At 47.0% G+C, this 60,948-nt stretch overlaps 2 protein-coding genes and 1 pseudogene across 6 annotated transcripts; 2 read left to right on the top strand and 1 right to left on the bottom strand.

Moving 5' to 3' along the window:
- Window positions 1-4,930: 4,930 nt before the first annotated feature.
- Window positions 4,931-24,844, top strand: nbr1b (NBR1 autophagy cargo receptor b). 4 transcript variants are annotated; one of them, XM_012915857.4, is made up of 23 exons: window positions 4,931-5,182; window positions 7,790-7,852; window positions 8,108-8,126; window positions 8,225-8,247; window positions 9,288-9,476; window positions 9,572-9,649; window positions 9,728-9,996; window positions 11,249-11,374; window positions 11,611-11,817; window positions 12,266-12,425; window positions 13,065-13,148; window positions 13,243-13,428; window positions 13,668-13,784; window positions 15,664-15,739; window positions 16,391-16,501; window positions 16,794-16,970; window positions 17,130-17,402; window positions 19,110-19,293; window positions 19,389-19,634; window positions 20,007-20,092; window positions 20,180-20,252; window positions 21,295-21,388; window positions 21,869-24,844. In XM_012915857.4, exons 1-23 carry the CDS (start codon window positions 5,081-5,083, stop codon window positions 22,040-22,042), a joined length of 3,117 nt encoding a protein of 1,038 aa, XP_012771311.2. In that variant the 5' UTR covers window positions 4,931-5,080; the 3' UTR covers window positions 22,043-24,844. The 4 variants fall into 4 exon arrangements, with proteins under 4 accessions (XP_012771311.2, XP_076738972.1, XP_012771312.2 ...); XM_076882857.1 differs by lacking the exon at window positions 17,130-17,402; XM_012915858.4 differs by lacking the exon at window positions 21,295-21,388.
- A 1,337-nt stretch (window positions 24,845-26,181) lies between these two features.
- LOC101467580 (transmembrane protein 106B) lies at window positions 26,182-32,575 on the top strand. 2 transcript variants are annotated; one of them, XM_004574632.5, is made up of 8 exons: window positions 26,182-26,661; window positions 27,843-28,037; window positions 28,335-28,398; window positions 28,464-28,617; window positions 28,705-28,845; window positions 30,677-30,720; window positions 31,074-31,127; window positions 31,645-32,575. In XM_004574632.5, exons 2-8 carry the CDS (start codon window positions 27,845-27,847, stop codon window positions 31,763-31,765), a joined length of 771 nt encoding a protein of 256 aa, XP_004574689.1. In that variant the 5' UTR covers window positions 26,182-26,661; window positions 27,843-27,844; the 3' UTR covers window positions 31,766-32,575. The 2 variants fall into 2 exon arrangements, with proteins under 2 accessions (XP_004574689.1, XP_004574690.1); XM_004574633.3 differs by lacking the exon at window positions 26,182-26,661 and adding an exon at window positions 27,503-27,693.
- Window positions 32,576-53,395: 20,820 nt separating this feature from the next.
- The window catches only part of LOC112431178 (uncharacterized), a 7,760-nt pseudogene continuing 207 nt past the window's right edge, over window positions 53,396-60,948 (bottom strand).

The following is a 60,948-nucleotide window of genomic DNA, read 5'->3' as shown; positions in this document are numbered from 1 at the left end:
GAGCGCTGCCATCCTGAAATTCATTCATTTGGACAAGATCTCCAACAAACCCTGACAACTCACCTTGCTCATTACCACCTCATGTTGACAATGATTTGAACTGGGACGTGAAAAAAAAGTGAAAAGGGATAAAGACTCGGGTGGCATGGTGGTTAGCACTGTTGCCTCACAGCAAGAAGGTCCTGGGTTCCCGTTCCTGTTATACATGACTTTTAGGACCTTCAAGCCTGTAGTTATATTCTTTATCAGTTGGAGCCCCCCGCATTCTTCTTCTTCTTTGGTGCAACCCTATAAATACAGTGCACCCCTTTGGCCTCTCCCCGCTTCTACAATTCCCCTGTGGGAGAGGTGGGTGTCATTTCTTTCCAGACACCGTACAACACACATATAATGTATATTTAGCCACTGTGGATAGCACTATGCCTGATCTGTTCTCTGCGGGGAGTAATGTGACTTTTGGTTTGGGGAGGGGTCATCAGATTGCTCCAAGGTGTTTTGGGAGGGGTAGGCCAGCAGTATTGGTGCCCGCATGGATGGGCAGCTAGCTCCACACCAACTGCTTGCAAATGGCAAACACACACCCAAGCTGTCACTACTGACATGTTGAGCAGCTTGATTACTGATTTAGCAAAGCAAATTGGGGAAAATATCACGTCCTCCCTTAACTCCATGCACCACCCAGCCACGGTCTCCCCAGAATGTGCCCTCTAGCTGCAATGACCAGTAGTGATGTGTCGGTCGCGAACGAAACGGCTCTTAGAGCCGACTCTTTGAAGTGAACGATGCAAGCCATGGGTTTTTTTTCCCTTTCTCTCACCCTCTCTCACCCTTTTTTCCGCTTCACTCTGCACGCGAGCCTTGTGCTTTGCGCTGGGCAGAGGGGGGAAGGGCGGTAGTTACACTCACAGTAGCACAGGAACAGAGCGGGAGGGAGAGAGGAACTCAAAGGTGCACTCCTCAGCTGTGCGATGCTGGCACATCCTGATTTTGAGAGGCCATTCATCCTTTCAACTGATGCTTCCATGGATGGGCTGGGTGCTGTCTTATCCCAGGTGCCAGCTGGTGAGGAGAGAGCAAGACCTATAGCCTTTGCTAGTAAGTCTCTCAGCCGCAGCCAGGCCAAATACCCAGCACACCTGCTTGAATTTTTGGCTCTGAAGTGGGCTGTGTGCGATAAGTTCAGCCACTGGCTCAAGGGTCACCAGTTCACTGTCTGGACTGATAACAATCCTCTCACATACATTCTGACTAAGCCAAAGCTGGATGCCTGTGAACAGCGTTGGGTCTCTAAGCTTGCACCATACTGCTTTGAGATCAAATATGTTCCTGGAAAGCTGAACATCGTGGCAGACACCCTGAGCAGGGAACCGTTTGTGAGGCCGTTGGCCCAGCGCCTCCTGTCGGAGCCATACTTTGAGCTGCTAGAGCAAGTCAGTGATGTGAAAGATGCCAGTGTCCAAGATGGCTTCTGTTTGACCCGTCAGCCTCAGTCGATACACAGTGCTCCACCATCTGCTGTGCTCGATGTGTCTCTGTCAACTGATCACGTCTCTTCTATCATGTCCTCCCTCTGTGAGTGGGAGTCTGCTTCTCACCAGCGCTGCTCACCTGACCTCCATTAGTCCACCTGACTGTGATGTCTCTCATGTGATGGCTCGTCAGTGTTTCTTCTGGTATGATATGGAGAAGGATGTGCGCAATCATGTGAGAAATTGATATCCCATGCTGATCTCCTGGAAGAGAGATCCTGTGATCTCCAGAGTAGCCTGCTATGTTGACCGTAAGCGCAGGCCCTCCTGACATGAGCGCTATCACGAGAACCAACATACATTGCAGCTTCTAAAACAATGGGATAAGCTCACATTCCTCAATGGTGTCCTCTACAGAGTTGTGAGGGACCCACTGACCAAACACAAGAGATTCCAGTTTGTGGTACCTGACTCCTTAAAACAAATGGTGCTGTCTGGCATACATGACAACGCTGGTCATCAAAGTCAACCTCGCACACTCTCCTTGGCTCGTCAGCGTTTCTTCTGGTATGATATGGAGAAGGATGTGTGCAATCATGTGAGACCCCAACAAGACCCCAGAGCCAGCAGCTAGGGCCCTGTTGGAAAGCATTAAGACCTGTGCTCCACTGCAACTTGTAATAATAATAATAATAATACATTTTATTTATAGGCGCCTTTCAGACCCTCAAGGTCACCTTACAGTAACACGTAAACAATACCATAAAAAACATAAGAATAATGTATATATAGCAAACATGGTAGATAAAATTTAGACATAAACAGCCATAAAAGTATGAAAGCAAATATAAAAACTGAGCAAGGTAAAAATGGCCTAAGACAGATCTGTTGTATGCAGTTCTAAACAGATGGGTTTTGAGTAGTGAGTTAAAAGTGGTGAGACAGTGTGTGGTCCGGAGAGCAAGTGGAAGTGCATCCAAAGTCTCGGGGCAGAACAACTAAAGGCTCTGAGTCCCGTGGTAGTCAGGCGAGCAGGTGGAACTGACAGAAGGGAAGCTGAAGAAGAGCGGAGTGTACGAAGGGGCGAGGATGTGTGGAGAAGATCGGATAGATATGGAGGAGCGAGGTTATGAAGCGCTTTGAAAGTGAGAAGCAGGATCTTGAAATTGACACGGAGGTGAACTGGGAGCCAATGGAGCTGTTTAAGAACTGGTGTTATATGTTCAGTGGATCTAGTTCTGGAAATAATACGAGCAGCTGTGTTTTGAACCAACTGCAGTTTATGGAGGGATTTATGAGGTAGATTTGTGTAGATTGACTTCTGGTCAGCTGAGGACAGCAACAACAAGTCTGTGGATGTCCTTGTAATCACTGACCACGTCACAAAATTAGCACATGCATTCCAATGCCAGGATCAGACAGCTAAGAGAGTTGCTAAAAAGCTTTGGGACCAGGGACCAGGGAGCTAGTTTTGAGAGCGAGCTGCTTGCAGAGCTTCTGGTTTTGGGTGGCGTTGCCAAATCTCATACTTCACCATACCACCCCATGGGTAATGGTGCCACAGAGAGATTTAATCGCACCCTTGGAAACATGTTACGGTCCCTCCCCCCCAGATCTAAGCAGAAATGGCCGCAGATGATACAGTCCATGACGTTTGTGTATAACTGTACAGCACACGAGACCACCGGCTGTGCACCTTTCTACCTGATGTTTGGGAGGGTCCCAAGGTTGCCAGCTGACCTCATGTTTCGGGATGTCCTTCATGATGACAACATTTGTGACTATGATACCTATGTCAAGTCACTGATGGATGACCTGCGTTCTGCCATGCTCTAAGCCCAGGAACTCAGCACAATGGAGCAGAGACACCAGTCTGACCAGTACAACAGAAAGGTGAAGGGTCTGCCTCTTTCACTGGGAGACCAGGTGTTGTTGGCAAACAAGGGAGTCAGAATGAAAAGGAAGCTCCCTGACAAATGGGAACCTGTTGTGTACACGGTAGTCGACTTGGATCCTGCTCTTCATATCTGCTGTATCAGAGACAGACAAGGTGCATCGCAACCTGCTCCTTCAAGTTAACTTTTTGCCCTTGGACACAACTTTGAATGACGACGCTGCACATCCTGCTGTGAGCGTTGTCAGTGGCCCCCTTGAGTCTGACCTGGATGGGTCTGTGACATCTCTTGGGGACACAGGAGCTGTACCTCCGGCCACCCATACTGTCGATACCGTCTACAGCATTGGCAAGAGTGATGACCGCACACTATCATGGATTCTTCTTCTTCTTTGGTGCAACCCTATAAATACAGTGCACCTCTTTGGCCTCTCCCCGCTTCTACAATTCCCCTGTGGGAGAGGTGGGTGTCATTTCTTTCCAGACACCGTACAACACACATATAATGTATATTTAGCCACCCTGATGTTTCTGATTGTGTGTCTTTAGTTCAATTATTGTCATCATTGTGCCTGACTTTGCTAGATGCTGTAAATGTAAATGTGTAGTACGTGTGTGCCACATATGTGTTATAGGCACAGTTAATGCTAGCGTGAATAGATAATTCTTGCTAGCTTGGGAGTTGTGGTGGGTGGAGCTAACCCTCTTCCCTACTTTGCATTTGGTTGTAGGAGCTGGAGTGGGCAAGTTAATTACTTTGTCTTTCTTTCTTTTACCGTTCTGTCAGTCTGCCCCAGGGCAGCTGTGGCTACAACTGTAGCTGCCTCCACCAGTGTGTGAATGTGTGTGTGAATGGGTGGATGACTGGGTGTGTGAAGCGCTTTGGGGTCCCTAGGAGGGACTAGTAGAAGCGCTATACAAATACAGGCCATTTACCATTTACCATTCATTATCAGGTATGTCGGATTTCGTGTTGGTGTTTTTTTTAATCTTGTGTCAAATGTAAGTTTGTACTTTATGTTTAATGTAAAAAAATAAATGCAGGCCCTTTTCTACAATTCCCCTGTAGAGCAGCTGGAGTAGGCAAGTTAATAACTTGGAGGTCTTTATTTCGTTTACCTTTCTTTATCAGACACAACGCAGGAACACTGGTTACATTAGCCCTGCCACAGACTGGTGACCTGTCCAGGGTGTACCCTGCGTCTTGCCCAGCTGGGATAGGCTCCAGTGCCCCCTGTGACCCTGAAAAGGATGGATGGAGGGAAGAAACACTCTTTTTGCCCAAAGACTTTGAAATAATAATAATATTAATAATAACATATCAAAAAGCTTCTAATGACGCTCCTGTACATCTGAAACAGCTTTGTGCTGATGTGCAGTGAGCCATCGCCCAGAACCAAACCAGTTCGTGGCTCTATCTTCGTTAGAGGAGCCCACAGCATCGCGGACACAAGCCAATATGGCGGCGTTAAACCAGAGGGGGCAGTAACGCAACTCAGAGGCACAGAGGCACCCTAAAGAAGAAATTGTTCCGGACACGTGGTGCAAAGTGGGTGTGTTCATTGCGCTGATGTAAACACAAAATACGCCTCACAGCTCGACGGATAATCGTGGTGGACTGAGCTGCTGAGGTTAACCCAGAAAGAGTCGTCGGCGGTGCGGAAAACCCTCCGTGTACGTCGCGTGTAATATGCTCTAAAGCACCGAGGGGGGCGCCATGGATTTCTACATCAACCTGAAGGTGAATTTCAGGGGAAATTCCAAGAATTTCCTGCTGTCGGGATCCGAGACCAAGAGCTGGGAGTCGATGGAGGCCATGGTAAGCAGAGACGAGCAGCAGGCCTGCTGTCAGACACGACGCCACACGCATGGCGCTCACGCAGCACACGGAGGGATGGGGGTTCAGGGGGCCCACAGGTGCTGACAGACACACGGGGCAAACGCTTACACCTCCGTGTGAGAGGTGCCGTGGGCCGCTGTGTGCTCACGGAGAGGATTACTCCAGCCCGAGCCGTCACGGTGAGCGGCCCAGCCCAGCGGGTGTGACGGCGACAGTGTGCGGGAAGTACCGGGAGTGCGTCACGTCGCGCAGACCTGTGTCCCGGCCCGCTTCGTGACGGGCCGCACTCATTTCGAGCAGCTCCACGGGCGGGCCGTGATCCCTGCTTAGACACTAGGCTGTTCAGGACGTGCTCGCCCCTCCAGACTGAGCCACACTGTTGTGCATGTCAGAGCGAAACACGCCGAATAATAGAAAAAGCAGTGCGTGACCTTTAAGGCTCTGCGTGGGTCACAGTGGGTATCGGGGAGGTAAAGGCAACGAGTCAGACAGGCCCGTACACATTCCTGCGTTTTCTGCCCAGCGGTTTAACGTCACCACCAGCAACAGCGTAGCCAATTCACCGCCATGCGCAGTGGTTCACTCCGAGTGCAGGAAGTAAACAGACGAAACAACCACAAAGATACCCCACGGCTGCAGCACGCAGCGGGGGTGCAGGAGCTGTGTTTGTGTCCTCACTGCGAGCACGACACGGGCACACGCTCCTTATGTGTAACTAACGTTATGCTGCTTTCCTAACGTTGCCACAGAAAATGGAACAAATGGAAGCATTTCCACTGAGCTGGTGCATTTTAGTAACACAGTGACAGATCCGAGGATGAAAGCCTGGCTGCATTTATTTATATCTGTTATCAAGTGTTGGTTTAATTCAGATACACGCACAGATTTCTCTAATATTTGCCACGTGTAGGACTTCGGCGTGTGGCGTAATAACCATAGGATAATATAGATGTGAATGACAGAGCTCAGCTCATTACTGTGTACTGTGTTAAATCTGTGAGTCTGACATGCACCTCCTCAGAAATGCAGCTACGCACTGCAAGGATGCAGATATCCAGAGCTGCAGTAGATCTGTTTGGCAGTGCAGAGTAACGGAGCCCTGAGCAAGAGCCCAGTTATATATGACTGGGACTGGGCTCGGAGCCCTGCATGGTCGGCTGTACCTGGAGCACATCATTGGTGTGAGTGCTGCTGAGTCACAGACGTTTGGCTGCTGAGACTGTTGCAACAGGTTTAGCATTCACTGTTTTTCATTTGATGCCGATCTGTGAAACAGTACGAGCTTATATGTGTTTGTGTCAAAGGCATGCACTGTGCTGCTCAGAGCATGTGAACAGCTAGCAGGAGCGTAGATGGAGGCCTGTGACCTGGTCCCTGTGGCTGAGGGATCATCCTCCTGATAGTAAACATACAGGAACAACTCCTCCCTCAGTCCCTCAGCAGCTGAAGCACTCGGCACACACAGTTGTGATGTCGTCCTCATTTACAATCATGGATCTGAATGTGTTCACTCTGTGCCTGATGTGTAAAGTATACACTTCATTTTATTGTTTTGCTATAACACCACAATAACAGTTATGTCAAGAGAGAGCACTTGTGTTACAGTGTGAGCGTAATCAGAGAGCTCGGTCCTGACAGGATGAAACCTCCGACAGCATCAGGCTCAGGAGGGTCAGCAGGTCTGGGGAGGCCTGGGTGTGGGTGAAACACAAACTGCAGGAGATAAATCCACAGTTTTGTTCAAACACTCATGCAGCCGAAGATGTGACTGAGGTGCAGACACTCGGTGTCAGTGCACAGAGCTCAGCTGAAGTGTTACATTAACTGAATCAAGGCAGGAAACACCATCTGGTGACGTTCGTGGGCTTTTGCTCGAGCATTGATCGAGCTGTGATTGGTTGAGTGCAAAATATGCAAAAACAATTCTTCTATGTAAAACAGTTTTAGTGTGTGACCTTTCACCCTGTAGGACTGTGTGTAAGACTGGCTTTGAACCAGAAGTAAGCAGCAGCCCTCTGTGGGTGTGTGCTGCTGTCAGCTCTGCAGGATATGATGGGCTCATCATTCAAGACTTACCAGGAATGAAGTTCAGTAATGGATTCATAAGCAGTCAGTGTGGGGAGGCTCTCTGTTGCTACAGTGTTCTGGGTCAGGTCCAGATGTTTCCAGCCTAATTATAGAAGAGAATTATAACCGTCGAGTCCTGAAGTAATGACATGTTTTGAGTAGTTGTCTTGATGCATGCTCAGTCGTCCAGGTGAGCAAATCCCAAAAGGTTGTTTCTGTTTTCAGTGACTGCAGGTTTCCAACCTTATAAACAGCACATTTGCATAATGACTGACACTAGCACCACTGAAGGAACAGTGGGGTCAGTTTGTGACCATTGATATGCAAACTGTCATGATCATTGATCAGGGGCCACGAGTCTGAAAACATCCAGATGAGCAGAACCAGCTTTTGGGGCCAGACCAGCTTTGCAGAGCAGCCATTCAGAGCTATTGTGTAGCACCACACGTCTGAGATTTACAGTGAAGAAGTAAATAAGAGTTGACTTTGGATGTGGCAACATCTGTCTGTCTGTTACAGGTCAAGCGCTCCTTTGGCCTGTGCAGCCTGCAGCTGACCTACTTTGATGAGGAGAACGAGGAGGTAAGAGACTGAGGAGTGCCATACAAAGTGAGATTAGTGAGTAGGTACAGCTAACCTACAGCAGTAGAATGTGGTAGCCTAGCTGAATGACTGTGGTAAGTTGTGCCTATAACACTTTGCTCACATTCTGACCAGGATTCACTAACAAGTGAGCAGCCCTGTATGAAGGAGCGATCCTTGAACTCCAGGAGTTCCTCCATGTAACGCATTCTTAGCACATATTTATGTAACCGTCTTCTCCTTTTCTTCCTCCAGGTGTCCATTAACAGCCAAGGTAAGTGCACCTGGGCAGTCACATGATGCTACACATTAAACAAAGTCCAAATAAAAGTGCACTCATGTTAACGTTGGTCATTTCTGCTTGTGTTCCAGCTGAGTATGAGGAGGCTCTGAAGGTGAGCTCATTCACGGTTAAAGATTCAAGAAGTTTATTGTCATGTGCTCTGCAGAACACAGACGGTTATGCAGAGCACCTGCTTAGTCTGCAGGCTCCCTTCACACGACTACAAGAAAGTAATAATAGTAAAACAGTGCTTTGTGAATCCTGCAGCTTATATGTGGGTGTAAACAGAAGTTAGAGTGCGAGTAGTTGCAACACTGTCACAGTGCTAATATATACAGAGCGATATCAGGGTGTATATATGTACGAAAAGTGCAAATTTCCAGTTATGGATAAACAGTTGGACATAGGCAGTGGTTCAGTAGCCTGTGGATAGAAAGTGTTAGTGTGGTGTCCTTGCTTCCACACTCCTGTTCCTTTACAGTGCAGACGTGACGTGGAAAGCTTCTGTGGAGTGTTTGTTTGCTGGTGTCTTGGAGTGCTGTGTTAGCTCGTTGTGTAAGCAGCGCCTGTTTACTTTGCAACGTCAGCTAAGATGTATCGAACCCCCTCACATCCAGCTCCAGCACAGATCCCTGACCTGTGTATAGCACAGATCCACCTTCATTGATGGACAAGGCATAGAAAACAGAACTGGGTCTAACATGCAGCCCTGTGGAACTCCACAGTTATTCTTAGTGTATGAAGAAGACTCCAGATTTACGGAGGATATTTTCACGTCCCGCCCATGCTATCATCCGCCATAAGCTTCTATTTCATTGTGATGTGATATGAAGGGTGTGTCTTTACCATCTGTGATTATCTCTTTTATATTGAGATCATTTGGCCACATGTTTGGGTCGATAGCCACAGCTTTCCCAATCCTGATTCCAGGCTTCTCCACAACTTTGATCTGTTTAATTGATAAAGAAATAAAGTAATAATAGCCTACTGGTGTTTCTCTTCGTTCATGGTTTGTGCAGTTACATTTGACCCATGAAAATAAAGACTTCCTTATGATATAGTATCGCTGTGCTTACTGCTCTTCTTAAGTGAAGCATTTGTGTTGCCGGTGACGAATCTAGCGGAGAAACTGACGGCGTGTTTATTTTCCAGAGTGCGGTGAGGCAGGGGAACCGACTGCACATGAATGTGTACGAAACTCGAGGCCAGCCGACGAGGGTTGCCACCACCAAGGCCAGCGGAGCAGAACCCAAGAGGGGCTTCAGGCCCCCACAGCACTGCCCTTCACTTGCTCAGGTGGTCAGTCGCAAGGTCCAGGCTGCAGTGCCAGAACAGGGCATGGTAAGAGCCCAGCACAGGCTTCATTCTTACTGCATCTATCCACTGCTGCGCCCATATGTTTGCATGCACATAGATGATGTTCTTTTGTTGCTCAGGTGATCATGAAAGAAGTAAAAGGGACCAAAGAAGAAGACAAGACTCCTCCAGCCTGGTTCACCTCCTACATGGAGAAGGTAAGAACGTCCTGATGAGTGTCATAGCAGTAACTCCGCTAAACGACTGATGACTAAAGTGCTCGCTACTGCATTCAGTTTAAGGACCAGGTAGTTCGTGAGGCAGTGGAAAAGATCTGTCGGGAGTTTTCAGGACAGTGCTGCATCCACAAACCCCTGGGAGGGGGAGGAGGAGCAGCAGGAGGAGCTGGTGGAGCTGGTGGAGGTAGAGTGGAAGCTGTAGGAGGAGCAGAGACCCAGCAGGTCCCCGAGGTGTCCTCTTCCACTCTGCCTGGAGCTCCGTCCTCCTCAACTCCTCCCTGCTCGTCCTGCAGGGGGCAGACTACTGGAGGAGGCTATCAGTGCAGGTATGTGTTGTTGAGTAAGTTCAGTCTTTGGATTCTGCTTGTTGATTTATCTTTGTTGGTGAAAGACGCTGTCCCGGTGTCGCAGTAGGCCTGGGTTTAACTCTAACACTTGTCAGTGTACAAATGAATAAGCTGCAAAACGTTGTTACCAAGCAGAGCAGGGCGATGTGCCCAAAATATTTATCACGATACGCATTTGAACATCTGCAATATCGATATAACTGACGATATAATTGACACGAGACAAAACACTTTACAACTCCACAACTTTATTAGTGCAAAAAACCCATCAATGTATTTTCACTGAAACAAGCAGCTGTTTTTTATCTGCATTAAAGTTATATAAAAATGTAACAGAGAAAATTCCTCACTGACAGTTTAACCAAAAGGCGTTTCCAGTGGAAACTGGCCGACACATCCTCAGCACAACCATGTATAACATCCACAGAACTTAAAAAGAGGTTATACACACACAATACGGTAACATTATGTTGAAGCACAGTACGTATCACTCCGCGAGGCTCCGCCTACGATAGTCGTACTGAAACATTTGACAGATTTTCGTGTACCACATAAAATCGTTTCGAGGTCAGTAAACACAACCAGAGTTCATACATAAGGCACACGGGATTATAAGGGGCTCTGTCGACTTTCAGAAAAATCAAAGGATGATTTTAAGTGCGCCGTATTTTCCAAACAACACGGTAATAACGACGGCCCGCTAGCATGCGCTACCAAAAATAGTGCTTTGTTGTGTATCTGACGGACGAAAGCTAAACCAGTTCCACACCAGTGAAGCTGCAGCATTTTTACAAACCAGTTCAGGTTCATCGTTTCATTCAACGATCCGCTTTCGCCTCTTCTCGTTCTGCGTCGCCGCCATGTGCGTATGAAAACAAAGGCACTGCGCATGCGTGTTTTACCCATATTCTATCGCCATATTTCATTTTCCCATCATTGCCCAAAGTTACACTGTTATTACCGTGAACGGTATGATATAGCCCAGCCCTATTACCAAGTGAACATTTACCCTGTGGCCTTGCTGCTGTAAAGGGAGGATGTTGGTGCTCTAACTTCAGCTCTGCACACAAACTGTTTGGTCACATTGTGCAGTTCCTTGTGTTCTCCTTGCATGCCAGGAGCTGTTATCTCTGCAGATTGTGAAGCTGAGTGCGTGCTCTTCATCACGGTGTCAGTTTTTAGATGCAGTCTCACGTTTCCTCTCATCCCTCTGGGCTGTTTCACTCCACAGCGTGTGCACCTCTTGTACTCTGTGCGAGCCCTGCAGCTTCTCCCACGATCCCAGTCACAATCTGGTGAGAGCCAGGACTCCCCTGTCCATCCCAGAGCACGGATCACCGGCCCCAGACCACAGCAGGTGTGACACAGCTACCGGACTTTAACACGTGTTCATATTTACCAAAAAGCACAAACTAGCTTCATATTATCAGCTTTACACACTAAATATTTAAAAACATGAATGTTTGTTTTAAAGATATGTGGTATGAGTGTGAGCTGATGCAGGGCTGTCTGAATCCAGTATGAAATGCTACACCTGGCTGTAGACATTCCCATAATGCTGATGTTACTTCATCTCGATCCATTGTTGTTTAGGTTCTACAGGCGGGGGGATCGCAGTTTCCGAAAGGCAGAGAAGCAGCGGCTGAAAGCCGAGAAGCGCCTGCTGAAAGCCGAGGTGAAGGAAATCCGGAAGCAGCTGAGGATGGAGAGGCGGGGCATACAGTGGAGCTCGTCCCATCGAGACGGAAGCTCCTCCCCCGTCCTCCTGCAGCCTCGAGCCACACAGCACAACAGCCCAGAGTAGGTCCCAACCAAGTTAGGCTGCAGGACGCACTTCAAATATCTCAGTGTCGATCTCCTCATGTGTGATTCCAGAGTAGCTCCAGAAACAAAGTCTGTCTTTATTCAAACATCAGCTCACACAGTCGAGTCACAGCGAGGCGCTATCAGCTCGTCAGGGGTCGGTGTGGACGAAATGCATTTCTGTGAGCCTGAAAGCTTTTGTCCACCTACTACGGCTTCCCCAAAAGTTGAAGCACATTTAAAGATGAATGGTGATCCTAGGTTGTTATAGTGCAATGAAGTGAATAGACTGTGGGAAAATATGGCAAGCAGACTGCAGCAGTCAATAAGGCGGTCCATTGTAACCGCTGCTCTGGGATGATGGGAGCTGAATGACGATATGAATGAGTTTAAAGTGAGACGTGATGAAGAATTTGAATAAAGGGGTTTTCCTCTTGTTGCCCAGGCGACCAAAGCGCCCCTGTCCCCTGGTGGTTCCTGCCATGACGGCAGCGTTTTTGGACGAAAACCTTCCTGACGGAACGCGTCTGCGTCCTGGGACCAAGTTTATCAAGTACTGGAAGATGAGGAACACTGGGACTCTCAGCTGGAGTGCTGAGACTAAGGTAAAGTCTCAAACAGCAGCTCATTAACAGCTTGGATTCTCCTGAGAGCACCTACACCAGAACGAGACCTGCTCGCCGTCTCAGAGCCGTGAATATCATGGACGCGTCCATGTGTGTACAGCACAGACGTGACCTGACGGTGTGCTGGCCACAGTGACGCAACTATATTATTCGACCCACCGTTAGATGTACTTTTTACATTTTGGGGGAAGTGTAACTGTTGGCTGGGTTGCCATAGAAACAGCTATACTCATGATCCCAGGTGATGAGCGTCACTGATTACCCAACCTTTGTAGTGAAATGTCATCACTGACTAACACAAATTCCACGCTCGTCGTCACATCTCATGAGTTTCAGGTTCATCCCTGGTGCTTTGTGTTTGAACAGGCTTAGTTCAGCCGTGCTTTGTGTTTCGTGTAAACAAACAGCAACCCTGTTTCACTGTGACCAACCAATCCCTCCTTAACAGTGTTAATAGTGTCAAACATTATTCCATCACGTTTAGCAGCAAAGTGCTGACATTTACTGACCACAGAGCGTCACTTTGCTCTTTGACCTCAACACCTGTGGGAGGCTTTGGTCCACTGTGCAAACTCCCACTAAGGAACCATTATATTATGTCTTGTTTGGTTCCTGCAGCTGAAGTTTATGTGGGGAAACCTGGCAGTGGGATCTGGAGACCGCTGGAGAGAAGTGGCAGTTCCCTTCCTGCAGCCGGGACAGGTGAGTGTGAGACATCCCACCGAGCTGTGGCACGTGTCCTCGTGAAGCACTGAAACAAGCGTGTGTGTGTGTGTGTGTGTGTGTGTGCGTGCAGGTTGGCATAGTGAGCGTAGCGCTGTGTGCGCCCACTGTGGAGGGCTCCTACACATCTCACTGGCGTCTGGCCCACGCTGGGGAGCAGTTTGGACCGAGAGTGTGGTGCAGCATCGTGGTCGACCCTCTGGCTCCAGCAGCCATGATGGCTGATGGGATCCTGGTTTCACCCTGTGTCACACCGCAGGTAGGACGAATGCAGTTCAGGGAGGCTGAAATCATTTGATGTAACCTTTATTCAAACTTTAACTCTGTAAGACATTCCTGCAGTTTAGCTAATTGGTGTGAGAGGGTTGGGGTGAGATCAAGGATGGTTGGTTTGTAAATTTCATACAAAACAAATTGAAGTTTAGATGGTTTAAAAATGAAATAAATTTCTGGATGTGCAAATTCACAAATGAGGTTGATGTGAATGTTTGCCTGCAGGGCAAGAACCCAGTAGCCAAGGATGGGAAAGCGTGTGCAGCTTCCAGGGAACAGCCGTTGTTGTCAGTGGACCAAGAAGAGTACTACATCCCGTCTGTAGACCTGCTCACTGCACAGGTAACCTGCTGTGATGCTCCTCCCCATCCTAGCAGCTAAACTTCAGTATGCTAACATCACGTTACTGTACGTATACTGCAGCTGACATGAAGCTGGAATAATAATAGCTCATATTTTATCTGTTTATTCAAATGTCCATGAATGTGCAGTGAAGCATCTGTTTGTACAGATCATAGCACAACCAAAGTAACTGCAGCTGTGTAAACTTGTTGCCTGTGAAGACTGGGACTGGTCCACACTGGCAGTCAGTGTGCTGCTCTGTCTTTGATAGTAATCAGTAGGGCTGGGTACCGGTGTCGGTTCTGACATAAACGGTAGTAACCAGACCGAAAAGCAGCGCACATTTCGCTGCTTTTTTTTCCTGAGCTGTGACACACTTTGGATTCTAGCCAGTCATTTTACGTTTCCGAGGATAGTAGGCGGGGCCAGGTACGTACGTTCTTTTAGAGCAGAGCTACAGATTAAAAATGCCCAAGGCAAAAAGTCTGGCTGTACTTCACAGCAAAAGATGCAAACTCAGCAGCAACAAGTGCTTTAAGCTGATACTGTGATACTGTCAAAGGAGGTAACACCAAGAATCCGATGAAACACCTAGCGACGCATAGCGTTTTTTTTAAAAGCCCAGAAATGCGCCGTATTTGATAGCTTGCTGCGAGACCTCACACCGAGCACATCTACTGCGGGTGTGGTGCCTGTTATCGGACCCGGAGTTAGCAACATCCCCCAAAAACACGAAGAGGAGAGTCCTGGCCATTGTTTAAGCTCTGCTTCCAGCCAAGAGTGATACCATATATGCCCCATAGCTGCAGAAAAGGCTAACATTGTTATCTTTTTACAAAAAAACAGCTGAACATGAGAGGTTTTTGGACAAAGTTTGTGTTCTCCATTCTTTAAGCACCGACACCATTTCAAAAGTACCGGTTTGGCACCGGTATCGGATAAAACCTAAACGATACCCATCCCTAGTAATCTGTTTATGATACAGGCTGAAATGAACTGAAATGACAAACGAGCAACAACTGTAAATCTGCTTCCGTCTAAATTCACATTCAGAGTCCACGTGTCTCCATGGAGACAGACTTTTAGTCAAATTTATTGTCATCAGAATAAACGAGCGACACGATCCTCCAAGTTTGTGGATGCGATAAATGAAGAATGAGGTGACAGAGCTTTTTAGTAGATACAGCTACGTCTGAGTGACAGCGTGGGGTTAGTGTAGTTGGTCCGTGCAGGCAGGGATCGAACCACCAACCTTCTAATTAGTAGGCGACCTGCTCTACCACCTGAGTCACACCAACCCCCGTTTGCTTTTGTAATTGCCTATGCAAGCCTGTGGGAGGGGCTTTTCAATCTGTTCCTCCAAAAACTCAGCGTAACGTGGCTTCACTGTGGGCCAAATGCTGATTGGCTGACAGCTGGATTGGTTTGCGAAACACAAACACTCACATCCACTCCAGCTTAGACAGGGAGAGGCTGAGGTTTGCAGATTACACAGCAACTGGACTGAAAATCCGGCGCAGCAGGGCGGCGTGGCAGGGCGTGTGTGGAGCCATTAGAGCCGTCATTCACCTTCAAATTCACTGAAGTTATGCAAAGTCTCATTTCCCAGTAAAATATAAAGGAAAGGGGTGTGGCCTATGACTCGTACTTACTACAGGATGGCACTTTAACAGCAAAGTGACTCAGGCACTCAACAACCCTGCACTTATGTAGCAATAAGTTGAGTCCTCTGTTAACAAGAAACGTGTTACAAATGATTTGAAACATCATCATCTTCATTTATAAACTGGGGCTCTGCCTTGGATTGTACTGGTTTGGAGACAGGTCAGGTGACCTGTAGACTAGCCTTGTAATCTGTTACCTGTTGTTCATTTGTCAGGATCTTCTGTCTTTTGAGCTGTTGGATATCAACATCGTCCAAGAGTTGGAGAGCGCCCCCACCAACACGCCTGCTGGTAAGAAGAGAACAGCCAGAACACTCGTCCTGGTTAAGAGACACGTGTGTGCACTACAAGCACGTCAGTTATGTGAACAATAAAATAGTCAGATACAATCTGTTGCACCACAAATACCGACGTTCAAACTGTAACATGCAAAGACAGCAGATTTCTTTCAGACACGGCGAGCACAGCGTCCTCTGAGCAGTGGCAGCATCGGCCCGACACACTGACGGAGGCCGTCTGTGATTCATAGACGTTCATGTTTCTTTGACCTCGTAGTTTGATTAGCGTCAGGTGCTGTGACCCTGATCGAGTGGGGAAGCTGCAGACTGAGTTTGGTTAGACGCACCGCTTTCTGTGGCTTTGTGCAGTTCAGGTGCTAAACTGGTGTGTCTGCAGCCCACAGCTGATTCACTGGAAACACTCGGAGAGTAATAAATGACGAATGAGGCTGGAACATTTCAGTCTGCACATCAGAGACCGGTGCTCTCAGCTTCCAGACGCAGAGCAGGTGACCAAGCTCTCTGAAGTGTTCCCCACGTCGGCTTCAAAACCACCGCAAATGTTACACTTTTGGAAAAACTGCCATTCGGTCTTCGTTCTGTCAGCCGGCTGTAAAAGTCCACGTGCTGTAAGAGCTCAGTGCTGTCTGTGTTTCTCCTCCAGACATCACACCCTGCATGTCCCCTCTGTCTCAAGATGGCCCTCTGCTGGACAAGGGCAGCCCCTCCTTGGGTCTGATTCAGGAAGAGACTGAAGTCATCAATAGCATCATGGGTAATGAAGTCCCAATCCTCCTCAGTGTTCTCCCAGTTTATTTAAAGGTTCTGTTGAAACTACAAGTACTCGTTAAAGAAGCCGCACCTGACTGACTTGATTCAGGTCCCTTGAAAAACCCTGTTTGGCTTCCCAGCATGCAATGGGGTGAAGGTTTTCTTCTAAGACTGTCCAGCTGTTCACAGCCATGCAGTTGGCTCTCTGACTGTGAGCAGCTGTCCTGCTGATACAGCTGTGTTCAAAAATGAAATGGGCGTGTCTTGACATTTGTTGTCTCGCTGCTGGTCCTCAGATGTCCCCCACGGGGTAGGACCTGGAGCTGAAGGGGGCGGAGTCCCAGCTCAGGAGGAAGGGGAGGATGACATCAGCGGTACTCAGTTTGTTTGTGAGACTGTGATTCGCTCGATGACCCTGGAGGAGGCCCCTGATCACATACCTCTGAGAGGATCCTGCCCAGGAACAGGAAAAGGTCAGTGACACGCCCTCGGCGCCGGCTCGTGCGTTTAAATGAATGATCATTTGTTTGGCTGGAACGCGTCCATGTTCACATACAGTCTGTTCTGGCTGGAACGTCAGACTGCAGCGTGATCTGCTGGTGTTTCACTGTGGTCCTCGTGTTTCCTTTCAGTGGTACGTCCAGCTGCTCAGGGCTCCTCCTCCTCGCTGTCCTGTCTCAGTAAAACGGTGAAAATGGAGGAGAGTCCCGACAGCTGCTCTAGCAACTCCAAGACTCCCATGAAACCCCTCGTTGGTCTGAAGGCGTCCATCCCTTCCCCACTGAAAGCCTCCCTGCCCACTCCAACGTCTGTGCCCCTGAACGTGCTGCCTGGCCCGAGCTCAGCACCGGGGCCGCTCCACGCTTCAGCCGGGACCGCCACGCTGCCCGAACACACCGCCACAGGTGACATTTTTAAGTTGATATGTTGACTCAAGCAGCTTCTCTGTGAGAAACAGCTGTTTGCACCAGTTTGGGGGTGAGCGTTGACCATTTGCAGACTGTATATAAAGTGGAGGCGGCGTCTAATTTGAGTGAAGATGTCGCCGTATGACTGGGCTGGATTCAAGGACAGTGAGGTGTGATGGCGGCCTTGGTTTGTACGGGAGCAGACTTGAAGCTCTGGGTTGCAGCTTATGGTCAGCTCAGTGTTTGGGAGGAGCTCTGGAAACTCTTTCAGCTAGCATCAGCAGGAGGGGCGCCACTGAAACCCCAGGCAGCGGTGCTAACGGGCAGCCAGCTGACATGTGCTGTGACAGCACAGTTGAGGGTCTGTGTGGAGCTCCTTCACCACAAACAGGAGGACTCTGTCGAGGAACAGCTGTTTATGCTTTAAATGTCAGCTAATTGCAACACTTTGTACGACTGGGGCCGATTATTGAAGAGCTCGTGTGTGAGGAGCAGCATTTTAAATTCTGGGTTTAACAGGAAGCAGTTTAGTTGCTACTATTTGACAACAAAGGCGACAAACCGGCTCACACAGGTTTCACCACGGTCATTCAGTTTAAACCCAAAGTGCTCCCACACTGCAGCCTCTGCGTTTGCCTTTGAATCCATTCCATCTGTTTTCCAAATCCCAACTTTCTGTGGCTTGCTACTCCTCACGGCGCTGTCATGCACCTGACATAAGACGCTAAGGAAACAAGAGGGGAGGGGTCGGTCGAGACATCAGACAAACTGTGTGTAAGGCCCAGGTGGACGATAGGTGATCACTGGTGTTACAGCTGGGGGGGACGAGGCTAAGCACCAGTCTGTCTGGTCTTTGGTTGATTGATAAGCTGGAAAATTGCTGCCACAAATAGAAAGACTCGATTTGTTGATCAATTTATTAAGTCGTGTACTAACAGAAATGATTATGTTCCTTTAAATGAATCAAGAACCAATCACAGCAGATGGCCCCGCCCCTCCCTGAGCCTGGTTCTGCTGGAGGTTTCTTCCTGTTAAAAGGGAGTTTTTCCTTCCCACTGTCGCCAAAGTGCTGCTCATAGGGGGTCATATGATTGTTGTATGTATTGTTGTAGGGTCGACCTTACTATATTAAGCACCTTGAGGCGACTGTGTTGTGATCTGGTGCTGTGTAAATGAAACTGAACTGGACCTTTAATAATCCACATTTCTCTGCTTTACTCTCTGGTGCTGTTGTGGATACTGTATTGTTCTTTCTTTGTGATGTTTTTATGTTTAAGTTGTTTTCAGTCTGGCTGGGAGCTGACTCAGTCTCTGGAGAGCCCCGTTTTGGGGGGTTTAATAAATTTGTCCAGATTTCTAGAAGTGCGATGGTCTTGCTCCTGCTTCAAGTCTAAGCTAGGCTCCAGCTAGCTTATGTGTTAAAACCTTGTGCACCTTTCTAAAAATCAAGCTACGCATCAGGTCCACACACTACACACCCTCAGGTCCTCTTTTATGTTTCTAGCTTCTGCCGCCATTTTTGGGCACGACAGAAGTCGAAGCGAAGCTTGAACCTCTGTGTCATGAGTGGGAGTGAAGCATGTGTCCCAGCATGTGTCCCAGCATGTGTCCCAGCATGTGTCCCAGCATGTGTCCCAGCATGTGTCCCAGCATGTGCACAGCAGCCAGTCACACCCAGCGTTTGCTTCCTTGGTCTCATCACAGGTGAAGCTGAGGAGTCGCACATGGAGAGCATCTGTGTGGAGCCCAGAGTGAGGGAGAAGCAAGAAGAGGAGGAGAAGAGGGATGTAATGAGGAGTCGCTCCTCCTCCACGTCCTCCGAGGATTACATCATCATCCTCCCCGATTGCTTTGACACCACTCGGCCCCTGGGAGAGTCCATGTACAGGTAGGAGCCGTGGCTTTGGAGTGTGTGGGAGAACCCTCGGCTGTGGGACAGTAATCAGTGCTTTCACTTTTTCTTTGTTCTCGGTCCCGCTGCAGCTCTGCTCTGTCCCAGCCCGGAGACGTCCAAGCCAAGACCGACACAGACCCAGATACCCCCTCAGCTGAGCGTCGGGACAGTGCCGCAGGAGAGGGGGAGGCGGACGAGGTGGATGAAGCGGCTCCAGGAATGGAGCTGTCAGGAGCCAGCAGTGCCAACGATATGCTGTGTACATCCCAGACGCTGGACGATGAGCCGCTGACTCCTGAAGTAGTCACCCCGCCTCAAGCTGTCGTCACATCACAGTAAGCATGAGAACGTTTCCTCAGGAAAGCTGGTCTTTTCCTCAGACCGACCGCTCCACTGCTGCACCACATCTGCACCACATCTGCACCACAGTAGCGCCATTCATTTACAGCGTTTCAGGGCTAGACCTTCATCAGGCAAAGGAGATTACTAATGCTTTCTTTCCTGCTTGTGTACAAATGATCACCTGTCAGTCACAAAATAGCTACCAAAATATGTTAGATGGTGTGCCGTATCATATAAAAACATTTTTCCTTCATTTAAACAAGATTCAAATACAGCGAGCCGAGTCATGAAGCTAATGAAGCGGCACAGGCGTTGTTGTTGTGCGGACAGTAAATGAGCGAAGCAAACATGTTTGTGTTTGACAGCCCAGAGAGCAGCGCAGAGAGAGAGGAGGAGGATGCCGGCGCTGAGGAAGGAGCGCAGGGTTCAGAACTGCACCAGACTGAGGACGGTAGGCTCCTTACTGGGTCTCGCTGTCACTTCAGTCACAGTACCACTCTGATGAAGTCCACGGTGATCGCATCGTTCTGTCTTGCAGAAGCAGCTCCTGAGCGCGCTCAGACTGATCCTGAAGCTACTGACACGGAGAAGAACGACCCCGAGGACCCCAGGTCTCTCTCTCTCTCACACACACACGCACACACATGCACACACACGCGCGCACACACACACGCGCACACACACACGCACACACACACACACGCACACACACACGCGCACACACACACACATGCACACACACACACATGCACACACACACGCGCACACATGCACACACACGCACACACACGCGCACACACGCACACACGCGCACACACACACACACACACACGCGCACAATGAAGCTATCACGTTTTTATTCGTCCATCCATCCGTTGGCTAGGTTTGGTTTATCGTGCAGAGCCTACATGATGCAGCTTCTTTCAGTTTGTTTTTCAACTTCCTGTATCTGCTCTTCAGTATGGAGCGTGCACACCACTGATACTACAAATCTCAGACATCAGAGTCGCGCCATCATCCGATCACTTTGAATGTAGCTTCTAATAGAAACGGACAAACGCAGGCTTCCAGGAGACGGTAGGCAGATTATCTGCTCGCTAACATAAAAGCTAAACAATGTCTTCATGTTAAAGTAGTGAGACTGTAACAAGCTGCCAGTCCAGCTGCCTGCTGCTGTTTGTCCGAGTTTCCCAGGCTCACAGGACGATTCGCTGCCTTTGAGGCTCAGAAAGTGAAGTTAGTAATGTACAAAGGTTCAAATGAAGCTGATTGAACTGCAGTGCTGTTCGAAGTATGACTGTGCAGGCAGAGTCCTCACAGGTCAGCCTGAGGTCAGGTTAAGGTCAGCTCAGACGCACATACGTACAGGAGTCGTCTCACCGTGGCTCTGCTGAGAGCCTGGCCCATCGTTGTGCTTCTAAATCCCAGCTGCCAACTAAGACAGAAGCAGAATAATGTTTTGGCCCCCCGAGTAGAATGACGAGCACTAACAGTTTGGAGGCAGCATGAAGTCCAAGGATGCTTTCTGGTTTCTGTTTGCTGCTGTAACCTTTCCCCTTGCAGACAGCTCATAAATAAATTCACATCCATGAATCGTAAACACTGATAAGAGAGAACAAAAGGATTAACTCTCCAAATGTTTGCCCTCCTCAGGCAGCAAGGCCTCACCGGCGGCCTGGTGAAAGGAGCTCTGTCAGTAGCTGCCTCTGCCTACAAAGCCCTGTTCACCGGACAAGGCCCCACACAGGTGACACATTTAGCAGCTTTTTTCTCCCATATTCACATTTGTGTGTTTTGGAGTTTCAAGCCTATTTTCCAGTGTTGAAGCAAACGTCACAGCCCAGGTTTGAACTCTTTTCTCTGCATGATAGCGATGCAACACGTAGGCGACACAGTTGTGGGGCTACACTTACATTAATCAGTCCAATGCAAAGCTAATTGCACTACCTTGGAAAGGCTTTTAAGCTGGGGCTGCATCCCTAATCCAGGAGAGCAGGAGCCAGCTGGCGAAGGTGCTCCCTGATCAGACGGTGCTCCCGATGCTCGATCAGTTCCTGACGAGGGGACGCCACGCAGTCGTGACATGTTGCACTCTGCTTTTATTTACATTGTACACAGCATGTTGTCAGCAGTCAGACCTTCAAACACTTCAGATACAGACTCATTCAGGCCTGTGCGGTAATCAGTAGCTGGCTCGCTCGACTGATCCGATCTTGTTTCCACCCAGCCTCCAGTGGATGCATCCACCCAGGACACCATGATGGCCGTGCTGGTGGAGATGGGTTTTGCAGACCGCTCTCTGAACCAGCGTCTGCTAAAGAAACACAACTACAACCTGCTGGACGTGGTCAACGAGCTCGTTCAGATGACCGACAATGACTGGTACTCTACACGCTACTGATGACGAGGAGGCCAAACTCTTCCTCCTTCTTTTCAGCTCTCCACTAATTTGCCCTTTTGGACCGAGGATTATACTACGAGCTTGTCAGGGGACATTCCAGCAGCCCTGGATCCTCCAGCGGACCATCACCCACCCACTGTCTGTAGTTTTAGTACTTTCAGCGTAGATCTTGGTAGTTGCAGGTTTTCTTTGCATATCTGTCTAAGAAAGGTGAAAACAGGCATTCTAGGTCTTCAGATGTGAATCACACCACATGCTAACATCATGGATTTTAACGAAGTGTGAAGCGTGAAAGCATTCGCTTCCATCAAACCTGAGCTAAAGTTGTGTTGGCTGCAGAAACTCCACGGTTGCTGTACCTGCTCCTGTTGGTTGCAGGGATCCCAAAAAGCTACAGACGGCACCCTCACGCGTTTCCTTTGCTCAAGTCCACAGCAGCAGACTCTCACAGGTCGCCTACCGAACCCGCTCGCTCAGAACATCTTTGGGCTAAAGGAAAATGCAGCTTCGTGCTGATGGTCCTGCTGAGGCATCAAGTCATCTCATCTCCTCAGAGTCTCGTTCGCCTCGTCCAGTCGGCTCCATCACACCAGCTGGTGGTGCATGTTTCTGCCTATTGTGGTGACGACTGTAACAAGCAGCTCGACTGGTAGTGAGCTGATGCTGTTCACGAAGCTAGCATTGTTTGCAAATTTCCTTTGGTTAGATATCATTGGCCTGTGTCCCAGAGCAGGCCCACACAGCTCGTCTGCACAGTGTCAGCTGCAGGTTTGCTTCTTTCTCTTTTATTTGAGCAGCCATTCCAACAGCTACTAATAACTTTATTATCGGGTTGTAAATAATCACACTGACTGTAGGTAAGCAGAACTGGTCAGGTGACGTAGTGTGTGTGAGGCTTTACTGTATAAAATCTGACCCTTTGGTGTTTCCAGAGCTCCAGCTGGAGGAGCAGGACTGCTGCGACACATTCGTGTTGATGTGACTTGTGATGATGAATGCAATGAAGTACTTTGATGTTTAAATAGCCGTGCTATTCAAAACACACATTCCTCCTTTTTTGAGTCGGTTTCCCAGAACTCGCACACGTGCTCAGCCCAGATCATCTGAGTGACGCTCTTCATGCTGGTAACGACGTGTGTGATGAGCTTTTTGCAGCGTGCCGTTTTGGTTGCGCGTTGCCTTTGTCCTGTAACTTTAGTCCATCACTGGGATTTTCTCATATACACTAAATACAACATGTGTGCATCACCTGTTTTAGAGAAGTCACTGGAAACCACTCAGTGTAGCTGAAACTGAGCCGGACTGTTAGCTGGTGTGTGATTTACTGCTGTTGTGAGTCAGTGGTGGTGAACAGACTTCACTGTCCCACTGCATGATGGTTAACTAGCTAATCAACCAGGTTTGTTCAGCACTCAGAGCTGCAACCTCGCGGAGAACCAGTTTACCCAGAGCTGCTGTGGAAACACACCAGTTCCTCTGCATAGAGCGATCGTAGCTAAACTTGATGAGCAGCAGCGTACGTTCTTCCTTTCCTGTCCTCTGCGCGTCCCATCTTCTTATTTCCCACCCATGTTTACATGCTTCTGCTGTTTTGAATGGAGACGCAGTTTTGTGGCTTTAGACGAAGTTCATTATCAGATGAAGGATTTAAGATGGGCGGACGGCGAGCGGGCACGACGTGCTTGCCTGTTCGGTTTGTGGTACGTCTGCTCATTAGGGTCAGCTGAGGGGCCCGGGTGATGGCGACTTGATTTCAGCATTAAGGTTTGGTAGCTATAGTAACACCTTTGGAAATGGATTTCCCTCCATCCACTAGAGAAAGTTCCAAAGAGGTGTGCGGGTCACGAGGGGCTCGTTGCCACGCTTGTTGTGAATCCCAGACACACGTGGTGCTGCAGACGTTGGCGGGCTCGGTCAGGTGTGCACAGTAAGGTCGCTGCTCCTTCCTTTTGCTCGTAGCTGGACCCTGAGCTGACTTCATTAGTAAAGTAGTGGGCTGAGTTAGTTTAAGTTCTGCTTTGACTGCTTGAAGGCTGTTTGTAAGTCTGACGGCGTGTCTTTAGGTGTGCTAGTTAAAGCTGCTCTGCAGTTTTAGTCTCATACTTTGTAATAACGGATGTTTTGTTGGTGTGGTGCGATACGCTGTGTGCTTCTATACTTTATGCCGTTACACCTCACGTCACATGGTACCCTGTCTGTGTCGGTCTGCACTGGTGCGTGGTTGATGCAACATGTCTGTGCAGAAAGCAACAGTGTGGGTGGAGCCTGAGGCAGACGTGCAGGTCACATGCTGGGTGGTTGAAACGATTTAAAGAACAGCATGAGCTCTGTGTTCTAACTTTTGTCTTTCCTGCTGCTGCCTGAAGGACCAGAGGTACAGCCCCCACACTGGGCCACGTTTTTGACTCAAACAGCTCCGGACGTCTCACACGGATGTTTAGATTTTTCATCAGTTTTAGGCATTCATTATTTCTTTTATATTAACGTTTCATAAATCATGCTGTCGGGTTTCACCCTCTCAGATAGGTAATTAATTTGAAAGGTAAGAATAAAAGTGTCCTGCCACAGGTTCAGTGTGGCCTGCTTCAAATGAAGGTCAGGTGTGTGCCGTGTGTCATCGTGCTGAAATGAGTCGTCATGTGTGCCAGAAGCTGTGGTTGGATGAAATATGTTCAAATTGGGGAAGATGTATTTATGGAGGAAGAAAAACGGGGGATGGCTCTTTGCTTTTTTTCTGTGTTGCACTTTATGAATATTGTATGATGTACAAATCAATGTCTCCAATTAAATGCATTACACCCACCCGAGGCTTCTGCTTCGTGTGTTAGAAGCATCACGTGCAACTAAAAAGGTCACGTTTGTGATGTCACCTGTAAATAGAAGCAACAAACATGCTAGATGAATGTCATCATATATCTTTCACAGTGTCAAAGATGGGACTGTTGAGCGTCTTTGAGCAAGTATCTTGTAACACTGTAGCTCCTTTTTAAACAGGAAGTGACCTCTGACAGAGGCGGGTTTAGGCTGAGGAGGAGAGAAAAAGAGTAACTGAGGAGAGTTTGGATCTCACGTCCATCAGAGGTGGAGGAGGAACAGTGCTGCTGGTAGCATCAAATACTACTCTGGGATTATTCTGATTATGATTTTTTAATTCTGTTGAAATAAGATCTTGACTTTCACGGCCTCATAAAAGTGGGAAAATTCTCTATGGACAGCCAAACCCTTACAGCCGCCTTTCAGTAGGAACATCGCTTATTTAACCAGGGGAGGCAGAAGCAGCAACCACAGCAGTGCTCACTGAAAGCATGTACTCAGCATTGTCATCAGGTAAGGCTAGATGCTGGAGAAGAGCATGTCCTGCAGTGTGAGTAGTGCCACATACGTGTTAAACAAAGCTGTTCATGAATCATTGAGTTAAAGTCTGACTGTGATGATCCTACCCGACAGTCAAAGATGCACAAAGCTGAGGCTTTATTCGAATACCACAACAGGGCTGAGCTTTCCCAATTTTAGCAATAATCCTCTTCTTTAGACATAAATCTTTTTTATGCAGCCACATGATGCTCACAATGTTCTGAACACTGGGAGATTTTGTTCTCACGCTGCCACGTTTCACTGATAAACACAACAAGTCATTTCAAATAAACTAATTGTTCATTAGACACTAAAACGGACTCCGCGTGGGCACACCCACTCCGGCCTGAGTGGTAAATGGTAAGTGGACTGCACTTTTATCTACGCTTAAGCAGCTTCTTTCACACCACAACACGCACTGTGATGGAGACGCTGGAGGCAGCTACGGGTTCAGGAGCCTGGAGGAGTCACAGATCAGACCACTGACCAAGCCCACCACCTGAGACACAGCTGCCCCTAAGTGTGGGTTCCACCCTAACCCACTGTGGGCAAGCGTGGGCCAGTAAACGTGTGTGTGAAGAAAACGAAGCCACAGAACATGTTTTCATCACATTGAAAAACTTTACTGCTGAAGAACTCAACTGAATCAGACCATGTGCTGTTTGCTGACAGTCAAAGATTTCTAACAGGGTCTGTTTGCGTGGGTGAACGATTTACACATTACGTAACAAATCAAAGATTCACAGCTGAGAGGAGACAGAGGAAACGCAAACCTGTGGCGACCCAGTCTGAATAAGGGAGCAACCCCATAGAAAGTGCATTTCCTGTGCTTAACGCCAGATTTATACCAGGAAACCAGCTGAAATGAGCCAAAGCCAGAATCGCACTGACACATTTATTATGGCCCAGTGATCACAGTCAGTTTGACCAACAGCGTCCAGTGACGAAGACAAAGGTGAACAGTAGTGACTGACGTCAGACTGACGAAGAGCACTTCCTCTCACAGACTCGGCTCCGAATGAAAACACGGGAAGTGACCTGTCGGTGACATTCCGCTCCGGACTGCGGTCACACGGGGTCCCAGCTTCTGGGATAAAAAAGAACCGTAAGAGGACGATAACAGGCCACGTAACGAGTGCAGCCAGCTGCTACAGGAAGTGTTTACGTCAGCGGCGTGATCGACCATTAGCCAACCGAGGCTCAGGTGCAGCAGGAATGCGCATACAGACACGGGCTGCTTCATAACAGAGACCCACGGCGGCCAGGTACGTCCCGAGCCCGGTGCTGTCGCGGGCAGGAGGGGTAGAAGCTGGGAAAGGCGGCTGCTGTTTGTGTGCTCCGCTTGTGTAACGTAGCAGCGGCCCCGGAGCTGGAGGCGTCTCGTTCACACTCGTCCCGGGTGTTCAAATATTAAGAAGGGACGTTTTCACGCAGCGCTTACAGACATCAGAGACACGCGTTCAAACCTGTCACAGCAACGTTTAAACACGTCTGTGTCACTGAGCACACAGCGCTGTGATACTTGATTCACTGAGCTTTGAGCGAAAAACTACTACTGACGGGCGCAGTCACACATCCACGTGACCCACTCCGTTTCACGTGACCCACTCCGATTCACGTGACCCACTCTGATTCACGTGACCCACTCTCACATCTTTTTCCAGGCCTCGAGCCTCCGGGCCTGGCACATCCAGATCACTGGTCCCATCTTCCACAGCATGAGTAGTTTTTCCTTATGATTCAGAAAATGATTTGAAACTGTGGAATTTCACATGCACAGTCCAGCTACTACAGGACTGTCACAGATGACGGCTGTTTTTCCCATCGCTCCTGGTTTGTTCTGGAAAATCTGCCAGCTGCACCCAACGCACCCACTACATCAGGGGTGTCTAACTCCAGGCCTCGAGGGCCGGTGTCCTGCAGGTGTTAGATCTCACCCTGGGTCAACACACCTGAATCACATGATGAGTTCATTCCCAGGCCTCTGGAGAACTTCAAGACATGCTGAGGAGGTCATTTATCCATTTAAATCAGCTGTGATGGATCAAGGACACATCTAATACCTGCAGGACACCGGCCCTCGAGGCCTGGAGTTGGACACCTGTGCACTACATGAACAAAAGAGAAATCTAAATCCCATCAGTGCACAGATCTCCTGTGGATGTAGGCGTCCTCACATCCGTCTGTCTCTTCATGTAATCCCAGACACACTCGATGTTGAGGTCAGGGCTCTGTGGGGGCCGGACCGTCACTTCAGTGCTCGTTCTTTGTGTTTGGGCTCGTTGTCCTGCTGTAGTGTACGTTTGGGGCCAATAAACAGTCATTTGTTTGAAAGCATTCTTTGTTTACAGCATGTTTACACACCTGCCTAAAACTTTTGCACAGTACTGTGTGTGTGGTAGTTTTTTTTTTTTTGCTTGTGTTTTGTAATCTTTTGTTTCTTTAGGTATGGGAGCTGCTCCAAGCCAGTGTGAGGGTGTCACCGAGGACTGTGTCCAGCCCAGCGGGGCGGGACAGGAAGATTCCAACCAGCCTATCAGTGAGAAGGACAGCACTAAGAGGACCAGCTGGAGCAGGAGATGCAGCTCAGCAGACACTGTTCACTGTCCCACCTGTCAGGGCACCGGGCGTATACCCAGAGGTAGTGAACACACACACACACACATGCATGTCTGGTTTGATATCCTCGTGGCCATCAACAATGAATGCCTGACCCTGACCCTAAACCTAAGCTCAACCCAACTGTAACCCTGACACTGAAACCACATGTTGAGTGTGAAAAACTGTCACAGGGTGAGAAGCCCCCCAGTGGGGTCAGCGGTGTGCCACAGGGCTGACACAGACATGAGCGGTCACGGTTTGCTTTGATAACCCAGCAACGTTACGTCTGCCCCACTTTCTTCTCTAATCTAAGAACCTTGTTCCAACTGTGTTGCAGGTCAGGAAAGCAAGCTGGTTGCTGTCATTGCCTGTACTGACCAGAGGCTGAGGCCCAGACACACGTAAGAGAGCTGCTGATGCTTGTTGTGTTATGCATTTGTGTTTCTCATGTTTTGTCCTCACTCAGGAAGCTGTATGTGGCCTCGTCTGTCGGGCTGTGCCTCCTGGTCAGCGTCCTGGTGTTGTTCTTCCTGTTTCCGCGCTCCGTGATTCTGTCTCCAGTAGCTGTCAGTTCATCCTCTGTTTACTTCACTCACGACGGCGTGCAGATTAACATCACGGTGAGCAGAGAGGGACGGCTGTGATGAACGGAGCAGTCAGGCTGTGCAGGGACGGACGGGATGATGGCTCTTTGCTTTCTTTTGCAGAACGTGTTGAACATCACTAATAACAACTTTGCAGCGGTGCAGGCCTACAACCTGACAGTACAGGCACTCAACTTTGGCACGGTGCTGGGAACGGTGTCCATTAAGAACGTCGTGTCTGTCAGACCTCTGTCCATGAAAACGGTGAGATGTGACGCAGTCACCACAGCTGAGAGGAAGGAGCACACACCTGTCCTTCTGTGTAGAAGTGCAGCGAGGCAGGATAAGAAGAGAAAAGCAGATAAATAAGAGCGAGTTTGTCGTGTTTCCTTCTCCTGCTGATGATTTCTGCTGTGGCATTAGCTCAGCAGCTTTTAGATTTGAATGAAGTGTTCAAATTGGTTTTATGTATTGCTGATTGTTGTTCCATTGATACTGCTGTGTGAGGAGGTCTAAGCTTTTTCCAGTTTGTTTTCCTGGTGATAGTCGGGGCCACAGCCAGGACTGTTTTCATCTGTTTGGAGTTTATGTTTAGTTCTTCCAGATCACCATGTAAACAGACGGAGGGGCATAGCGGGATGTTGTGGTCGAGGGTTTGGGATGTTTTGGTAGTTTTTTTTTCTTTCCATGGGGCGATCGTGGCTCAAGAGTTGGGAGTTCATCTTGTAATTGGAAGGTTGCCGGTTCGAGCCCCGGCTCGGACAGTCTCGGTCGTTGTGTCCTTGGGCGAGACACTTCACCCGTTGCCTACTGGTGGTGGTCAGAGGGCCCGGTGGTCCGGCAGCCTCGCCTCTGTCAGTGCCACAGTGGCTGTGGCTACAGCTGGTGGTGTGCCATCACCAGTGTGTGAATGGGTGAATGACTGGATGTGTAAAGCGCTTTATAAATACAGGCCATTTACCATTTCCAGAAGTTGTGTATTGGTGGTCAGACCAGGATGTGTTAACGTGCTCATCAGTGATGTGTGCAGATGTCTGAGTCAGTCGGTCCTGTGCTGTGTGCGGACTGTAGTATTTTAAATTGTTGGTGCTGTTAGTGCAGATTGGACTGTCTGTGTGGATGTTGAAGTCGTTTTGCTGTTTGTTGATTGGAGTGTGCGGTGCATTGTCATTAGAGGGTTTTCGTGTATTCAGTGTTTTTGGTGACTTTGCAGTTTCAGTGACGCTGTCTTGCAGCGATGTTGTGCCAGCTGAGTGTTGTTGATACTTTGCTTTGGTGGAGTGTTTGAGTTGGAGAAACTGTTTCCTGTCAATGAGCTGTTGAAATGATCGCGATCAAACATGTGACAGAGGTGTGCGACAGAGGTGTGCGACGTGTTTTCCATTTGCAGTGAAGTCGGGGTAAGTCCATATGGGTGTTTGAGTTTTAGGTGCAAACATAGTGTTTTCTTCCTCGTGTAGCACCTCTGTGAATTTGTTGAGATTGAGGTGTTTGTTACAACTGCTGCTTTTGGTTTATCGTAGTGTTTTGATCCATCGGATAAACGACGGCCATGTTTCTCCAGTGTTTTCAGGACAAATGTCCAGGTTAGGTGGTCAGAGGCTTTTTCTGCATCCAGTGAGAGCTTAGTTGTTATGGTTACTGTGGTGAGACAGATGTATGAGGCTGAAAAGTCTACGTGTATTATTTGAAGGATGTTTGGCTTTAATGAATCCTGCTGAATGACAGATAACCGATTGGATGCAGGCTGTTGGAGCACTGCTGATGTCTTTGTCTGTAACTGCAGCAGCGAGCTGGCTCTGTTTGACCTGAGCTGTATTCATGTGACGTGTTTGTAACATTCGGAGAGAGCTCCATCTAACCAGAACAGATTTTCACATATCCCAGTCACTGATGAGGGCTTTATTTGGTTTGTTCACGAAACAAAAATGAACATTGAAACATTTCACTTGTCCAGAGCGATGTTTCCTCACTGATGGATCTGATTCCTGTTATTTTTGTGCTTTTTATTTAAGGAAGATTACTGTTGTTGAGACTTTGTTCAACAAGTATCACAGTAAGTGAGGAATGACTCTGCATCTCTCTTTCTTCGCAGTACTCCTTCATGATACCCATCCAGCTGACAGACCCTGGTTTGAGGTGAGCCTAAGTGGGATGAATTTATGGTCAGAGCAGTTACTGGGGGGTCAGAGGTCACTGAATCATATCTATTCTAATGCATTTGCTGTCTAACAGCAGATGTGTGACACGAAGCATCCAAGTCTGAGTCTTTCTCTGTAGACTTAAATCTGTATTCGTCAGTCCGCTGTTTGAAGGTTACATTCTGCACAGGTGATGTAGAAAGTGGTGAATGTTGTTCAAAGGTTGGTTTGCACTGTGAAATGATCCAGCTCTGCTGTGTCACGCTCTCATTTAGCAGCTGGTGCACAGTTTGTTTCTGTTCTGTGTCTAAAACATTTCATTCTCCTGCCTCTGCTGTCTTCCCTCTGCAGTAACTACTGTAAGAAAGAGTCGCTGCCTGTCCATATTCTGTATGTGAACCTACAGTAAGTATGACATCCTCCTGCTTTTGTTTCAGCAGGCTCGTAGTCTTCTTCAGTTTGTGCAGAAAATACAATAAAGAAGTTTTAAAGTTAGATGTTAACAAGCTTATAATATCAGTGTGGTGTAGTAGGTCTTTGCTCTTGGCTGTTTTAATTGGTTCTACATTATTTGAAATCTGAACATTTTAAGCATGAAGAGATTCACAGAAGCTGTTCGATCCGATCACAGCTGAGGTATGAACATGTCCCGACTGTAGCCAGCAGTGATTACCTGCATATACAAGGCTGTATGTGGCAACAGCAGCCAGATCAGATGGTCCTGAAGGAGCAGTGAGTCTGCTTTGGTCTTCATGAATGTTTGCTGGTACTTGTACGTGACAACGAAATGTGTAGGCCATCCTTCTTCTCCGCTCCCAGCAGGGAGTCGGTGAGGGAGAAGTGTCTTCAAACTCGGGCTGACGCACAGCTGTGAAGGTCTGCAGTTTCCAGCTTGTTGATTTTCACGGTGATCTCTGTGCAGGATATCTCTGACAGTCTTCTGCCTGGCCCGCTATGAGCAGCTGTCCCTGGAGACGTACGAGTACATCGACTGTGGAGCAAACAACACCGTACCACACAGCGTACAGGCCGCGTCGACCTGATGGAGGCACAGATAACAAATGCTGTGCGCGTGTCTGTGAACTGGAGTAATGTGCTTTGTAATATTTAGAGCAGGATGTTGAATGACTGTAAAATCAGTGTGAAGGTTAACAGCTGCTTTGGTTTTGAATTAAACTGACTGTGCCTGGAGAGGAAGGTGAAACGGTGTGATGTGCTGCAAGTCACGTGGTAACCATGTGACCCTGATCACTGTAGTCAGTCCATTAAAAGGACCCAGCACCTACAGGGTGGTCCAGCATGTGCTGCCCCCTCTGTAAGCTGCAATCCTATAAATCCTTAGACGGCCTGATGATCTTCAAATGAAGCTCAGTATTTGTCTTTTTGAGAGCGTATTCACCAAACTTACTGCCAAAGACATGAGCAAGTATTCTCCACTTGATCGTCTCTGTTTGAAAGTTTGTTCAGTAATTGTACCTTCATCATTTTGGTCTTCCTCTCCTTAGCCAAGTTCTTTTTACACACCAACACATCTGCTCTTCAGGGTTTTTGGGTTTTTCTGTATATTTTCTGCCTTCTCTTTATTTCTTGTGTTTGTTATACTGAAGTGGAAGTGTGAGGCTTTGGAGCTATTTCTAAAGAGATCTTTAAGAAACTTTATGCAGCAAAATACCTTTGCAGGTCACAGCCTGTTAAAATGAACTGGCTTAACATTTAACACATGTAAGTGCAGTTCTCCAGTGAGGCCATGTTCTGGTTTTTGGTGCATTGATGAAATGACGCAGTTTCCTGTAAAGCTTCCTGACAGACGCTTCCTCTCCACAAGTCCAATAAAGCTATGTGAGCCTGTTTGAGTCCTGTGTTTGGTGAATGAATGCAGGGGGGAAACAAAGCCAACTGCAACAATGCCTGAAACACAGCATCGTGGCTTTAAAACCGTCAAATCAGCTCCTGCTAGTTGAAGTTTGTTAGTCAGCCCAGTGTTTCCAGTCCTGTGTTAAACAGGCAGTTGCACTGCTGTGAGACGGGCAGACGTTCTGGACTAAAGTGTCCGTACGGATACTCGTGTTAACCAAAGTGAGAAAGTACAGGCTCTGAAAAGTACTCAAAGTAACTCCTTGAATGTTTAATGAACCTTGTGCTATATTAATGTAATATTAAAATAATATTAGTAGATGGAATAAAAGCTTTATTTCAGTTTAAGTGTTAATTCTACTTGTCCTCAGCTTGAATCAGTCAGATGGAGCATGAGCAGAATCTAAAGAAGGACTCATTCAGATCTGTTTTCTGCTGCGTGCACTGTAGAGGGTGACTTTGCCTCTAAACAGGGAAATGAGCACAGTCAGGGTTTAGCAAGTGGGGGAACATTAAAGTCAGATGTTGTGACTGATTGTGAATCACAACTCAGTCGTCTCTATCGAGAGCTTCAGTGATCAGCTGATCCAGGGTGCTGCTGCTCACGGCTCTTTGTGGATGTAAAGAATTGAATTCAACAAGATGCCAGCTGATGTTTTATGAATTGTCTGGCTGATTTCTGTCCTCTACACTGACAGTATACTCTTTATACTGTCTTATATTAGACACTATACAGCTGGTATGAAGGTGAACGAATCTCAGCATCATCAGCTAAAGATCCAGAGCATTGTCATTCCCAACATGTAACATACTGACGGTTTGTCACAGTGTCGGTATGTTACGTGTCGGGATGAGAACCTGCGGTGATGATCATATTAATCTCTGCTACACTTGATGTAACGTAACTCTGACCGTGAGCACAGCAGCCGCTGAGCAACAGTCCAGCACACTGTTTAACTCCACCACAGTGCAGCAAACTAACCTGTTTATCATGCAGCCTCTAAACAACACTGAGACAAACTGCAAACAAACAGTTGTGTTTGCTGATGGTTGTTGAACTGATAGAAGTCACTTAAAAAATACTGATCCTTTTATGTTCACTCCTGGCCAGGCAGATGCTGAAGTACTGCAACTGCAGTCATTCTGGTGCTGTGCAGAAAAAGAAATAAAAACAGTGGCCCACTTTAATCCCAGACTATTTCACACGGTTTTGCCTCTTTCATCTCATTTTGCGACATCCTCTGGTGATTAATACACGAACAGGACTGCCTTTCACGTGTTGCTGTTGAGGCTCAAATCAGGTTGATGTTTGAAGGTGTGATGAAATAACTCCCCTTAAAATCAAAAGTATGTCTGCTTTGTAAATGTAAGGAGTGGAAAGTACAGATATTTCTCCGATAACGTAGGGAGTAAAAGTAAAACATTGTCAGGAAAAAAATACTCGAGTAAAGTACAGATACCTGAAATTTCTACTTACAGTTTTTTCTGAATGCTTAAACCCTAACTGTGATTCCTGTAGCACAATCTCTAAAACTATTCAGACTTATAGCAAAACCACTCACTGAGTTTGCAAAACTAAAAGCACAAAAACTGCTTTGCACTCAGTTTGCAATTTTGTAACACACACTTTGCAAAACTGTAGGCACAATTCACTGCACAACACTCAATTACCAAATTTCCAACACACTCCTAGCAAAAGTATACACATGTATGGCTATCATTAACACTAATTTGCCAACTGTCTGGCACACTTTCACATGTGAAAACTTTTTTAGATAATTAGTTCACTTTGCAATCAGCCTAAGCACTATAATACAGGTAAGCTGTGTGTGCGGAGTACAATGGAGGGAGCAGAAAGAGTGAGAAGTAGAGGAGGCCGAGGAAGAGGACGTGGAGGTGAAGAAGTAGGATGAAGAGGACGACAAGGACAAGGAGGAGCAAGAGGAAGACGAGGAGGGGGGAGAGGAAGATGAGGAGGGGGGATAGGAAGGGTAGGAAGAGTAAGAAATAGAATTGCTGATGACATCAGAGCTACAATAGTGGACCATGTAATCAACCGTGGAATGACCCTGAGGGTAGCTGGCCAACGGGTCCAGCCTAACTCGAGCCGCTACACTGTAGCAAGGCAAGGCAAGTTTATTTGTATAGCACAATTCAACAACAAGGTGATTCAAAGTGCTTTACAGAGACATTAGAAACAAGAACAAATAAAAAGCATGATTTAAAATTGAATAAAACAAGCAAATAAACTAACTAACTAATTAACAAACAAACAAACAAACAAACAAACAAACAACAGTATATAAAATCAAAACAGATAAAATCAGAACAATAGATAAGATCAGTAGTTAGTGTAAGTTTTGAAATTTAAGCTTAAAGTGTGGATTTGGTGCTTTATTCAAATGCAGCTGAGAACAGGTGAGTCTTCAACCTGGATTTAAATAAACTGAGTGTTTCAGCTGATCTGAGGCTTTCTGGGAGTTTGTTCCAGATATAAGGAGCATAAAAGCTGAATGCAGCTTCTCCGTGTCTGGTTCTGACTCTGGGAACTGATAAAAGACCGGATCCAGATGACCTGAGGGATCTGGATGGTTCATACTGGGTCAGGAGGTCATTGATGTATTTTGGTCCTAAACCATTCAGAGCTTTATAGGCCAGCATCAGAACTTTAAAGTCTATCCTCTGACGGACAGGCAGCCAGTGTAAGGACCTCAGAGCTGGACTGATGTGGTCCACTTTTTTGGTCTTAGTGAGGACTCGAGCAGCAGAGTTCTGAATGAGCTGTAGTTGTCTGACTGATTTTTTAGGTAGACCTGTAAAGATGCTGTTACAGTAATCAAGCCTACTAAAAATGAATGCATGGACTAGTTTTTCCAGGTCCTGTTGAGACATCAGATCTTTTATCCTTGATATATTCTTGAGGTGATAGTAAGCTGACTTTGTTATTGTCTTAATGTGTTTTTCTAAGTTTAGGTCTGCATCCATCACTACACCCAAATTTCTCGCCTGGTTTGTGGTTTTTAGATGTATAGATTGAAGTTCTCTGGTGACCTGTAATCGTTTTTCTTTGGCGCCAAAGACTATTACCTCAGTTTTGTTTTTGTTTAGCTGGAGAAAATTGTGGCACAACCAGTCATTGATTTCCTCAATGCATTTACCAAGAGCCTGTACAGGGCCTCGGTCTCCTGGTGACATTGTGATATATATTTGTGTGTCATCTGCATAGCTGTGATAGTTTATTTTGTTGTTGTTTATAATCTGTGCCAGTGGGAGCATGTAAATGTTAAACAGAGGGGGTCCCAAGATGGAACCTTGGGGAACTCCACATGTGATACCTGTCTGCTCAGATGTGAAGTTACCTATTGATACAAAGTATTTCCTGTTTTCTACGTATGTTTTGAACCAGTTTAGTACAGCTCCTGAAAGACCTGTCCAGTTCTCCAGTCGTTTGAGTAATATGTTGTGGTCAACTGTATCAAATGCTGCACTGAGATCCAGTAAAACTAGGACTGACATTTTTCCACTGTCTGTATTCAGACATGTGTCATTAAACACTTTGGTCAGAGCGGTTTCAGTGCTGTGGTTCTGTCTAAAACCTGACTGGAAGGCATCGTAGCAATTATTCTGTTTTAAGAAGTAACTGAGCTGTTGAGAAACTGCTTTTTCAATGATCTTACTTAAAAATGAGAGATTTGAGATCGGCCTGTAGTTGTTCATTTGTGTCTTGTCAAGATTGTCCTTTTTCAGTATAGGTTTGATTACAGCAGTTTTTAGTGGTTCTGGAAACACACCTGACATTAAGGAAAAGTTGACGATCTGTAACAGGTCTGACTCTAAAGTCTTTGAGACCTTTTTGAAAAAACTTGTTGGCAGGACATCTAAACAGCAGGAGGAGGAGTTCAGTTGACCTAAGATGTCCTCCAGGTCTTTGCTGTTAATAGGTTGAAACTGTTTCATGGTGTTTAAACAGTTTTTTGGTGGACACAGTACATATCCTGGATCTGCTGTTGATGTACCAATTGCTTGTCTAATTTTTTGGATTTTGTCTGTGAAGAATTTGGCAAAGTCATTGCAGGCCATGGTCGAATGAAGTTCAGCTGCCACTGACACAGGAGGGTTTGTTAGCCTGTCAACTGTAGAAAATAAGACCCGAGCATTATGGCTGTTTTTAGTGATGATGTCAGAGAAGTAGGACCTTCTTGCATTCCTCAGTTGTAAATTATAATTGTGAAGTTTCTCTTTATAAATGTCATAATGAACAAGTACCATAAGGACATCTTGAAATGAGAATCGGTGAGTACAGTCACTTCGCACTAAGATCTGTAGCACTGCCATATGCCAATGAGAAACACACCAAAACCATTGATGTAAAAATACTGAAATTGTTACTTTACAGAATTGCTAGATGACCAGATGCTGGGGCAGAGGAAGCATGTTCACTGCAGACCAAGTAACCCATATAGTCATTATGGCGATTGCAAATAATCCTATACTTGGAAATAAACACTTGTGTTTGTTTTGATGTGTTTGAATAAACACCAGTACTTGAAGTTTGGATCCTTCTATGCTTATGGATCTATGACAGAAGTATGAGCTCACACTGACATAGCCTACCTTGTGCACAGAGAAAGCAAAAGCCAGATGTGTTTTGTATTCATACCATCAGTGTGCAGTTGGCGCATTGTGTGCTTAGTAGATGATGGCTTGTGTGTACTGTTTGATACGGAAACACCATTTTTACGAAGGTGTGAAGAGTTAATCTAGCTGTGTTTGCTTTTGCAAGAGAACTACAATGTTTTGATGATTGGGTGACAGGTTTTCTTATTTGTGTGAAGAGTTTTGCAAAATTAGCCACTAGTTACAAAAAAAGGGCTTAAGCAATCAGAAAAAACTGTAAGAACATTCAGACTAGAAAGCAGGTCTGTCTTCACCTCTCTGCCTTCTACTCTACTCAGATGGTTTTCATAGCACTGTTCTACAGTACATCACCATATCAAGTGTACAGCGTACTGCAGGGTGCTAATGCTGCTTTTGCAGCCAAAGTGGTAGTTTCTGTGAAACATACCATGATTACTTATATTGAAGTACAGTGTTGTACAGTGGATGATACAGTATATACAGTAAAGTAGTGTAAGAAAATAAGCAAAGCGATGACAGTATGTGGTTGTATTTCACCACCATCACCTCTGTGGACTCATTCCGCTTCCTGGGTACCACCATCACTCAGGACCTGAAGTGGGAGCCCACCATCACCTCCGTCATCAAGAAAGCCCAGCAGAGGATGTACTTCCTGAGGCAGCTGAAGAAATTCAACCTGCCAACACGGACGATGATGCAATTCTACACCGCAATCATCGAGTCCATCCTCACCTCCTCCATCACCGTGTGGTACGCTGGAGCCACTATCAGGGACAAACAGAGACTGCAGCGTGTTGTGCGCTCTGCTGAGAAGGTGATTGGCTGCAGACTCCCATCTCTGCAGGACCTGTACACCTCCAGGACACTGCGGCGTGCAGCTCGGATCTCAGCTGACCCTTCTCACCCTGGACACAGTCTGTTTGACCTGCTCCCCTCAGGCAGGAGGCTCCGGTCCATTCGCACCAGAACCTCTCGCCATAAGAACAGTTTCTTCCCCTCTGCTGTTGGACACATGAACAATAACCGTATGACTGTCCCCGCCACTAACACATGACCCTACGCTGTGTTCACTGCATCATTCCATGTTTAGCACTGATCACCACCTGCACGCATATATATATCATGTATATATCTATCTACTTAGCACTTTTAATTCTTATTCTTATTTTATATTTTTATGACAGTATGTTTGCACTGAAGCACCGCAGCAATTTCCTAATGTTGTAAACCTGCTCAACATTTGGCAATAAACCCTTTCTGATTCTGATTCTGATTCTGATTCTGATTCTGATTGTATTTCTCTAGAATGACTCGAAGACCTTCTGGGGAGGACGCCAACGCCTGTTCACACAACAGCAGGAACTCGCCGTCGTGGACCTAGTGAGGGCAGACAATGCCATCCGTCTCCACCAGCTACGAAAGCAAATACTTGCAGACAGGCGAGTGTTCAACAACATAAACCATGTGAGCATCACCACCATCACACGCATCTTGGGAAAACTCAGCATCACCATGAAGCAGCTCTACAGAGTCCCATTTGAGAGCACCAGTGACGGGGTCAAAGGACTTCGAGCTGAATATGTACGGGTACGTGTAACTGTCCTTTACATGACAATACAGTATTGGTGAAATCCAGCAGCAGCTGAATATGTACCATATCAGTACCACATGGATCCATCCTGAGAGCTACACAGGTACCTGTGTGATGGGTGAGGGTCCTGTATGTGTAGCACTGTAGTGCAGTAATATGTTCTCTTTGTTTTACAGAGAATCTTGGCCATGGATGGAGCTGCACAGCCTCATTTTCATTGATGAAGCTGGATTCGACCTGTGCGAAACAAGATGACGGGGTCGTAATGTAATTGGCCAAAGGGCAATTGTGCACGTCCCAGGGCAGCGCGGGGGAAACATCACATTATGTGCCGCCATATGCCTTCGAGGGCTTCTGCACCATCATGCAATACTAGGTCCATACAATAGCCAACACATACTCACATTTCTAGATGCTCTCCATGATATAGTTGTACAGAACAGAGCAGATCAGCCCAGGTTTGTGGTGATATGGGATCATGTCAGTTTCCATCGGCTGCTCTGGTCCAGGCCTGGTTCTCCAACCACAGCCAACTTGAAGTGGTATACTTGCCCCCTTACTCATCATTTTTAAACCCTATAGAGGATTTTTTTAGGCTTGGAGATGGCGTGTATATGACCGCCAACCACATGCCCGCATGCCTCTTCTGCAGGCAATGGAACAGGCCTGCGGCGACAGTCAGGTGACAGCAATCCATGGATGGTTTTGACATGCAAGAGGATATTTTCCCCGGTGCCCAGCGGGAGAAGACACTGCTTGCGATGTCGATGAGGTCCTGTGGCCAGACCCCAACAGATGGCGGGATCCATGAGCCCACGTATGCACAGTTGTCATGATTTTTTGTGTGTACAGTATAGTGTTTTTTCTATTACTGTATTATGTTTTTTTTGCTTGATCTGAATTCATGGTGCTGCAGTGGACAATATTGAGTAGGCCTATTTGCTTTTTTGGTTGTTTGTGTCTCCTGAAAATATGCCTTCAGAATAATATACTTGATGCTAATTAATTAATATTTCCCTTTGATGTTGCAACTATGCGGTCACTTCTGTCTTTAAACAAAATAATATTTTCCAGTTACAGAAATCATAAAGTCCAAACTAAAGTGCTACTGTTGCTATATGCATTTTATATAAATCATGGATGATGGTCCTGACATGAAGGAAGAGAAAGTTACAGGTTGCATCCTTTGACTTTGTCTCCGTGCCTTTGGGCCATTTTCAGAAGGACAGATGTTTCTGTTCAATTCTTAAATCAATTTTTTCAAACACAAACACTATTTTAAAGCTTCTAGAGAGTAAAATATTCATGATAATTATAATAACAATAATAAAAACAAAAGCTCTCAGATCCATCAAACCAAGCAGCAGAAAGAACAATAACTGAAGAGAAAACTTTAACCTTGTAGACTTCATTATGTTCCAGCTGCTCTACAGACGCTGTGACCTCGAACTTAAGCAGGTCGTAAAGTATGTGCAGCTCAATAACTTCATAATCAGACCCTGTGGTATTTAGGCAGCAGAACAACTAAGAATAACAACTACAAATAATGTTTTTAGGTTTCTGTTGTACTGCAAGGTTCTGTACAGGAGAACCAAACCAAGAGCAAATATTACGTCTCATTTACACCTGAGCACGAAGAGCCATCAACATTTAGCAAATTGAATCATCTTTGTTTAGATGCAAGAAGAATCATATAGAAATGAAAAAGTAGAAATAGAAATCCAGAGCAAAGATATCCTCTAATTCAGCGTAGCACATGAGCAGCTGCTGCGATTCACGTAAGCATTCGGCTCGTCGCTGCTGCAGATTTTTCTCTCGCTGTTCTGGCTCACAGCGCTGCAAACACAAAAATAAATATCCCCAAAGGTGTGAAAGGGAGCTAATTAGTAAGAGTATTGTTACTCTCCGCAGGAGTCGTCCAGCAGTAGAAACCAGTCCAATAACAAGGTGTGTAACATCTAGCAGGGTGACAGAAAAACCCAGGGTAACTTCTAAGGACCTCAACGTCTCTCTCACATTGTGTTTTTAAACATGCTTCCATTTGTCACTTCAGTCTTTACTCTGAAATACAGGAAGAGAAATCATGGCTGAAACAATTTCTCATGAAACCAGGGGTGTGGTCCAACAGTCAGTTTGGTGAGGAAGGTTCCTAACTGAGAGAAGTGACCCAGAAGTATCTGTGTAGCAGCCACAATGAATCCAGATCATGAGCTGATCCGTGACTGCCTTTGTACAACTTTTACAAAGTGACTGCAAACATTGTGGAAGGATTCATAGCGTTTGATTGCTTGTGTGAATGTATTAAACAGGAAACCAGGAGCTGCAGAAACCCAGTAATGCTGGGTTTCTGCAGCTGCGTGTGCGTTTATTATTATGGCTCCAGGTTACATTTCAGGTCTTCTCAGCCCACACCGCCCCACTCGAACTCTGCGCTCCTCCAGTCAGATGCTGTCATTAGTTCCACGCTCACAGTTCAAATCTAGAGGTGACAGCTTTCTCCATTGCTGTCGTCCCCCTTTCATGAAATCCTCTTCATCCTTGGAAGTCTTCAAATCCAATCTGAAGCCCCTCCTATTTTCCACGGATCTCTCTGACACCTGTTATTGTGTTTCAGCTATTCTGCTCTTTTATCTCATTGGATGATGTTTGCATGTGTAGACACGTGTACGTGTAGTTTAAGTTCACATATGTGTGTTTGTGTGTGAATGTGTACATTTTTGTATATGGATGTGCATATTTGCATGTACACATATTTTTTTACAAACATATACGGATGTCTCACTGTTTCTATGATGTTTTCATCTTATCTATTTTAATTCTTTTCACCATATCATCCCTCTGTTCAGCACTTTGGCCGACACTTGATGTCTTTTAAATGTGCTATATAAATAAAGATGACTTATATTTGCATCCGTGTGTCAGAGTGTGTGTTCTTACCTTTAATTTAGGACACGCACACACAGAGCATAGAGTGAACAGGGACTATTATTGTCCCACAAGGAGCAACAGGACAATTGACCTACTGTATGCTAATGTGAGAGATGCATACAGAGCCACCCCCCTCCCCCCACTAGGGAAGTCAGACCACAACCTGGTTTACCTACAGCCACAATACACACCCCTCGTCCAAAGGCAGCCTGTCACAACGCGCTCCATCCGGAGATGGACCCCAGAAAAGGAGGATGCTCTGAGAGACTGCTATGACACCACAGACTGGGATGTGCTCCTGAGCCCACATGGTGAGGACATAGAGGGGGCGACACACTGTCTTACAGACTACCTCAACTTTTGTGTGGACACAGTCGCCCATGCTAAGACGGTACGGTGTTATCCTAATAACAAACCGTGGGTAACACAGGAAGTCAAAGCTGTCCTCAACATGAAGAAGAAGGCTTTCAGGAGCAAAGTGAAGGAGGAGATGAAAGCAGCACAGCGGGAGGTGAAACGCTGCCTGAGGGAAGCAAAGGACACCTACAGGAGGAAGGTGGAGCAGAAGTTGGAGAGGAACAATATGAGGGAGGTCTGGAATGGTGTGAAAACCATCACAGGCCACAACACCAAGAAAAGCACAGTGGGGGGGGGGGGGACTGTGGAGAAGGCAAACGAACTCAACAACTTCTTCAACAGGTTTGACCAGCCCACAACCCCCCCACCCTCACCCTCACTACAGAGTCCTCTCCCCACTCTCCTGCCTCCCTCGCTTCCCCCCCTTCCTGACACCATGACACCCCCCTCCTCCAATCAGCAGCAAGACATCTCCCCCCCTCCCCTCCTCCCAAACATCTCCCAGTGTCACAGTGGATCAGGTCAGGAGGCAACTGAGGAAGCTTCGCCCCAGAAAGGCAGCAGGCCCAGACAAGGTGTGTCCTAGGATGCTAAAGGCATGTGCTGCTGAACTTGGGGAGCCGCTACAACGAGTCTTCAACCTCAGTCTGCGACTGGGGAGAGTGCCCGCCCTCTGGAAGACATCCTGCATCGTCCCGGTCCCCAAAAAGAACCGGCCCAATGAGCTGAATGACTTCCGACCGGTGGCACTGACGTCACATCTTATGAAGACTCTAGAGCGGCTCTTCCTCAACCTCCTCCGACCACAGGTACAACATGCCCAGGACCCACTACAGTTTGCATACAAGGCGGGTGTCGGAGTGGAGGATGCCATCCTGTACCTCCTACACAGAGCCCACTCACACCTGGATGAGGGATACTGTTTCTTGACTTTTCCAGTGCCTTTAATACCATCCGGCCCTGTATGCTTCAGGAAAAACTGAACAGGATGGAGGTGGACCCCTGCCTGGTGGCTTGGATCTCCGACTACCTCACCGACAGACCACAGTACGTCAGGCTGAAGGACATCACGTCTGACACAGTGGTCAGCAGCACAGGAGCACCACAGGGAGCTGTGCTGTCCCCTCTTCTCTTCACCCTGTACACCTCTGACTTCTGCTACAACTCTGAATTATGCCATATTCAGAAGTTTGCAGATGACACAGCCATCATGGGGTGTATCTGGGATGATCAGGAAGAGGAGTACAGAAGTCTGGTGAGGAACTTTGTCGCATGGAGTCACACAAACCACCTGCAACTCAACACCTCAAAGACTAAGGAACTGGTTGTGGACTTCGGGAGGTCCAGAGAAGGTCCACTGCCGGTTCAGATAGAGGGGGAGGAGGTGGAGGTGGTCAACAAGTACAAGTACCTCGGGCTGTGGGTGGACAATAAACTGGACTGGTCATGCAACACAGAGCACCTGTATAAAAAAAGCCCAAAGCCGACTGTACTTCCTCAGGAGGCTGAGGTCTTTTAACATCTGCAGGAAGCTCCTGAGGATGTTTTACCAGTCAGTGGTTGCTGGAGTACTTTTCTATGCTGTGGTGTGCTGGGGGAGCAGCACAGCAAAGAGGGACTCATCCAGGCTGGAGAAACTGATCAGGAGGGCTAGCTCTGTGGTCGGCATGAAGCTGGACACTCTGGTGACAGTGGCAGAGAAAAGGACATTAAAGAAACTGATGGACATTATGGACAATGCTGGGCATCCTCTGCACACGGCCATAAACAACCAGAAGAGTCTGTTCAGTGACAGGTTGCTTCTCCCCAAGACAAGAACTAACAGACTTAATAACTCCTTTGTCCCACACGCCATCAAACTGTTTAACTCCTCTCTGGAGGGGAGAGGGAGGGGAAACAGGAGGACAAAGGAGGGGGGAACAACTAAGCTGTAGTGCCTCTTCACCTCACTGTACAATACCTTGTGCAATACTTTTGTAAATAGTCAACAGTGCAATAGACTCAATACTTGAAATGTGCAATTCACTTGTATTTTTATTTTTATTCCTATTTATTCTATTTATCCCCTTTGTATATTTTATTTATATTTGTCTCTGTATTTATATATGTGTGTGTGTGTGTGTGTGTGTGTGTGTGTGTGTGTGTGTGTGTGTGTGTGTGTGTGTGTGTATATATATATATAACAGTTCTGTAACTGTAACTTCGGTCGTTGCTGTGCTTTTTTTTGGAAGTCGAATTTCCCAGAGGAACCCACCCGAGGGATTAATAAAGTTCTATCTTATCTTATCTTATCTTATCTTATCTTATCTTATCTTATCTTATCTTATCTTATCTTATCTTATCTTATCTTATTAAGCGTGTGGCCTGTGTGTATCTATGCCAGTGAAACTGGATCTGCTCATTTTGAATATTGAAAAATATTGTGACTTAAGACAAACATAATAACTAAAACAGAGCAGAAACACGACAATTCAGCAGAAAAGTAACAACTTAAGCAGAAATATTGGAAAATGAGCAGCTGAAAAAAGCTGAATAAGGTGACGTTCACTCAAAACTACTTGTTGTTCAACTGTGAAAAACTGGCAGAAATGTTAAAAACGCACGAAAGAACAGCCAGCAGATACACACAATTAGAAATATGAGCACATATGGAAACACAAATGCACAGAGACACACAGGATGTCAGTCAACCACTCTGAATATTCAATTTGAATCTTCCTGGTTTTATGGATTCCTGTCAAACGACTGGCCATAATTTCCTAACCGTAGGGGCTGGAGTGGTCATTCTTAGACCGTTCTGTTCAGAGGAGATGGGGGAATCTTCAAGTGTTGATAGTTCATAATTAAAATATAAATTATTAAAGATATATGGCTTATAATGCACCATAACTGAGTAGAGTTGAACTGCCTTGACTTGCCCTCAAACAACGGTTTGTAAGTCTAAATCTATTTGAAGCATCGATATCATTCTTTCACTGTCACATACAGCAGGCTTTGGTGAACAGTTAAGGCAATATTTTCCGGTCTCAGGCACATTTCATACACTGTGCTCTGCAGACAGGCACACGGACCTTTCAGGTCTACAAAAAGTTTAAAATGAAAAGCTCACAGGTGTGTTTTTATTAACTCAGTGTTGCAGAATCACAGTGATTCATTAAAAACGTCTGCAGAAGTTGCAAACTTATGATTCATGTCATAAGTTATGATACACTGCTCTCCCCTGCATAAGCTGTTTTTATAGTATCAGCATTGGTATCAGCAATACTGGCCATACATTTACTTGGTATCACATCTATCCCACAATCTGCAGTACTGCACACACTAAGATCACAGTGGACAGATTCTGTCTCTATGCTGGGAACGTCTGTTTTTCCCGGGATCAGCTGTTGCAGATTGTTGGTGCATGGAGGGCTGGGGCCTCTTCTGCCCCCCCTAACGGAGACCACGTAGGTAGTCGGAGGCTGTAAGACAGCGGCTCTCTGGAGAAATCTGATATCTCAGGAGGATGACAGGATTCAACCAGAGAAGCTGCTTCATTATAAAGTCTGTGGTTTATAACTGAAAGCTATGATACACATAAACAGCCGTCCATGCACTTAAGTAGTGAGTGAGTATTCACTCCAGTGATGACCTGTGAGAAAAAAACTGCACACACAGCGAGCGGGCGACCATAAGATTATTATTGCCAAGCAAGAACCTGCAGCTCGAGCAGGCTGAAGAAATCCTTTAATGCTGATGCAGGCTTCACAGTGTAGAAACGAGAACTCTAAGAAACAAAAGAGCAGAAGTCATGTATGAAACACAACACAGTTAACATGTGAAGCACTTAAAAGAAAACACAAATAAAACACTTCCAGTGAGGCGTGGCGATTTAAACATTGCCTGTACTGCTCAGCAGTTGTAATGGCATCAAGAATATCTGCACATAGTTCATAATTACAATTAGAATGAACATTTCTTTCACTAAACTCAAAGTCACTCATTATAGAGCGACATCACTATTTTAACGCAGATGCTCTGATGTAGTAGGTCCAAATACAGGATGGTGGGTCACCCACCCTCCTGCTCCAACATGGTAGGAAAATTATACGGTAGAAAATGTTTATATTCATAACAATGTGAATTTTCTGCTTTAAATACTTTTATATATGTTTTTAAAATGGTCCCTCCACCCACTTTTAGTCCTTTTTCAGACATTGAAATCGGAGGAAATGTTCCAAAAATGTGCTGATTTGAAAGTGAATGATGCCGATCTTTGTTTCCATAGCACAGATTTGTCTGAGACATCATCAAGTGTCAGCCTGTGCCTCTAAGGAGCGTCCAGCGTCCTGTTCATTGTCCATTTCTATCATAATGCACGCACTGGGGTTAAATATTGAATAACAATGTTCTTCCAACTTACGTTTTTCCCCACAGAGTTCAGACTCAATACTGTTAATAACAGACAATCATAGGGTCCTGCTGTCCACACTGTTATAGTTCTTACAAAAATACAGGCTGAAACATACAGATAGGAGCAGCTAAGAGAAGAAGAAATGTGCTGAAACTGTCAGAAAGGAGATTTATTTGTTTCCACTTTACATGTGTGTGAGCATGTGAAAGTTTGTGGATGTTCTTTGTCTGTGTGTCTGTATATAAGATGTAAGGGCGGTGGCCACAGAGATGGTCCTGGTGTTTCACTGGGATGCTCTCTCCACATTGCAATGTGTTTATTAAACCCACTTCAAATCAAGCTCACTGGGTGTGTTGCAGAGTATATAGTTAGTGTAGTTGTTGTTTTGTTTTGTGTGTCAGTTCTACTACTAAGTGTCTGTAATGTCGGGTTGTGTTTAGTGGTTGAGAGGAGGCGGCAAAAACACTTAGCAGGATAGTCAAAATCAGAATCAGAATCAGAATCAGAATACTTTATTGATCCCTGGGGGAAATTATTTTTTGTTACAGTGCTCCATTTTAAACCAACATTAAGACAAGACAGACAATACACTAACTAAGAATAGTACAATATATACATATATATACATACATACTGTCATGGTCCTGAGTCTGAGGACTCAGTGTTTTGTGTTCCTTGTGCTTTTGTTCATTCAGAGTGTGTATTCTGTTGTGATTTTGCCATTTGTTAGGTTTCTGTTCTTTGCCTGCCTGCTTCCACTTCTCTGTGTTCCCTCTGTCTGTCCATGGTGTTATTGTGTCTGCTCATGAGTCTGCCTGTCAAGTTCAGTGTCCGGTCTGGTTCTCTGTGTCTGTTAGTTTCCTGTTTTATTCTGAAAGTTCATGTCTCATGTCAGTGTGTTCAGTTTTACCTCTCCCCTGTCTCGTTAGCCTTATTGCTCCCAGCTGTGTCTCCCTCCTGTGGCCCATTCCCTGATTACTCCCTATGTATTTAAGCCCTGTGTTTTCCTGTGCTCTCTGTCGTGTCGTCTGTTTAACTCCATGTCAGTCTGCATTATTCTGTTACCTGGTATTCATTCTGCGTCTCTCTGCCATCTCTCTTTGTGCATTTCGCTCCTCCTCCCGTGAGTGTCTGGTTTAAGTTTTGTTCTTTAGTTTTCCCAGTTTAGGTTTGTTTACTCCCCGCTCTGCTCTTCCTGTTTTGTCACTTTATCACCTCTGCAAATAAATTTTCACTCGCACCCCAGTCAGTGCCTGCATCTTGGATCCTTTTCTCAATTCACCACACGACTGCTGTGCAGCCGTGACAGTACGACGCGACCACAAGATGGATCCAGCGGTCTTGGCCGGGGAGAGCGACCTCACACGTGCCCTACGCCTGGTGGACTGGGTAACCCACACCTCCAATGCACGAGCGAAAGTTGTGGGGATAAATGCCGTTGAGGCAATCCTGGCCGGAAATCCCTATCTCCACCAGTTCCGGGGATTTACAGACTTAATCGCTGAGCTGCATAAAGCCCAGGAAGCGGTGCAAGCTCGGGAAGTAGCCAATTGTGCCCAGCAACAATGGACTACGACCGCCACAAAGCATCCGTCTCAGATTCACCCACCGGAGGTTTCACGGCCCGACCCCCCCAGAGGTTTTTCCCTGCCTGTCGGAGCCGTCAGCGGTGGGGAGGAAACATTCGCGCCACCGACGCTTCACCCCACAGCCGGATTCAGGGACTCCTGTGCGACCAGCTGTGGTGAGTGTTAAGGACGCTGGTGCTTCTGGGACTGTGTTTTCTGGGGCCGTTCATGGGGAGGGTAAAGACAGTACACGGCGTTTACCTACCTTCGTGGTAACTGACCTCTCACAAGTTGGCATTTTCAAAACATCCATAACAGTAGCTGACTGTGTTTCATCCACTCCACCACCAACTCCAGTCTCACTTCAACCAGTACATCAGCCTTTAGCCAGTTCATTAGCCCAGCCTGCATCTATGCCATTAGCCCGATCACCCGTTCCCTCCATACTGGAGGCTGTGTCTGTGCCACCCATTTTGAATCTCGTTCCTAGCACCCATTTTGAGCGGAGAGACAAATGCATTAAAACCACTCTAGTTTCTCAGAAACTGGCTAATTTAGAGACTGTTACTCGCCCCAGGGCCTCCCCAGAGGCTGGGTCTCAGCCCCCAGCAGACTCAGGACCCCTGGCGGTTAAGAAGCCAGCTGAGGACCACACCCGGCCGTCGCTGCCTGAGCAGACCCAATGCTCTGTGCAGCTGCAGTCTGCCATGTGTTTGCCAGAGGCCCGTGCGCCTGCTGGTTCTGTTGCGTCCCTGCCAGAGGCCCGTGTGCCTGCTGGTTCTTTTCTGTCTCTGCCAGAGGTCTCCGCACCTGCTGGTTCTGTCCTGTGTGTGCCTGGGGCTTTAGTGCCCACTGGTTCTGAGACTGTTTTTGCTGGGGGGCCCGAGGAGCCCGTCCAGCCTTCTGCCTCGTCAGCTGGGGGGCCCGAGGAGCCCGTCCAGCCATCTGCCTCGTCAGCTGGGGGGCCCGAGGAGCCCGTCCAGCCATCTGCCTCGTCAGCTGAGGGGCCCGAGGAGCCCGTCCAGCCTTCTGCCTCGTCAGCTGGGGGGCCCGAGGAGCCCGTCCAGCCTTCTGCCTCGTCAGCTGGGGGGCCTGAGGAGCCCGTCCAGCCCTCAGCTGCAGTCTCATCACCAGCTGCAGTCTCATCACCCTCGCCTGGTCCAGCTTCTGCTTCCTCATCAGCATCGCCTAGTCCAGCTTCCGCTTCCTCATCAGCATCGCCTGGTCCAGCTTCCGCTTCATCATCAGCATCGCCTGGTCCAGCTTCCGCTTCATCATCAGCATCGCCTGGTCCAGCTTCCGCTTCCTCATCAGCATCGCCTGGTCCAGCATCTGGTCCAGCATCTGGTCCAGCATCGCCTGGTCCAGCATCTGGTCCAGCATCGCCTGGTCCAGCATCTGGTCCAGCATCGCCTGGTCCAGCATCGCCTGGTCCAGCATCGCCTGGTCCAGCATCGCCTGGTCCAGCATCCGTTTCAGCATCGCCTGGTCCAGCATCCGCTTCAGCATCAGCTGCTTCGTCTGGTCCAGCATCCGCTTCAGCATCAGCTGCTTCGCCTGGTCCGGCATCCGCTTCAGCATCAGCTGCTTCGCCTGGTCCGGCTCCAGCCTCCTCATCAGCATCGCCTGGTCCGGCTCCAGCCTCCTCATCAGCATCGCCTGGTCCGGCTCCAGCCTCCTCATCAGCCTCATCAGCTTCGTCTGGTCCAGCCTCCGCCTCGTCTGGTCCAGCCTCCGCTTCGCCTGGGGCTGCAGGGGCCACGCAGCCTTCAGGTCCCCTACTACCACCTCCACATCGTCGGTCATCTGCCAGGCCGCTTGTTGGGCATCTCCGCCACTGTGGACGCCCTCCTGAACGCCGCCACTACCTTCCACGTGGCCGGCCTCCGGACTTGTTTCCACACCGCTGTTGCCGTCCGCACAGTCGGCCCCCAGAGCTGTTTCCACGCCGCTGTTGCCGTCTGCACGGTCGGCCCCCAGAACTGTTTCCACACCACTGCCTACTGCGTGGCCGGCCTCCGGACCTGCCCCACTGCTGCTGCCTTTCACGCGGTCGGCCCCTGGAACTGAACTGTTTTGGCCTCCGGGTCGGCCCCCTGACCTTGTCCGTCTGGGCCTTTTCGGACTATGTCCCTCCGTCCTGGACCCCCACCGCCCGCCCTGGTCGGGTCGTTTTCTGTTTTTTGGTTCGTGGGGGTTTTTTTTGGCTTTGGTCCGTTTTTGTGTTTCTGTTGGGCTGTCTGGTGCCAGCCCTTGAGGGGGGGGGGGGGGGTACTGTCATGGTCCTGAGTCTGAGGACTCAGTGTTTTGTGTTCCTTGTGCTTTTGTTCATTCAGAGTGTGTATTCTGTTGTGATTTTGCCATTTGTTAGGTTTCTGTTCTTTGCCTGCCTGCTTCCACTTCTCTGTGTTCCCTCTGTCTGTCCATGGTGTTATTGTGTCTGCTCATGAGTCTGCCTGTCAAGTTCAGTGTCCGGTCTGGTTCTCTGTGTCTGTTAGTTTCCTGTTTTATTCTGAAAGTTCATGTCTCATGTCAGTGTGTTCAGTTTTACCTCTCCCCTGTCTCGTTAGCCTTATTGCTCCCAGCTGTGTCTCCCTCCTGTGGCCCATTCCCTGATTACTCCCCATGTATTTAAGCCCTGTGTTTTCATGTGCTCTCTGTCGCGTCGTCTGTTTAACTCCATGTCAGTCTGCATTATTCTGTTACCTGGTATTCATTCTGCGTCTCTCTGCCATCTCTCTTTGTGCATTTCGCTCCTCCTCCCATGAGTGTCTGGTTTAAGTTTTGTTCTTTAGTTTTCCCAGTTTAGGTTTGTTTACTCCCCGCTCTGCTCTTCCTGTTTTGTCACTTTATCACCTCTGCAAATAAATTTTCACTCGCACCCCAGTCAGTGCCTGCATCTTGGATCCTTTTCTCAATTCACCACACGACTGCTGTGCAGCCGTGACACATACATACATAAGTCACTTATAAATAAATAGTTGGAAAAGAAACATGTGTAGTTGTAGCAGCAAACAGTGTGTTAAGTGGATGCGTTGTACAAGGAGATGGCCACAGGCAGGAAAGATTTCCTGTGTCGTTCAGTGGTGCATCATGGGTAATCTCAGTCTCTCACTGAACGAGCTCCTGTGACTGACCAGCGTGTCATGGAGTGGGTGGGAGGTGTTATCCAACATTGTCTTTATCTTGGACAGCATCCGCCTCTCCGACACCACCTTGAGGGAGTCCAGCTCCATCCCCACAACATTGCTGGCCTTACGGATCAGTTTATGTCTGTTGGCATCTGCGACCCTCAGCCTGCTCCCCCAGCATGCAACAGCATAGAGGATCGCACTGGCCACAACAGACTCGTAGAAAATCCTCAGCATTTTCTGGCAGATGTTGAAGGACCTCAGTCGCCTCAAAAAATAGAGACTACTCTGGCCCTTCCTGTAAAGTGCTGTGGTGTTTTTAGCCCAGTCCAGTTTATTGTCAATGTGTACTCCAAGGTATTTATAGTCCTCCACAATGTCAACACTAACCCCCTGGATTGAAACAGGGGTCAAGTGTTTCCTGGTCTTCCTGAAGTCCACGATCAGTTCCTTGGTCTTTGCCACGTTGAGCTGCAGATGATTCTGCTCACACCACGTGACAAAGGAGTCGACCACAGCCCGGTACTCTGTCTCATCATCCCTGCTGATGCATCCAACCACCGCAGAGTCATCAGAAAACTTCTGAAGATGGAGGTCTCTGTGCAGTGGCTGAAGTCTGTGGTGTAGAGGGTGAAGAGGAAGGGGGAGAGGACAGTCCCCTGTGGTGCCCCTGTGTTGCTAATCACCTTGTCAGACACACACTGTGGGAGACGTACATATTGTGGTCTTCCTGTCAGGTAATCAACAATCCAGGACACCAGAGAAGCATCCACCTGCATCGCTGACAACTTATCACCCAGGAGGGTCGGCCTGATGGTGTTGAAAGCACTGGAAAAGTCAAAAAACATGACCCTCACAGTGCTCGCCGGCTGGTCCAGATGGGTGTAGACACGATTGAGCAGGTAGATGATGGCGTCCTCTGTTCCGAGACGAGGCTGATAAGCGAACTGAAGGGGATCCAGATGTGGTCTTACTATGGGTCGCAGCTGGTCCAGGATGAGCCTTTCCAGGGTCTTCATGATGTGGGAGGTCAGTGCCACGGGCCTGTAATCCTGGGGGCCACTGGGACGAGGCGTCTTTGGTACAGAGAGAATACACACTCACACTGGGAATTCCACAGTGTGTCCTTTAATGCACCTGATAATGGATTGCATTTATATAGCGCTTTTCGAGACGCTCAAAGCGCTTTTACAATACCACTATTCATTCACTCTCACATTCACACACTGGTGGAGGCAGCTACAGTTGTAGCAACAGCTGCCCTGGGGCAGACTGACAGAAGCGAGGCTGCCATATCGCGCCATCGGCCCCTCTGGCCAACACCAGCAGGTGAAGTGTCTTGCCCAAGGACACAACGACCGAGACTGTCCGAGCCGGGGCTCGAACCGGCAACCTTCCGATTACAAGACGAACTGCCAACTCTTGAGCCACGATCGACCTTCTCTTCGGCAACCATATAAGCCCGGTTGAACGGCTGCAGCTTAACAAACATAGTGTTTACAAACATAGCACAGTGTTCGTACAACCCATAACGTTGCAAAAGAAAGGTGTCTGGAGAGGTAAAACATAAAATCCGTCCCTCCTCATGCACTAGCGTGCAAGCACATGTCCACACATTCACAGAGAGGGCAGTGGCGCATACCGATGACAACATTAACCCTCAACTTGGGTTGTCTTAAAGAGACACTATACCACTGTGACTTTTACATGTCACAGCAAAAAAGCCACCAACAGCAGGTTGAAGTGTAAACGCTGTGGGGAAACAGGAGGAGTGATACATCTCCTGTTTCCCCACAAAACAGCACAACCAAGGACTTAGAAGCACAATATAAAATACAAGTTAAAATGCTGGGTCACAAAGAACCGTGACAGACTCACCTTTAACTGCCCAAGACAAAGTTATGTGACATTAGTGATGTTTGTACTAACTTGGTTTTAAAGCTTTTACTTTAACTTATACGCTGTTCAATAGTTGTAGTTGATGATTTTATGGATAATTAAAGTCATATATAAGGAGGATTTTTGCTTCGGTTTTCTCATATTTTTTTCTCAGTCTCATCTTTTGTCATTTCAACTCCATGTGTGGCAGATTCCAACCTCAGCCAAGCTTTCCTATAACTATAAAAGACTATAAAGACACATCTCCGGGATGCACTGGTACGCATCTTCAGTGATGTATCCTGGGGTCATCAGGTGTTTCGGGTCTCACAACATCATACACCCTCGCCCAGGCGACCCAGCTGGGGGTGATCAGGCCCCGACTTGCGTACCAGTAGCTACCCACGGATCAGCCCTCTTGATCCACAGCCACCTTGTGGCTTTCTCTGCCGCTTCACTCACAGCCTGGATGGCCCTCTTCTTGGCTGCCCCAGCCATGCCCAGCCAGCCTAGGACTTTGCATAGTGATCGTCCTGCAAAGCCCCTACAACCCACTTCTATGGGCTCATAGAAAGTCTTCCAGCCCCTTCCCCTGCACTCCTGCACTAGTTCCTAGTACTTTCCTCGTTTCCTTTCATTGGCCTCCTCGATCTGCTCTTCCCAGGACACTGTGAGTTCCAGCATGATCAGCTGTTTTGAGGCCTCAGAAATAATTATCATGTCTGAACGGAGGGATGTTTTTGCAATGTTCTGAGGGAACTGTAGCTGTTTACCCAGGTCAGCCTGTAGCTGCCAATCAGAGGCTGTGTTGAAGAGGCCGGTAGTTAAATTCGGGCGCACCTGGGGTTTCTCTCCAGCCTTAATGAAAGAGATTGCCTTCCTCGGAGCATGATGATGCTTGCTGGTGCTGATTGCTGAGGCAATCTTTTCAGCAACTACTCTGAGCACCTGGTCGTGCCGCCAACGATACCGACCATCGGCCAGGGCCCTTGGGCAGCTGCTAAGGAGGTGTTCTAGGGTCCCTCTTCCAGAGCACAGGGGACAGACAGGTGTCTCGCTCTTCCCCCACAGATGGAGGTTTGCTGGGCTTGGCAGAGTATCGTATACTGCCTGCACTAGGAATCGGATCCGGTGGAAGTCTGCCTGCATGATGTTTGCCCAGGTGACCTTGCGCTGCAAGGTGCTCTCCCACCTTGTCCATGCTCTCTGCCGCTTAAGGCCTACAGCTCGACTTACTCGCCCCTCCTCCACACCTGCTCGGACCTCTTCCTGGAGTAGCTGGTGTCTCTCCTTTCCCTGTGCCCTGCTGACCTGGGCCTTTGGGAAGTACCCCAAGCCTGCTCCCCCTGTTGCTAAGACCCTCACCAGTGTTTTCTGCCTTAGGTGTGACTCCGCCACCTCAACTGCCTTCTCAGCCTTCCACTTTCTTCCTGTCCTTACCTCAATACCTGCTGATGCCACCTTGCAGTCTTTAGAATCTCTGTACTGTAGGGCTTCTTCTAGAGCGGGTATTGGACGAATGTCACCAATTTTCTAAAGAAATATATTTCAGAAGGTTCTGTTGACATGAAAATCTCACCAGATGTGGCAACAACCCATCAAATCCACACATGCAAAGTAATCAAACCACACGTTTCCATAGATTATGTGTAATAAAGAGAAATAAGACAGGGAAAAAGTCTTGAACACACTTGCTGCAGTTTGTTTAACACTTTGTACAAAAGCCTTTGTGTATGATGACAGCATCAAGATGCCTCCTGGTGGACAAATTAGTCGAACACATGTATTCTGTGCGCTGTGGGCGTGGCTCTACACAAAGTGACAGATAGTATCTGAGGTAACCACCATGAGATGCTCAAATGCTCTTAACTTGCACATTACATGTGCTCAGACGTTTCTCCACATCAACAGGGCCCCTTCTATAAACTGTGAGGATTCAGGTCAATGGCCGTTCTATCAGCTTTAGTTTCTCTCTCTGAAACCAGCTGGCTGTGTTTGGGATCATTGTTTGCTGAAATGTCAACCCTTGTTTCATCTTCATCAACACAAATTTTACACTAGAGGGTGTATTTACAAATGTACTTACAATGTCTCAGAGTTTATGAAAAATCTAATATTAAACAGTTCCTAAAATAAGCACACTGGTCAACTGGCTGATTCATTTCTTTTATTTTTGTGTCTTCAGTCTCCTGTGAATGTGGAGTCAGTGTTTCTTCCCCAAGATCTATATTTGAATTTTAAGTTGCTTTCAGATCATGTGAATGATCACACAGATCAGACTTGGTGCAGATAAAGTTAAAGGTGCAGATACATTTGAATTAAACTTGAATGAGCCCTTTCCACATCTGATCTCTGCTCTTGTTACAGTCACAGTTTCCAGGAAGCTCCACAAGTGTGACGTGCTGGAGAAGAGGTTTGTTTGGCAGCCTGACAGTCACACACTTCACTAGTGGCCAATACCACGTCTTTGCCTTATTACCTTCTCTTTGTCTTGAATCATTACTTGAAGAAGAAATGACATAACTAAAAGTTCATATTAAATAAACTGAAACTAGCAAACCCAAAGTAACAAATGAGTTTTGCATCAATCATTGGTTTTTAATTTGAGATTGTTTCGAGTTCGAAAAATGTTGAGCAACAGAACACACCAGCAGAGGCTCAGGAGAGTGCAATCAGACAATGAGTTTATTAAAACACACGCAGGAGAAGAAGTATACAGCATCACATCAGCAAAACGCCTCCCCCTAAGAATACACAAGATGATGATTTCATAGCATCAGGGTTTTACGCCCCCTCGTGCGTCAATTACAGATTAAAATACATCGATTACAGTCAATGGTACATCTTAAATGTGTAAAAAGAGATACAAAAGTTCAGTTTTTGATAACACCTGCCATACATGGTAATACATTTCAAGCCTACATGGTCCCTGAAGACTGATCCCTTTCTTAACTGCTCTCCTGTCATCTGTTACCAAGTAGACTAACATGCAGTTAGAAGCTAAATGAATTCCAGACCTTTGGCCTGGCAAGTTTCTAGATTATATGTGTTTGCAAGCGTGTACGCGGCCTTCTATGTTCCAGGTCACCCACACAATGGATTGTGAAGACATAGCGCTTCACAAAGCTTGAGACCTTTAATAGACTGAACATCAACTCTGAATGAGCACAAATATGCAATGTGTATAAAATGATCATAGCTACACCTGTAATGAAAAAGGTTAATATGATGGCAAACATCTTTGATACAATATCAATCCTGTAAGTAATATTATTAAGGCAATGTTAATAATGCAGGTTATATTATTGCAGTAAAAATAATTTCTGTATCTCCACAAGATCTACGTATGTCCAAGAATGCTAATCACAAACTGCTAATGAACTTCTACCATGGAGCTCCTTCTGCTGCACACTGTGGTTCAGCTGCTGTGGAGGACAAGAGGAAACTGCAGCGGGTGGTGAGGGCAGCAGAGCGGCCCTGGGCCCGACACTAACCTCCCTCAGAGACATTTATATACTGGCAATGTCATCCTCAAGGACCCCTCGCACCCTGGACACTCACTGTGCACCACCACCCATCACATTGCACCTTATATTGCACTGATCACCTCCTCCTTTGTCTGGCATATAACTTGTATATAAAAAAAGCAGGAACTCCAGCAACACTTGAGGGAAGAAGAACAACTTTAATAATTGACCACCGCGTTTAGGCTAGTGGCCTTCATCACGGTCATAGTAAAACATTGTAAAGAATTGCTTAAATACAAGACAGGAAACAGAAAAAAATTCAAATTAACCAGTCAAAACTTCATAGATAGGTCAGCTGACATATAATAGGTAGGTATTGGTTAATTGGTTAAGTCCCGCCCAAGTAAATACTGGGCTAGATCATTAATGATGAGGAGGGGGGGACATAACCCCCATATGTCTGAAAATAACACGTGCATGAAATGCATAAGAAGGATGCTATAAATATACACACAGATTTTAAACAAACAAAACAAAAACAGGGGGGCAGTCTTTAATGGTAAAAGCACGTTAGAATTAGAAAACAAGATTACATCATCACATGGGAACACATTTGTTAAAAGAACCTTATTTATGTCTCTAAATTGTAAAGTCTCTAAAGATTAGACTTAAAATTAGGACTTAAGGTGAGATGTCTAGCACGCTACTCCTTCTTTGGCTGAACTAACAAGATTACTTGAATAAACATTACTCATGTGAGAGTAATTTAACTGATAAAATTAGGATAAAAAAATAAAAATAATTCTTTTTAAAAAAGATGTAGTTCATAAAACCTCATTGATCGAAAAATGCTCATTCATACCTCTGGGGTGCAGACTCTTAAAACGGAATATCCAAGATGCTTCTCTTTTTTTCCGGATAAAATTTATGTTGCCACCTCTTTGGTTTAGTTTAATGGCTTCAATGCCGGAAAAATAATGGTGAATTTGGATGTTTATCGTTGAAGTGTCTTGCAACAGGGCTGGTTGAATCATTCCTCTTGATCGAACTTCTGTGTTCATTAATTCAATCTTTAAGAGGGCGGGATGTTTCTCCTATATATATCTTATTGCATGGGCACTGTATCATGTAGATTACATTTTTAGTTCTGCATGTGATAAAGCCCTTTGTGGCAATGGCTTTGTCACCTATAGGGTCTTTGAATGATTTGACATTTTTGGTGTATTGACAATTAATGCATCCCCCACACTTGAAATGACCATGTAGGTTATGAGTTATCAGGGTTTGATCTGGAGTGTCACCATTGGTGATCAGGTAGATTCTGTTCCAGTTATAGTCCCATAAATCATGAAGCTTGCTGCCAGAAAAGCTTCAAATCTCCTTTAAAAGCTGTTTGTGGTCTTGGTTGTGGTCACTGATATCATTTGCAAAAACCCCAGTGTGAGAATTGTTGTGTGTGTGTGTGTGTGTGCGTGCGTGCGTGCGTGCGTACATGCGTGTGTGTGTGTGTGTGATTAACATTATCGTGCAAACGAACCAACAGAGTTTGATTCTACCATGAAGCTTCTGATGAAACTTATCACAGTAGATCACCACCTTAGTTAAAGTGGGTGAAAGGTCACAGATAGAGACAGGGTGGGGCTGAGTGTCAGTGATGTGGGTGGAGATGGTGGAGATAAAGTGAGCAGACCAGAGGCGTCCTCGCTGAGTCTCCTGTGAGACGAGCAGTTAAAGGACTCCAGATGTTCACCACAGCAGAGACAGTGAGGGGACGGAGGCCTCCTGTGGACTCACAGTCAGCTCCATGTGTGTCATGGTCCCCGCACCTCGCCAGCTGACGCCAGTCAGACACTTAGTTTTGTTCATTCTCCCTCTCTCGCCTCTGCTCTCTCTTTCTCCTGCCGGGGCGGAGCTCAGTGTGGGCTCCCGCCCCTGGCCCACGCACCTGGGGATGATCAGCACCCCTGCCACCGATCACGAATTAGAGCACTACTTAAGATGGCGGACCTGCTCAACTCGTCGCTGGATCGTTGAGCCGTCAGCATTCCCCCTGGACCCGTTCCCTGTGCACTGTGACTGAGCGTGAGCCAGAGTGCTGGTGGAGAGAAGAGGAGCTGTTTGTGAAATCCGTGTGAAAACCTTCTCTTCCTGGACTCCGGCCCCTTTCACACCCGGACCCTGGAATCCCGGCCCCTTTTCCCAAACACCGTTGTACACATGTTTCACTGTGGAGAGCACTGTAAATAAATTCACTCTTGTTTGAAGGAGTTTCTGGTCTGCGCTGAGTCTGCCTCACTACCCATGACAATGTGTGTCTGTTTGTGTTATTATCCTGTCAGGAGAGCTTAGAAGTTATTATTACATTTGTGAGGAGAATATAACCGACACCTTAGTGAAGGGGGGGGGGTTGTCTAAAATATCTGCCAATGTCCCGTTACTGAGACAATATGACAATGTACATCAAAGGCAACACAATTTGTCTAACATACACCTTTACAGACTAGTGTCTAAAACGCGTCTGTGTATAAGGGGGCCCCACAGTGTCAGGATCAAAGATGAAGTCATTGTATAAATTCACACTGAAATATCACTTTATAAAACTCGCCCCAGTATGAGGAGACGGGTGTGAGTGGTATGTGCACGGACGGAGGGATCAGGTCTGGAGGGGGGTGCCCGCGCATTCATGAAGGTGGTGTGGACGTGGAGAAGACAGGACCCACTCACAGGCTGAGTGGTCAATAAAGAGATGCTGAAAGCGTGTTCATGGAAACATCGTCGGGTCTGCCGTGGTATGTTTACAACGGGACTTCTGCTCCTGAACCTCTGCGCACAGCGTCTGCAGGTCGGGGCTGTACGAAGTCACTTTATCTCTACAGGACTGTAAGCTGTCGTCTGTGAGGCGTGAGCGTGTTTGTTTGAACACAGTTCACGGTGGAGCTGCTGACATAATGTGGATCCCAAGATCCATAACTGGCCTACCTGGGGCTGAAAGTCTCCATAAATGCAGGCGTTTCGGCGGCTACACCGGCTTCCACGAGTGTGACGCTTATTTTGAGAAAATAATAGAATATAAATTTATTTTTATATTTCAATATCACAATAATGTTCCAATGTAGAACTACAAGTTAAAAAAGAAGTAACATAAATCAAATCCACTTCAGCTAAACACTTCTAATTTATTTCCATCTTACATGCTGTGACTGCAGCCATTCCCACATCTCTGTGAATGGGACTCATGGACATGGATCAGTGGTTGTTGATCAATGGTCCTGAGAATCTGCATAATTAAGATGAAGGAACGGAGCTCCCAGCCCATCGTTCCTGCAGCTGCAGGTTTCAGTCTTTATGCAAATGTCCTGTTTGTAAGACTGAAACCTGCAGCTGAGACTGAAGACGTCACCTGATGATGACGACACGTTTCTCCCACAAAACGCTGCGTCCAGATGAACAGAAGCAACAGACTCACTTTCCTGGATGATTGAGATGCATCAAGACTTCATTGTGTGTTACTTCTCATTCAGCACAGACACATTATTCCTGTTAGGTCATGTCAGCTGTCACTCAGTACAAGCACAACTGTGAACAACACAAACTTCTCTTCAATGTGTCACAGAAACACTAAGTGTGAGAGCCTGTATGACACACAGGACAGACTGTAAGCTCTGCTGGCTGCACAGCACTTTGTAGCAGTTTTCCAACATGTCCTCCACCCGTGATGTCAGTGGTGGGACCCCAGTCACAGCACTCAGCACCACCTCCTTTAAATGGATTTTATAGCAGTTCCTCCCGTTACTCGGTGCAACGCTTCTTAAATGTGTTTTTGCAGGATAAAACACAGCAGGTGGTGTAGAGAGGACGTCAGCTGACGGAGCAGAGGGAGGCAGACTGTGGATAAATGACAGAGTGAGAGGAGAGCAACCATGACAGAAGCACAGGTGTGGCAGATAGAAGTGGCTTTATAGACACTTATTGTCAGTCCTCGTGCATGCTGTGGAAATAAGTGTCTGTGTCATGAGGTGACATGTGAGCTTATCTTTGGTCAATAATGTCATGATCGGCTGTGTGCAGGCAGGAATTTGACCCAAACGCAAACTCACTGGAGACAAGACTGAACTCAAAATGGCAGCTTTTATTGCTGAACACAAAACTCTACAAAACCTAAACTGGGAAGACTCTAACAAAACACACATAGGGAGCCACAGGTAGAAACAGAAAGAGAAGAGAAAAGAAAAGAAGAAAAAAACAAAAACAAAAACAACCCCCCCCCCCCCAAAAAAAACAACAGCAAACAAACAAACAAACAAACAAACAAACAAACTAGGGTTAGGAGGCAGCAGGGCAGCCAGGTTTACGTAGTACTCAGGGTTGTAACATCGTACACAAAATCACACCTCATATGCTTAACATAGTCTGTCCATTTA

This window comes from Maylandia zebra, linkage group LG4, assembly GCF_041146795.1.
Source record: "Maylandia zebra isolate NMK-2024a linkage group LG4, Mzebra_GT3a, whole genome shotgun sequence".
NCBI classification, from domain to species: Eukaryota; Metazoa; Chordata; class Actinopteri; order Cichliformes; family Cichlidae; genus Maylandia; species Maylandia zebra.
Note: the sequence above shows the minus strand (reverse complement) of the source record. Positions and strands in the feature narration are given on the sequence as shown.

Excerpts from the sequence above, each read along its gene's own strand:
- nbr1b (XM_012915857.4), top strand. The coding sequence starts at position 5,081 with ATGGATTTCTACATCAACCTGAAGGTGAATTTCAGGGGAAATTCCAAG. Across the intron at positions 8,248-9,287 it reads AGTATGAGGAGGCTCTGAAG|AGTGCGGTGAGGCAGGGGAA; the intron begins GTGAGCTCATTC and ends TTTATTTTCCAG. Across the intron at positions 13,149-13,242 it reads CCTTCCTGCAGCCGGGACAG|GTTGGCATAGTGAGCGTAGC; the intron begins GTGAGTGTGAGA and ends GTGTGCGTGCAG.
- LOC101467580 (XM_004574632.5), top strand. The coding sequence starts at position 27,845 with ATGGGAGCTGCTCCAAGCCAGTGTGAGGGTGTCACCGAGGACTGTGTC. Across the intron at positions 28,846-30,676 it reads GACCTCTGTCCATGAAAACG|TACTCCTTCATGATACCCAT; the intron begins GTGAGATGTGAC and ends CTTTCTTCGCAG. Across the intron at positions 30,721-31,073 it reads CTGACAGACCCTGGTTTGAG|TAACTACTGTAAGAAAGAGT; the intron begins GTGAGCCTAAGT and ends TTCCCTCTGCAG.